This window comes from Harpegnathos saltator, unplaced genomic scaffold (genome assembly GCF_003227715.2).
Source record: "Harpegnathos saltator strain DR-91 unplaced genomic scaffold, Hsal_v8.6 scaffold152, whole genome shotgun sequence".
Lineage (NCBI taxonomy): Eukaryota > Metazoa > Arthropoda > Insecta > Hymenoptera > Formicidae > Harpegnathos > Harpegnathos saltator.
This window is the reverse complement of record NW_020229931.1, coordinates 162,856-233,545: the sequence shown is the minus strand read 5'-3', so window position 1 is coordinate 233,545 and position 70,690 is coordinate 162,856. Positions and strand designations below refer to the sequence as shown.

General features: G+C 34.4%; 6 protein-coding genes and 3 long non-coding RNA genes across 23 annotated transcripts; 5 read left to right on the top strand and 4 right to left on the bottom strand.

Moving 5' to 3' along the window:
* The first annotated feature begins 14,998 nt into the window (after window positions 1–14,998).
* Window positions 14,999–18,154, top strand: LOC112588104 (uncharacterized). Of its 4 annotated transcripts, none has more exons than XM_025296652.1 (5): window positions 14,999–15,233; window positions 15,305–15,469; window positions 15,727–16,194; window positions 16,316–16,544; window positions 17,826–18,154. In XM_025296652.1, exons 3-5 carry the CDS (start codon window positions 16,189–16,191, stop codon window positions 18,074–18,076), a joined length of 486 nt encoding a protein of 161 aa, XP_025152437.1. In that variant the 5' UTR covers window positions 14,999–15,233; window positions 15,305–15,469; window positions 15,727–16,188; the 3' UTR covers window positions 18,077–18,154. The 4 variants fall into 4 exon arrangements, 2 of the variants coding, with proteins under 2 accessions (XP_025152437.1, XP_025152438.1); XM_025296653.1 differs by having other exon boundaries at window positions 15,000–15,233; window positions 17,937–18,152; XR_003112556.1 differs by having other exon boundaries at window positions 15,000–15,233; window positions 15,727–16,177; window positions 16,316–17,935.
* A 2,444-nt stretch (window positions 18,155–20,598) lies between these two features.
* On the bottom strand, window positions 20,599–25,168 carry LOC112588102 (uncharacterized). Of its 3 annotated transcripts, XR_003112552.1 has the most exons (5): window positions 24,996–25,168; window positions 24,636–24,829; window positions 21,189–21,395; window positions 20,940–21,101; window positions 20,855–20,865 (listed from the first exon to the last, which is right to left on the bottom strand). XR_003112552.1 is itself a non-coding variant. In XM_025296651.1 (4 exons), the coding sequence occupies exons 3-4, from the start codon at window positions 21,072–21,074 to the stop codon at window positions 20,650–20,652; spliced, it is 351 nt and encodes a 116-aa protein (XP_025152436.1). In that variant the 5' UTR covers window positions 21,075–21,101; window positions 21,189–21,395; window positions 24,636–25,114; the 3' UTR covers window positions 20,599–20,649. The 3 variants fall into 3 exon arrangements, 2 of the variants coding, with proteins under 2 accessions (XP_025152436.1, XP_025152435.1); XM_025296651.1 differs by having other exon boundaries at window positions 20,599–20,865; window positions 24,636–25,114; XM_025296650.1 differs by lacking the exons at window positions 24,636–24,829; window positions 24,996–25,168 and adding an exon at window positions 21,590–21,870 and having other exon boundaries at window positions 20,599–20,865; window positions 21,223–21,508.
* On the top strand, window positions 21,765–22,200 carry LOC112588103 (uncharacterized). Its single transcript, XR_003112555.1, has 3 exons — window positions 21,765–21,834; window positions 22,021–22,043; window positions 22,124–22,200. It is a non-coding gene; the product is annotated as an uncharacterized LOC112588103 (long non-coding RNA).
* Window positions 25,169–27,112: 1,944 nt separating the features above from the next.
* LOC109504442 (uncharacterized) lies at window positions 27,113–28,931 on the bottom strand. Of its 2 annotated transcripts, none has more exons than XR_003112553.1 (5): window positions 28,711–28,931; window positions 28,230–28,541; window positions 27,885–28,129; window positions 27,596–27,779; window positions 27,113–27,407 (listed from the first exon to the last, which is right to left on the bottom strand). It is a non-coding gene; the product is annotated as an uncharacterized LOC109504442 (long non-coding RNA). The 2 variants fall into 2 exon arrangements; XR_003112554.1 differs by lacking the exon at window positions 28,711–28,931 and adding an exon at window positions 28,691–28,701.
* An 8,460-nt stretch (window positions 28,932–37,391) lies between these two features.
* LOC105183595 (uncharacterized) lies at window positions 37,392–38,760 on the top strand. The gene is made up of 4 exons (XM_011141847.3): window positions 37,392–37,782; window positions 37,867–37,944; window positions 38,163–38,492; window positions 38,595–38,760. The coding sequence occupies exons 1-4, from the start codon at window positions 37,675–37,677 to the stop codon at window positions 38,649–38,651; spliced, it is 573 nt and encodes a 190-aa protein (XP_011140149.1). The 5' UTR covers window positions 37,392–37,674; the 3' UTR covers window positions 38,652–38,760.
* A 367-nt stretch (window positions 38,761–39,127) lies between these two features.
* On the bottom strand, window positions 39,128–41,309 carry LOC105183593 (putative nuclease HARBI1). 6 transcript variants are annotated; one of them, XM_025296657.1, is made up of 7 exons: window positions 41,060–41,309; window positions 40,518–40,617; window positions 40,248–40,438; window positions 39,990–40,125; window positions 39,681–39,825; window positions 39,396–39,536; window positions 39,128–39,327 (listed from the first exon to the last, which is right to left on the bottom strand). In XM_025296657.1, the coding sequence occupies exons 4-7, from the start codon at window positions 39,993–39,995 to the stop codon at window positions 39,149–39,151; spliced, it is 471 nt and encodes a 156-aa protein (XP_025152442.1). In that variant the 5' UTR covers window positions 39,996–40,125; window positions 40,248–40,438; window positions 40,518–40,617; window positions 41,060–41,309; the 3' UTR covers window positions 39,128–39,148. The 6 variants fall into 6 exon arrangements, with proteins under 6 accessions (XP_025152442.1, XP_019697209.1, XP_011140146.1 ...); XM_019841650.2 differs by having other exon boundaries at window positions 39,128–39,267; window positions 39,396–39,587; window positions 41,060–41,304; XM_011141844.2 differs by having other exon boundaries at window positions 39,396–39,587; window positions 41,060–41,301.
* Window positions 41,310–41,841: 532 nt separating this feature from the next.
* On the top strand, window positions 41,842–43,982 carry EloC (transcription elongation factor elongin C). 4 transcript variants are annotated; one of them, XM_011141841.3, is made up of 5 exons: window positions 41,842–41,926; window positions 42,518–42,577; window positions 42,786–42,854; window positions 43,080–43,273; window positions 43,479–43,982. In XM_011141841.3, the coding sequence occupies exons 2-5, from the start codon at window positions 42,545–42,547 to the stop codon at window positions 43,618–43,620; spliced, it is 438 nt and encodes a 145-aa protein (XP_011140143.1). In that variant the 5' UTR covers window positions 41,842–41,926; window positions 42,518–42,544; the 3' UTR covers window positions 43,621–43,982. The 4 variants fall into 4 exon arrangements, with proteins under 4 accessions (XP_011140143.1, XP_019697210.1, XP_011140144.1 ...); XM_011141842.3 differs by having other exon boundaries at window positions 41,848–41,926; window positions 42,521–42,577; XM_019841651.2 differs by lacking the exon at window positions 42,786–42,854 and having other exon boundaries at window positions 41,843–41,926.
* Window positions 43,983–46,520: 2,538 nt separating this feature from the next.
* LOC105183590 (uncharacterized) lies at window positions 46,521–47,756 on the top strand. The gene is made up of 4 exons (XR_003112551.1): window positions 46,521–46,822; window positions 46,955–47,107; window positions 47,215–47,501; window positions 47,716–47,756. It is a non-coding gene; the product is annotated as an uncharacterized LOC105183590 (long non-coding RNA).
* A 5,770-nt stretch (window positions 47,757–53,526) lies between these two features.
* On the bottom strand, window positions 53,527–56,692 carry LOC112588101 (uncharacterized). The gene is made up of 4 exons (XM_025296649.1): window positions 56,612–56,692; window positions 56,194–56,320; window positions 55,771–56,124; window positions 53,527–54,352 (listed from the first exon to the last, which is right to left on the bottom strand). The coding sequence occupies exons 1-4, from the start codon at window positions 56,690–56,692 to the stop codon at window positions 54,195–54,197; spliced, it is 720 nt and encodes a 239-aa protein (XP_025152434.1). The 3' UTR covers window positions 53,527–54,194.
* Window positions 56,693–70,690: the final 13,998 nt, after the last annotated feature.

Here is a 70,690-nt window from a genome sequence, read left to right as displayed (position 1 = left end):
TCTGATCTTAGTAGACAATGAAAGGTGTGGTTGCTGCGTCTCCGTGAGGATAGATGCCTCAAGTTCTGCGCCAAAGACAGGCAGCTGGTTTCGGCAGGATCGCTCTCAATGGCCCAAGAAGGCACAAGATCGTTGCACCGAATAATTAACAAGTGAAGAATACTGGTCGGTTTAAGTCACAAGTTGGCTTGATTGTTAAGAAACCCTGAAGGGGTGCTGGAGAGAAGCGTCTGTCCTGGGTGCTGGATCAGCGAGAAGTGAGTGAGGCTTTTGACTTTTCTCAAGAAGTCAGCTCGGTTGAGAGAGTGGGGTTTTGTGGGGAAAATGTTCCAGAAGATTATTTTATAGGAGATAAGATGCATGTGGCAATAAGAGGATTTCGAAAGTCTTTTGTTAAATAAAAAAAAACGTGGCAGCTATCTTAAGAAATAAATATCGATATTTCTAAGAATGATGTCGTGGTACTGTTATCAATGATTAAGCGCGTGGGAAACAGGATAGGAGTTGATTCAAGATTGTTAGTATTTTCGGGGTATCGAAAATTCCAGAGTTATTGTCGTGTGGTATCATGCCTGAGCGCATTCGGCCATATGATAAGTAATAAATTCGATTTCCCTTATTTATAAAAGAAGCCTAGAGTCCGCTAGGGTTAGTCAGAGGTTGTGCGCGATAAGAATTTATAAATAATATGGGAAAGCATAAGTTTCCGAAGATCAAAGGCTAGTAATATCATATAACAGCATGAAAGATTGTCTGGTCGGTCCGTCTTCAAAGAAAATTATTGCTCCGAACGGGAAGTTATTTAAGGTTATTTGGAGAGGAGATATATGGCCAAAATGACTCAGCGGATCTTTTCCGACGGAAATAGAGGAAACTCCGGTGATTAAAGCAGAGAGAAAAAGAAAGAGAAATCTGTGTGTGTAACGTCACTGTTCTCGGAGGGTCGCGGAATATGAACATTTGGTCGTATAATATAAAATCCAATCCGCCCTACTTGACAACAAATTCAAAGTACGCGTAATCTGCAGGACGTAACACGATAAAGAAGAAAAAATATATTATACCTTATTATTTTGTTATAAAATTGTTAACCTGATATAACCCCATTATAACTCCTTTCGTACAAACTGTTATTCAGCTGTCATTCTCCGCGGTGACAGCTGCGAGCGACACGATTTTAGCATATTCATATTAAAGTTAAGAATAAATATTATAAATAAAAAATGAAACCTGGAGTATAATATCAGGTGTAGTAAAAAGAAATCCATTATTTTTCCAATAGATGGCTTTAGTTATCTGTATCTCGCGTTGTATAAGTTCGATCGGGTTCCACTAGATGGCGTTAGAAAGATGAGATTTCGTACTAAAAAAACATTTCTGACAGTTTTGTGATTAGTTGACTCAGTTTTGTTTGAGCGCGCGTCAAAGATGGACACTAGCAAAGAGAAAATACGCTACATTTTACAGTTTTTCTTCGATAAAGGCGAAAACGCAAGCCAGGCGGCTGAAAATGTAAATAGTGTTTATGGTCCTGATACTGTTACAGCCAATCACGCGCAATTTTGGTTTCGTCGATTCCGTTCCGGTAATTTCGATGTCAAAGATGCACCACGCACTGGAAGGCCAATTGCCGAAAATATCGATAAAATCATGGACATTGTCGAGTCCGACCGTCATGTAAGCACTGTTTCGATTGCCCAAGAGCTAAAGATTGCACAAAAAACCGTTTGGAACCATTTGAATAAGGCTGGATACAAAAAGAAGCTCGATGTATGGGTGCCACACGAGTTAACGAAAAAAAACCTTATGAACCGAATTTCCATTTGCGAATCGTTGCTGAATCGCAACAAAATCGACCCATTTCTGAAGCGGTTGGTCACTGGTGATGAAAAGTGGATCACTTACGACAACGTCAAGCGAAAACGGTCGTGGTCGAATCGCGGTGAGCCGGTGGAAACGGTGGCCAAGCCAGGATTGACGGCCAGGAAGGTTTTGCTATGTGTTTGGTGGGATTGGCAGGGAATTATCTACTATGAGCTGCTCCCCTACGGCAAAACTCTTAACTCGGAACTGTACTGTCAACAATTGGACCGTCTGAAGGAAGCAATCGCCCAGAAGCGGTCAGCTTTGGCCAATAGGAGAGGAATTGTGTTCCATCAGGACAACGCCAGGCCACACACATCGATAGTGACTCGCCAGAAGCTCCGGGAGCTTGGTTGAGAGGTTCTTATGCATCCACCTTATAGTCCGGAACTGGCACCAAGTGATTACCATCTGTTCCTGTCCATGGCGAACAATTTTGCTGGTGAAAAATTCGCTTCAAGAGAGGCTTGTGAAAATCGACTGTCTCAATTTTTTGCCAATAAGGACGAGGGCTTCTATAAGAGAGGCATAATGAAATTACCTTCAAAATGGCAACAAGTTATCGAACAAAACGGCGCATATTTGACCTAAATCGGATCATTCTAACTATGGTAATAAAAGCTTTCAATTTCATGCAAAAATAATGGATTTTTTTTTACTACACCTGATATAAGTTCGATAATATCCGACTCCAACATATAATGTATTAGGCGCTTACATTTTGAAATTCCATAACACATATTTCCTGCATAGTAACGCGTCACCGTCTAACCAATGAAAATTTCAACGTTTAGAATTTCTATTCAAGACCATCTTAAGCTCTCTCTCCTTCCCTCTCCCTCTCTCTCTTTCTCTCTCTCTCTCTCTCCCCCTCCCTCCTTCTATCTTTCTCATATTCTCTCCATACCCCTCTCTCACACTCTCCTCTCTCTCTCCTCCTCTCGCTCTGTTTTTCTGTTTCGTTCACTCTCTCTCTCATATACTCTCTCTTTCACACACTCTCTCTCTCTCACACACACACTCTCATACTCTCATACACACACACTCCCTCTCTCTCTCTCTCTCTCTTACATACACACTCTCTCTCACACCTTCCCTCACACTCTCCTTTCTCTTACACACTCCTCTCTCTCTCTCTCACACTCTCTCTCACTCATACTCCCCCTCTCTCACACACTCTCTTTCTTTCTCATTCTCTATCTCTCACATTCTCTCTCTCATACTCCCTCTCTCTCATACCATCACTCTCACGAAACCTCTCTCATATTCTCTCTCTCTCTCTCTCTCTCTCTCTCTCTCTCTCTCTCTCTCTCTCTCTCTCTCTCTCTCTCTCTCTCTCTCTCTCTCATACTCTGTCCCTCTCTCATTCTCTCTCTTTCACACTCTCGCTTTCTGACACTCTCTCACACACACACTCTCTCTCATATTCTCTGTCTCACACATAATCTCTCACTCTCTCTCTCTCTGCCTCACTCCCTGACCCCCCCCCACTCTTTTTCTCGCTCTGTCTCACACTTTCTCCCTCACTCTCTCTCTCTCTCTCTCTCTCTCTCTCTCTCTCTCTCTCTCTCTCTCTCTCTCTCTCTCTCTCTCTCTCTCTCTCTCTCTCTCTCTCTCTCTCTCTCTCTCTCTCTCTCTCTCTCTCACCCATTCTCTTTCTCACACTCTCTCTCACTCTCTCTCTCATTCTCTCTCTCATTCTTTCTCTCACACACACTCTCCCTCACACTCTCTCTTTCTCTTCCACACTCTCTCTCCCTCTCTTTTTCTCTCACATTCTCTCCCTCTCTCATCCCCTCTCTCTCGCACTCCCTCTCACTCTCTCTCACCCCATTCTCTCTCACATTCTCATTCTCTCACATTCTCCCTCTCTCTCTCTCTCTCATTCTCCTCTCTCACACTCTCCTCTTTCTTACACTCTTTCCCACTCTTTCCCCCTCTCACACTTTCTCGCACAATATTTCTCTCATATCCTCTCTATCTCTCTCACACTATCTGACACACACTCTCTCTTACACTCACTCTGTCACATTCTCTCTCTCTCTCTCTCTCTCTCTCTCTCACTATCTCCCCTTCATACTCTCCTCTTTCTCACACTCTCTCTCTCTTTCACAAAATCTCTCTCATCCAAACTTTCACCCTCTCACATTCTTTCTCCCACACTCTCTCACTCACACTCTCCTCTCTCCCACACTGTCCTCTATCGTACACTCTCACTCTCCTCTCTCACTCTCCTCTCTCATACACTCTCTCCAACTCACTCTCCTTTCACACACTGTCTCTCTCACATTTTCTCACACAATCTTTCTCTCATATCTTCTCTCTCTCACACTCTCTTTCAGATTCTCTCTCCCACACTCTCTCACTCACACTCTCTTCTGTCGTACACTCTTTCTCACTCTCTCACTCTCTCTCCCTCATACTTTCTCTCTCTCACACATTCTCTCTCACACGAACTCTTTCTCATACTTGCTCTCTCACACACTCTCTCTCTTTCTCTCTCAATCACTCACTCCCTTTCACACACTCAAACACTCTCTCTCTCTCTCTCTTTGACACACTCCCCTCTCGCACGCTGTCTCTCCCTCTCATACACTCTCTCTCTCTCTCACCTTTTCTCTCTCTCTCTCCCTCTCTCGCTCTCACAAACTCTCTTTCATATTCTCCTCTCTTTCTCTCTCTCCCCCTCTATGTTCCCTCCCTCTCCTCTTTCTCTCTCCCCCCCCCTCTCTCTCTCTCTCTGTGCCTATCTCTTTCTCTCATTCTCCCACTCATATACCCCCTTTCAAACACTCACTCTCACACTCTCTCTCTCTCTCTCTCTCTCTCTCATTCCCTCCCTCACACTCTCTTCAGTTATACTCTCCTCTCCCTTACACTCTCCCTCACTCACACTCTCCCTATGTCACACACACACTCTTTCTTCCACATTCTCTATGTCTCACACTCTCATTCTCTCTCTCTCTCTGCCATACTCTCTCTCTCTCTCTCTCTCTCTCTCTCTCTCTCTCTCTCTCTCTCTCTCTCTCACACAATCTCTCTCTCATACTCTTTCTCTCTCTTTCACACTCTTTTCCTCTTTCATACTCTCTCACATTCTTTCCCTCTCTCATTCTCCCTCTCACACTCTCTCACACAATCTCTCACATTCTCTCCCCCTCTCATCCCCTCTGTCTCATACTCCCTCTCTCTCACTCTCCCTCACCCTCATTCTCCCTCACATTCTCATTCTCTCACACTCTCTCTCTCTCTCTCACTCTCCTCTCCCACACTCTCCTCTTTCTTACACTGTCCCACTCACTTCCCCTCTCACACTTTCTCGCACAATCTTTCTCTCATATCCTCTCTCTCTTCCATACAATATCTCTCTTTCTCTCTCTCTCTCTTTCTCTCTCTTCCACTCTCTTTGCCTCTTTCACTCTCTTTCTCACACTCTATCCCTCTCTCATTCTCTCTCTCACATTCTCTCACACACACTCTCTTTCTCGGATTCTCTCTCTCTCCCATCCTTTCTCTCTTACACTCTCTCTCCCTGACTCTCTCTCTCTCTCTCTCTCTTTCTCTCTCTCTCTCTCTCTCTCTCTTCCTCTCTCTCTCTCTCTCCCTCTCTCTCGTTATATTTATTACCATTACCCGATAAAGAAGAAAAAATATATTATACCTTATTATTTTATGTTATAAAATTGTTAACCTGATATAACTCCATTATAACTCCCTTCGTACAAACTGTCATTCAGCTGTCATTCGCCGCGATGACAGCTGCGGGCGACACGAATGCAGCCGTGACCGATCGAGACTATCGAGACAGTCGGGACGGCCAATCAACATCGCGGAAAAGAGGCTTCAACGCTTCGATAAGAAATATATTCACGATAACACGCACTTTTTTAGATAGGATAGAAAGGCGTAAGCAAGGAAAAGAAAATAGATAAGACAGGAAAGTTGATGGTTATAATAATTCGTACTACCTAATAGCTTTTCTATGACAGAAATCTTCGGTTATAGAGGATTGTGTTATACTATCTTTAATGTTTTAGCTAAAAACGTTCGCCAACGGATAAAATAGTATAGTGATTTTTATGAAATTACTACATATTATTTGGCTGTTTTGATATCTTTTTCCATTATGGATTAAATGAATGTGTACTGACAGCTAATATAACCTCATTTAATAATATAAATAAGATTTTTTGTCATTTTTATCCTGTAAGTATACATTTATTTATATATCTTATTATTAATAAGAATATTAATAATTATAATAAACTAATTTATTATTTTATTTCTATTAGGTAGGTGTACAAATGAATAATCCAATTTTTTCAGCTACATTCAAGGTTTATTTGAAAAGAAAGTAAATTAAATTGTTCAATCAAAGTATTCGCCGTTGCTTTCTTAACTTTAAGCCATCTTTCAGACAGCTGATGAATTCTATCTCGGAAAAATGTTACGTCTTTGGACACGATAAAGTCGTCAAGCCATTTTCGGATCTTATTCACTGATTGGAAGTGCATATCGGACAAGGCGTGTTGCATCGACTGGAACAAGTGATAATCGAATGGAGCAATGTCTGGTGAATACGCTGGCCGTGCTGCAAGAGGTCCCAGCCAAGACTCATTATTTTTTGTGTTGTCTTTTGTATTGGAAGCAATGTGTGGCCTGGCGTTGTCATGCAACAATTTCACTAGACGTTCTCCTTTGCCATTATACGCGTTTTCGTTCCAATTCTTGACTCAAGCAGATTAATTGACGTTGCTAGCAGTCCACAGCAACTGTTTCACCCGGTTCGAACAACTCATAATAAAGCACGCCCTTGATATCCCACCAAATGCAGAGAAGAACCTTCTTTCGAAGCGATTGGGTTTTGCGACTGATTTTGATGATTCGCCGGGATTTACCCATGATTTTCTGCGTTTCGGATTGCCATAGAGTATCCATTTCTCATCGCCCGTAACGATTTTCCACAAGAAAGACTTTCGACGCTGCTTATTGAGAAGAGAAAGACACGCTGCCACTCGTTGATTTTTGTTGGTTTCAGTGAGTTCATGCGGAACCCGTAGATCACGGGAATTTCTTTCTTTTTGGATCTTTCCCATCTCATGTAGGCGTTTGGAAATCGTTTGCTGCGTTACTCCCAACTGTTCTGCAAGCTCTTTTTATGTTTGTGCCGAATTCTCAGCGAGCAGTTGTTCCAAATCATCATTATCGCACTTCGGAGGACCTCCAGGGCGTTGTTTGTCGATTAGACTGAAATTACCGCTTTTAAACTACTTAAACCAAAATGCGCACACATCGTACGATACAACACCTTCGTCAAGAAAGGAACAAATCGATTCGCACGCTCTTGCAGCAATTTTTCCTTGTTGGAATTCGTAAAGAATGCAGTGTCGGATATGCACCTTATCTGTTGCCATTTTCGACTGTACTGAACTGAATACTTTTGAAGGTTATGTTGGGCTTTTCGCCAAACTATATGTTCTTTTTAACAACTATATGTCAACATTGCATAATCACAAAAGAGCGGGAAAATCTATTCAATTTAAAATTGATTTCATAACTGCTTAAAATAATTTGGATTATTCATTTGTACACCTAATAATAACCTCTCAGTTAGTGAATATTAAACAATCTTCAACTAAAAAAGATTTATTAGAAAAGAAATTAATATTTGTAAAAAGAGAGAGACAAAGAGATAGACCAATGGATGCAATAATGAGAATTTTAATGGGAGAAGAAGTAGAAGAAGAAGAAGAAAAAGAAAATTTACGATTAGAACGCATATTTTTAAGAGATTGAAACCATTTGCATAATATTTTTAAGAGATTGAAACCATTAGCATAAATCTCCTGGGAACGTCCAGAGACATCCGAGGGCCATCCTAAGGATATAGGACGTCTCCAGGACATCCCTTGGATGTTTTCTGAACATATTTGCTATCAGGGATGTACGGTGCAGTTAGGGTAAAATATTGAATAAAACCTTTATTTTCATAAATAAATAATGATACTTATAAATAATAACATATACTAATAAGGTTTTAATATAATTTTCATATTTTATTTCATTATTGATTAAAATATAAGAAATGGAATAAATAAAAGGTGGTTCAAATATGAATTTCATATAATTAAATAATTTTGTGTGTGTGTGTGTGTGTGTGTGATAATATATATATATATATTATAATATATATAATATATATATATATATATATATAAGAGGAAGAAGGAGATGGAGACGATTAAATTTATGATGCAAATACAGATACCAAACCAAATAAAGTAACGCTTACTATCATCTTGCATTTTAATGATATTGTTCACGTTATTTATTAACATATATGTTGGTATCTATATTTGCCTCATAAATTTCATCGTCTCCATCTCCTTCCTCTTCCATGTCCATGTCTGTATGTCCCAAAAATTCAAAATTTGCTATAACAGCTGCTTCTGTATTTAATATCATTGCTTCTGCTATAGAAGATGGCTGTTGCTGGAACAATGAATCATATATAAATGTATAACAGAATCGTAACTATCGTAATGCAGCTTAATTCTCTTAATTAAGTTGGTATTTTACCTTTTTCGGATGTCCTCCGGAGTATAAGACTTACATCGGATGATTCTTGTCTGTTCTGTGTTCCCTCATTTCCATTTAATACTGGAGTATTCAATTTCATCTGAGTCTGTATTATTATATGTCCCACCGCGTATATTTCATTTCTCGCCTTTCGTCGTGAGTCACTGCGCAGGCGTGCTCCACAGGCGGAGCAGTGACTCTCATTCTTCTCGAGTTGGGATGCGTTCCGAAAGTTGCAAAAAAACGGTCACAAATCTTTATGCTCGCGACCGTACACACGTCATTATATAAGCTGCCTCGTAAAGGTTAGGAAATAGATATAGAAAGAGCTATAAAGGTCTTTTTATTTCTAGCACTTCGGATGACAACCGAAACAGCCCGATGATGCACGATTCTACTTACATATTTACTTTCTTTATATAGACAGGAAATTTCTTTCTATTTCTTCATCTATCATTTTACGTAGTTCCATTGCTGTTTCGCTCAGAGTGCAACAAAACGAGCATGAACGGGCTATCTCAATCTCGTTCAGTGCGCCAAGCGTGTGAGAAGACAGAGAAGACCGAGTGGTGGCGGTAAGCCTCGATCATGCACGTAAGAATTTCCAGCATTACTTGTGCCTGTATCGCGTGTCTGCTCACTGGTGGTGAGACAAAGTCAAAGCGATTCAATTGTTATCCTTCTCTTATTCATATAAGGGTGATTCAGACCACCCGTATAGCCCTTTTATTTCGGAAATAGAACATTTTAAAGAAAAATGTTTTAGACAAAAGTTGTATGGCTTCAAGGGTGACATAAGATGGTATTATTGGTTTGACCTTGAAGAGTTACTTGATGGTCACATGAAGGTCATCCTCAATTTCTTAGAAATAGAACCTACCATTTCTCATTACACATTCTTGTAGCTTATCTCGAGAGTTTTCCAAAACATATAACAAAATATTTTTTCATTGAGTACTTTTCGAGTTATGAGGCTCCAAAGCAGTATTTTGCAATATTTTGACATAAAGTACAAAATATGTTGTATGTTGTTATAGAGTCAAGTAAATCCTTAGGTATTATTTTAAGGTCAAAAAGGACACACACACACATACATACACACGCACGCACGCACGCACGCACGTGAAAGACAAGGGGATTACTCACGTTAAACCCACACCCCAATGGGAACAGAATTCTACTACGTCCACATCGTTGTTCCTGGATAGCGCTGTTACAGATTCGCCGAGAATCAGCAACTTTTCGCGTGATGTTTACGCGACCATGGTCGCTAGGTCGTCGCGTGACGTCGGCTTCCACTTGCGAGGCGAGTCTTCGACATTCTCGTGCCTCGTGCGATACTTGTGATTTCGACGTGATTGTTTTTCGGCTTCTCGACACCTGAAAACTCCTATTCAAAAAACTTGTTATGTGTCACGAGGCTGAGCCAATCCTCGAGTGCCAACTATCCAAGTCGAGAATTTGTCTGAGCGAGAATCCGTTCGAAGCTGTTGTTTTGCTAACGAGAATTCAGCCGCCTGAACTCATTCAGAATTTTCTCGCTGCCCTACACGGGCGCTCAATTCACCGTAAATCTTATCGTCTCGTACCGTGAGTCTTTGTTAAACGTTGTGCCGTCCTCCGCCGACTATCGTTTCTGGTCGCCGGGCACGCCGATCACCCGACGCGCACGAACTTCGCATCCGACGCGAGATTCAACCGCTCGTCGCTCCTACGGACTTTTACCGGCGTTCGGATTATTGTGAATCGGCAGAAATAAACGTATTTAATCACATCCCGCCGCTATAAAAGAGATTTCTTTTTTTTTGGTGCACCCAGTCCTCTGCTGTTCTTTCAATCCCCTCTCGTGCTTCGAGCGAAGCGGTCCCGGCGCGCGTTCGCCAAATTTCTACGCGCGAACAAGCGCTAAAAGTAGGATCCGAATTTTTTGAAACATGCATAACTACAGAGATTTCAGTGAAAAGGTAATTTGACATTAAAATTGTTGCGTGAGCGTAAAGCAGCGCCATCTAGAAAAGTGTGTGAGAGGCGGGACGAGAGAGAGGCGGAGAGAGAGAGGAGCAAGCGTGTCACGCAGCGGGCTTCCTGTCCTGAGTCTACGCTGAGGATTCTCTTTATTTTCCTGCTCCAAAGGTCGACCCGATACATGGTGTCAGAAGTGGATCCCTGTGTCCTAGTAGACTGAGAAAGAGGTAATAGCTGTTCGAGAAATCGAAAAGTATTGGGTGAGTGCAAAAGTTCGTGCGGAGTTTGTGAGTAAAAGTCACACAGTGATTAGGCAAACAAAAATCTTTATTCAATCAATGATATATTCCCCATCGTTTTCTATAATCTTTTCCCAACGTTCTGGCAGCATACGGATGCCTCGATCATAAAAACTGCGCGGTTTAGATTCGAAGAACGAAGAGACGCCGTTTTTTAAGGCCTCCAAAGAGTCAAAGTTTTTTCCATTTAAATAATTTTGCAATGACCGGAACAAGTGATAGTCAGATGGTGCGATATCAGGAGAATACGGTGGATGCGTTAAGACATCCCATTTCAGGCTCTTCAGTTTGCGCAGCGTCTTTTTCGAAACGTGTGGCCTGGCGTTGTCGTGATGAAAGACGACTCCCTTGCGATTTGACAAAATCGGACGTTTCTCTTTTATTTCTCGATTCAGATTGGTTAATTGGCGACAGTACTTGTCCGAATCAATCGTTTCGCCAGCGGGGAGAAGCTCGAAATAGATTATGCCCTTGCAATCCCACCAAACAGAGAACATCACCTTCATCGGGTGCAAACTGGCCTTTGGCATTGCGTTACCATGCTCACCTGATTGTTTCCATGTCCGTTTGCGCTGAACATTGTTGTAGAGGACCCATTTCTCATCGCCCGCCACTAGTCGATCCAAAAACGACTCGTTATTGAGCCGCCCGAGTAAAGAAACGGCTGCAGAAATTCGCTTGATTTTGTTCTTCTCGGTCAGCAAATAGGGCACCCATATATCGAGCTTCAAATCGAATCCCATCTTTTTTAAACGCCGAAAAGCGGTTGATCGGTCAACATTTAGTGCTGTAGCAACTTCTTCTGTTGAAATTCGCGGATTATTGAGCACTAAAGTACGCGAAACATCGTCATCAATGTCAGAAGGTCGACCAGAGCGTGGCTCGTCTTCAAGGTTAAATTCTCCGCGCCGAAATTTAGCAAACCATTTTTACACAGTTCGTTTAGCTGGTGCTTCATCCTGATAAACATCCTGAATGTTTTTACGGCTGCGGCAACGTTTATTCCCTTCCGAAACTCGTAAAGCATAACATGCCGTAAATACACCTTATCGATACTCATTTTTAAAGTGATATTTCTCGAAGCAGTTTGTATGGAAACAAATGATTTTTTTTTTAATAACAGCTGAAGACGTCACCTTTCCAACGTTATATAATATGCAGATGGAAGTTAATGACAACACTTTACGACGCTTATAACTCCATCTATTGAAACTCCGCACGAACTTTTGCACTCACTCAATAAGATGAACACATGGTACTTAATTATAGTAAATTATTACTCAAGATATTTCGAGATTTTCCATTAAGGACGCTAACTGAGAAAGAAATTATAACGAAATGCAAACAAACCTTTGCACGATACGGTATTCCAGAAATCGTACGCAGCGACTGTGACACACAGTTCGCATCCGAATTCCGTCGTTTTGCGAGCGATTTTGATTTTAACACTTTGCCGGCCGCTGTCACGTACGCGTGACTTTTGCTCGCCGACGGTTATCGGCCGCTGTCATGTACGCGTGACTTCGGTTCAGCGCGGCAACAATGTTTCCATTATGTTTCTGTTTTAACTATCCCGATTGTCTTTTCTTGACATTCTTTAATATGACCGTCGGCGAGCAGTAGAACCCGCGCGAAATTCGCCGGCGGCAGCGTAAAGGCGATGCGAGAAGTAAGCGGCCGGCAAAGTGTTAAACATGTAACTAGTTCTTCAAAGTATTCGCAAAGTAATGGTGCCGCGGAAGCCGCAGTAAAAATAGCAAAATCTATCATAAAAAAATCTAACGGCAATATAAATTTAGGACTTTTAGCATATCGAACTACGCCTCTAGAGAACGGATTCTCCCCCGCACAACTTATGTTTTCTAGACAAATTCATTCACGCGTACCACTACTACCAGATAAATTAGGATTTTTCATAGAACATAACAAAGTCATAGAAACAGAAGTAAAAAGAAAGAATAAACAAGAGTGCAATTATAACAAGAGACACCGCTCTAAACCTCTACCAAAACTTGAAGTAAACGACACCGTATGGGTCATAGATTTGCAGGTATATGCAAAGGTTGTAACAATAGATTATATTTATACAATAGTAACCCAAATGCGTATATAGTAAAAACCGAAAAAGGCAGTGTTTTACGACGAAATCGGTGGCATCTAATACCAGCTAGATATAAACAACATCTAAAAAGCGAACATCAGGCTCCGATTTGGATAGACAAGTAGAGAGGATAGAGACGAACGAATTGTAAACGATGATTTAGACCAGAGCTCGGCAAAAAATGCACGCGACGGCCGATTTTCGACTATCTCCGCCCACCGCTGTTCCCTTTACCTCGCCACTCCGCATGTTGCCCACAAGCCGCTCGAGCCTCAGGAACGTGTTTCCAACAGTTTTCCACGTCACCCATGAGGTACTATTGTTGACGCGTTTTTTTTTAAGTGGTATCCCCAGTAGGCCTAATCCACTGATGACTGTAACAACCCGTAACTAATTGAACAGAAGCGAAATAAAATATGTTAAATGAAGAATATTTAATTCGATTTTCGGCGTCTTTTATTAGTAAGAGCGGAAACGTCAATTTGCATATTTCATGTAGCGAGCCGCATAAGACGTGGTAAGGAATCGTTGTTTAAAGAAGAACGCTTCTCATTTTTTATAAACTTCATTTTCAAAAATAAACTTCATTTTCAAAAATGAAGTTTAAAAAAAATGAGAAGCGTTCTTCTTTAAACGACGATTCCTTACCACGTCTTATGCGGCTCGCTACATGAAATATGCAAATTGACGTTTCCGCTCTTACTAATAAAAGACGCCGAAAATCGAATTAAATATTCTTCATTTAACATATTTTATTTCGCTTCTGTTCAATTAGTTACGGGTTGTTACAGTCATCAGTGGATTAGGCCTACTGGGGATACCACTTAAAAAAAAACGCGTCAACAATAGTACCTCATGGGTGACGTGGAAAACTGTTGGAAACACGCTCCTGAGGCTCGAGCGGCTTGTGGGCAACATGCGGAGTGGCGAGGTAAAGGGAACAGCGGTGGGCGGAGATAGTCGAAAATCGGCCGTCGCGTGCATTTTTTGCCGAGCTCTGATTTAGACAGAAGCGCTGAAGAACCGTTTATGGATTGTAACTTGGAACAATCAAAAAATGAGGGGATAGGTGAGTTGCGGGAAAACGAGACAGCGTGCGGCGAAATAGACAGTAACAATGAGAATAGGTCTCCGCGAAGATCAGAGCGAGACCAGAAACCTAACTCGCGTTTTCGAGACTTCTTTTTATTTTAACGTGTTCTTGTAAGGTATGTTGTATTCAATTTCATTGTATCTTTTAATAAAATAGGAAGGATGTTGCGTGAGCGTAAAGCAGCGCCATCTAGAAAGATGTATGAGAGGCGGGACGAGAGAGAGGCGGATAGAGAGAGGAGCAAGCGTGTCACGCAGCAGGCTTCCTGTCCTGAGTCTACGCAGAGGATTCTCTTTATTTTCCTGCTCCAGAGGTCGACCCGATACAAAAATAGTACCTAAGGATTTATTTAACCCTATAAGAACATATAACATATTTTGTACTTTATGTCAAAGTATTGCAAAGTATTGTTTTGGAGCTTCATAACTCGAAAAGTACTCAATGAAAAAATATTTTATCATAGTGTTTTGGAAAGCTCTCGAGATAAGCTACAAGAATATGTGATGATAAATAGTAGGTTCTATTTAAGAAATTGAAGATGACCTTCATGTGATCATCAAGTAACTCTTCAAGGTCAAACCAATGATACCATCTTATGTCACCCTTGAAGCCATACAACTTTTGTCTGAAACATTTTTCTTTAAAATGTTCTATTTCCGAAATAAAAGGGCTATACGGGTGGTCTGAATCGCTCTGTATATATATATCATTTTCACTATAGTCTGTTTTAGTATCTCAAACATTAACCAGACTCAAATCACAGACACAAACCTCGTATCATTACCGAGATATCGAGTTAGTTGACGTCTATTTTCTCAGAGGGCGTATCAGGACATATGTAAAGTCCCTAGATTTATGAAGTACCGTAATCCATAAGACTCAATATATAAGAATTTGGAGCCAAAATGGCATTAAAAAGTGTACATAGTGCAACTTCCATAACGTATCTATACATTAAGTGCAATTTATCTAAAGCCAGCGGCACACGGTGCTTGTTTTCGTGCTGGATTGCTTGTGATTGGTATATTTTCGAAGATGGATGAAAATGCACCAATCAGAACGCAGTATTTTCATCCAGCAAGCAATCCAGCACGAAAACAAGCATCGTGTGCCGCTGGCTTTAACGTGAGTTGTGGTTGACACATGAAGAGCTTGTTGAAGAGGAACATTGAAAAACATGCCAGGGTGTTGCGTGGATGGATGTACAAATCGTAGCGAAAAAGGTTTTCGCTTATTTCGTTTACCGACAGGTACTAGGAATAACGATAGACGCAATGAATGGTTGCAATTAATTGGCAAAGACACATTGCCAGCAAGAGCTGTAATTTGTGAGGTATAGTTAATGAGTTATAATCGTGTGTAACACATCATATATTAGAATAATAATTACATACATTTTGTAAGTACACTTCGGCAATGAGCAATTCGAAAAACGTCAAGACAGTCGAAAACTTCTCCGCCCGTATGCTATACCGAATATATTACAAAAACGTACAACGGAGACGGAACAGGGCACAGAGAAGACACTGAAAAAAGCTAAATATTCTGAGCACGTCCAGGATGTAGACTGTAAAAAGTTTTATTATATATGATACAATTGCCAAAAAAACAGACAGTCAAAATGCAACTTTGACATTTGACATAAATGATTACATTGACAAATTTAGTTTAATATAATATCAATATCAGTTTAATATAATATCAATATTAGTTTAATATAATATCAGTTTTGTCAAATTGATGTCACTTTGACTTTAAATTCTTTTTAGGATAATACATATAAGAAAACGAGGCATGTATTATATAAATCATTTTGTATTTTGTAGTTTTTAATATAGAAGAAAATCATACAACAAGCACTGCAACAAACTGTCCTGAAGTAGCCAATACAGAAGTGGCCCATATAAAAGTTTTCCATACTGCATCAAATAAGGACAAAGAGCACATAAAACATTTACAGATAGCATTGAGGAAGAAAATGCGAGAATGCAGTCTGCTTAAATGTAAATTAAAAGAGAAAAAAAAACGAGAATGTTTTGCAAAAATCTTTACAAAAAATCAAACACATTATATTGAAAATAACACGCAAAGAGGATCATTGTTGTCAATTGTGGTCTGCCAAGACTATTAATAATGCCTTAAAATTGTATGTGGCCTGTGGACAAAAAAGTTATGAAGAATTACGCCGTCAAAACTTACCTTATCCGAGTATTCGGACCTTGCAACATCGTATACAAGGCTTACAATTTAAACCGGGAATATTAGAAGATATTTTCCGTATGTTATAAATGAAAGTTAGTTATTTCGCATGAGTAAACGTACTTAATTAGTTTAAATTCTGTGATACTACTCCTATTTATTAATAATATTTAAATGTAACCGTGATTATTTGCTTTTGGTGTTGTTTTATTTCAGGTACAAACATTTGCTGATGCAGAGAAACATGCTGTATTGATTATAGACGAAATGTCTATAAAGCCTGGCTTACAATATGACAATTCCATTGTTGCAGTAGTTGGTCGACCCACTATGAAACTTTCGGGTGGATTTGACAGCTCTCATCAAAAAGCAACGCATGCCCTTGTGTTTATGTTGTACGGCATTTCTACTAAATGGAAGCAGACAATAGGGTACGAATTTACAGGTAATTCGTTTTGCTCACAACAGATTGTTCAAATAATGTTAGCGATAATTCAAAAAGCGAATGATATCGGACTGAAAATAAAAGTAATAATTTCTGATATGGGAGCTCAGAATAGGAGTTGATGGAAAATCATGAATATTACGGTTGGCAAATATTGTAAAATCAATAATTATATTCCACATCCATGCGATAATGACGAGAAATTATTTGTTATGCCCGATTCAGTTCATGTGTTCAAAAACGTCGCGTGTTCGTTAACAGCGGGCAACAAATTTTATTTGGACGAAACGCTTGTTAGAAAATATGACTTGCCGCACAATGAAATATCGATTGCACCCATTCGCGAAGTATATAACTTAGACAAAAACGATACATTACGACTGTGTCCATGTCTGACAGAACGCGCTATTAATCCATCACATTTTGAGAAAATGCATGTTAATTTAAGTATGCAAATATTAAATAATACAATTGCTGCCGCTATATCATATCATGTAGCCAACGGGCGTATTGCTGAAATTCATGAAACCACCGCCTGGTTTATCAAAACTATACATAAATGGTTCAAACTTATGACCAGCAGGTATCAGAAGCTCGCATTGTCCCGTCATAATGAAAATATTTACAGAGATACTATCACATTCCTACAAGATTTTATAGTTATTATTAAAGGAATTGTAGTTGGAGATGGAAAATGGAAACCATTTCAAAGTGGCTTAATACTTTGCACACAAACCACATTAGATTTGCAAATAGAATATTTAGAAAAACAAAATTAAAAATTTTTGTTATTAGGTAGATTTACACAAGATGCTTTAGAAAATCTATTTTCCGTTATCTGAGGAAGAAAATCAGTACCAGATGCGCGCGAATTTAAATACGTTTTAAGACTTGTTTGTTTATCACAATTTCAAAGTAATGTTAATCGCTCTAATTACTCGACTGTTGACTGTGATTATGTCATTAAATATTGTGACGAAATAAAAAATCAAGACTTAAAAAATACTTCTGAAGAAGTGCAATGCGAGCAAGCTATTGAAAATGATTTATGGGATGAGACAATGTTAGAATTACTTGGAGATGAGACCGAGTTAAGTGATATAACGCAAACATCATTGTATCATTTAACAGGGGCGTTATTATCAAAGATTAAAAAATACTTCAAACATTGTGATCATTGTTATAATCCTTTAGTAATGGATTGCAAGAGCGATTCAAATAATAATTTAAGCATTTTTACTCAATTGCGGCAATATAAGGAAAATATATTAACTTTTCCAGGCAGCAAAATGTATGATATTATACATAAATGCGAATTATTATATAGAAAAAACGAAGCGAACCTATTGTCCAACAAATTACAACCAATAAACTTTGTAAATTTATTTTTAGAAACGTGTTCTATCGATTTTGTGCCACAATGCCATAACATTGTTTTTAAACTATTAAAAACATTTGTAATATCTATCTCTACGTATCTATTTCTCGCTCAAAAAGGACAATTTGACCGTTCAGCACCAAACTGTATATAATAGTAGAAGCGTTGCGATGAAATCTTATATTAACAAGACCAAAAAATATAAATAAAAACATTATTTAATATCACGAACAATTTCCCTATTTTATTTACAAAATACCATATCTGTGCATTTTGAATGTACCGCGTTATTGGAACCAAAATGGCGGAGGATTGCGGTATTTTATAAATCTAGGGATTTTAGACATATGCTTTCACCCGGTGGCCGCTTTCAGATTTCTCTTTAGTTGTACGGTCGCGGACATAAAGGTTGTCACTTTTTTTTTAATGACTTTCGAGACGCATCCCGACTCGAGAAAGATGAGAGCTGCTACTCTGCCTGCGGAGCACGCTTACGCAGTAATACCTCGTCTACAATAGAAGTTGTAGAGTCGTAAGTCGTAGAAATTGACCAATCATAGTCCGGTAAGAGAAAAATAATCGACCGCGATTGGTCAATTTGTACGACTTACGACTCTATGACTTCTATTGTAGACGGGGTATAACTCACAACGAAAGGCGAGAAATGAAATATATGTGGTATGACATGAGTATGTCAACAATCATTGCGTTTAGCGGAGAAAACCGCTCAATGAGCGATTAGTGACTATTGGTCCTTACTGTTAGATCCTTACATTCAGACCAATAACGTTGACAAATTATTCAACAGTTGCTCAACCGTTGAGTGTTGTGAACGTACCCAATTCTTACATTTTTGGTCTGTTCTTTGTAGCTGCACTGCTGAACTGGTGTAATAAACTAGAGTGAGAAAACTTATATTTATCTCACTTTAACTTATTGCACCAGTTCAACAGTGCAGCTATAAAGAACAGACTATTTGAAAAATCAGCAGCGGAGGGATAGATACATAGTACAAGTCATTCAAATGGGAATGCGTCTTTTGCAAGGTATTGAACAGTATGTATATTAAATTTTAAGTGAAATCGTATTTATTTAGTCCCGAAAGTCATTAAAAAAAAAGTGACAATCTTTATGTCCGCGACCGTACGTACTGCTGGGCAGCGATCATGAATTTTTTCCCTAGCGTGAACTAGTGAAAAGTAAGAGACTTCTGCAGAGAGAAGAAGGAGAGGTGTCATGGGCCGCTTTTAGCCGAGCCTAGAGACCCTAGAATATAGAGTCTGGAGCTAAAGCCCTTCAAAATGACGTACACTCGTGAACTAAAAAGTATGTGCACCGATTTTTTGTTGACTTCGGAACGCGCTCCAACTTGAGGAGAAAAACAACCACTGCTTCATACGTCAGCGCTGTTACTTATTACGAGAACAGAAGGATGGCATATATGAGTGTCAAATAAGTAGTGATTGTGGCGTAGACACAAATGTCTTGAAGACTTTGAGTTATAATTGAAGAAATGAAGAAAACAAATAGTGATTGTGAAGAAAAGTGGCAAAAGGCTTCATAAAATTTGTAAAACAGCATATTAAAGGAGAGTATTAATTGTCTAATAATATTTTAAGTGAAAAATATTTTTAAATTTGAGTGTAAGTTAAAAAAGTTATAAACCATAATTTCTTTAATGTTAATAATTTTATAGCTATAAATTTGCCTTCGACGTTAAATGAATCTGTATGTAATGCTATCATTTACATAGGTGGAAAATTATGTTATTGCGCTCATAAAAAATAAGCAGCAGACCAAGTCGAGTGATATTTTTTAACAAGATACTCATATCACTCAACTTGGTCTGCTGTTTACTTCTGCTGAACACAATAATATAATTCCTCACCTATGGAAATAATAGCATTATATATATATTCATTCAACGTCGATGACAAATTTATTAACATTAAAGAAATTATAGTTTATAACTTTTTTAACTTACACTCAAATTTAAAAATATTTTTCACTTAAAATATTATTAGATAATTAATATTCTCCTTTAATATGCTGTTTTACAAATTTTATAAAGCCTTTTGCCACTTTTCTTCACAATCACTATTTGTTTTCTTCATTTCTTCAATTATAACTCATAGTCTCCAAGACATTTGTGTCTACGCCACAATCACTACTTATTTGACACTCGTATATGCCATCCTTCTGTTCTCGTAATAAGTGACAGCGCTGACGTATGAAGCAGTGGTCTTTCTCCTCAAGTTGGAGCGCGTTCCGAAGTTAACAAAAAATCGGTGCACATACCTTTTAGTTCACGAGTGTACACTCGCGAGCATAATAGTTTGTGACCGTTTTTTTGAAACTTTCGGAACGTATCCCGACTCGAGAAGATTGAGAGTCACTGCTCCGCCTGTGGAGCACGCCTGCGCAGTGACTCACGACGAAAGACTAGAAATGAAATATACGCGGTGGGACATATAATAATACAGACTCAGATGATATGAATACTCCAGTATTAAATGGAAATAAGGGAACACAGAATAGACAAGAATCATCCGATGTAAGTCTTATACTCCGGAAGACATCCGAAAAAGGTAAAATATGAACTTAATTAAGAGAATTAAGCTGCATTATGATAGTTACGATTCTGTTATACATTTATATATGATTTATTGTTCCAGCAACAGCCATCTTCTATAGCAGAAGCAATGATATTAGATACAGAAGCAGCTATTATAGCGAATTTCGAATATCTATTATTGTAGTAGGTTTATATTTTATCTTAAAGTACACGAATAAAAAGGGATTTACTAACCCCTTTGAAGAATTCATTTCCAGATGGATAGAACCAGGTGGTGATTCTTCAATTTCTGTGAGGAGATTTAATTCATTTAATACTTCTGCCTCTGCATCTGTATCAACATCTTCCGCTAGAAGGGGTATAGATGCCTGAAAAATAAGAAATTATGTTAACAAATAGTGTGAACAATATCATTAAAACACAAGATGATAGTAAGCGTTACTTTATTTGGTTTGGTATCTGTATTTGCATCATAAATTTCATCGTCTCCATCTCCTTCTTCCTCTTCCATGTCCATGTCTGTATGTCCCAAAAATTCAAAATTCGCTATAACAGCTGCTTCTGTATCTAATATCATTGCTTCTGCTATAGAAGATGGCTGTTGCTGGAACAATAAATCATATATAAATGTATAACAGAATCGTAACTATCGTAATGCAGCTTAATTCTCTTAATTAAGTTGATATTTTACCTTTCTCGGATGTCTTCCGCAGTATAAGACTTACATCGGATGATTCTTGTCTGTTCTGTGTTCCCTCATTTCCATTTGATACGGGAGTATTCATTTCATCTGAGTCTGTATTATTATAATATGTCCCACCGCGTATATTTCATTTCTCGCCTTTCGTCGTGAGTCACTGCGCAGGCGTGCTCCACAGGCAGAGCAGTGACTCTCATTCTTCTCGAGTCGGGATACGTTCCGAAAGTTTCAAAAAAACGGTCACAAACTATTATGCTCGCGAGTGTACACTCAGAGGCAGGTATGGTGTCCCTCGGCGATGTCGTATACGCCTGTAAAACAATCGAAAGCGATGACAGGCATATACGCATACGCATATGACACAGATGTCTATACTATACTAGATTGCTAACTTCTCAAAAGAGCTGTGTCCCGCCCATTTTCCGGTTCGGCCAAGCATGGCGGCGGTGTGTGTTTGTAGTGTGTATGTGAATACCCGATGCGTATGTAGTAGTGCGTGGTAGTGCGTATGTGACACTTGATGTGTCTACTACTTTTTTATTTATGTTAGTAAAACTGCAAATCTACAAACGAGATAATGCCGAATAAGTATTGTAAATTTCAAAAATACGAACAAGAAAGAATATCATTTAAAGATGTGTGTATTAATAAGGTGTTGCTAATCTAAGTGTTTAGTAAAGGTTAAAATTAAATTGAATATATACAGTTCAAAATATGTCAAAGTATTTGTATTAATATTTTTTACATACATATAAAGAATAAAATGCAACTTATGTGTTATTAAATAATATTAATTTTGTAAATTTGTGTCTGTTTCTTGCAGGATTTCTATCTTTCGTTGTTTTTGTAAGTGAATACATTCTAATATTAATAATATTAATAATATTAACATAATATTAATAATATTAACAATGTTTAATTACAAGATAACCCTCACATATTACAAACCTCGAACATTTATTATATATAAATGTATTCTACTTATTTAAATAAGTGATATTCTTTTTTATTCGTATTATTGCAATTAACAATGCAACATGTACTTGGCATTATCTCGTTTATATATTTGCAGTTTTACTAATATAAATAGCAGTAGATACGACACATCAGTGTAGACACATCAGGTATCACATACTTACAGTACAGCACTACTACATACGCATCGGATACTCACGTACGCACTACAAACACACACCGCCGCCATGTTTTGGCGGTCTTCATGGCCGAACTGGAAAATAGGCGGGACACAGCTCTTGTATAGGTCAAAGATCGAAGTTAGCAATCTAGTATAGTATAGGCATCTGTGAACATACTGTACACCGCGAGAGAACTGAAGAAGAAAAAGTGGTGGGAAACGTTCCGATATTGCATCCTTATCGGACGTCGCACGATCGAGAAAGAAAGCATTACCAGACGTGGTACGGTTAATGATGTCCACAATAGCTGTCACATTCACTCTACGCTTGAATGCAGGCAATATGAGTGAGACAGCTATAGAAACACCGCGCTGTCTCTATAGGTGTCTCGCTCGCTCTAATAGCCATGTATCGCGCTTTCCTCTTTTCTTCTTAGCAGAAATGCCGATTAAGGAGGCAATCCTGTCTGTAGACCAGAAAAATAAGCTATTTTCGCGAATTTTTTTTTCGGAAACTAAACAAACGATTGATTTCAAACTTGATAAAAATAATAATATATATTTTATTGATGAGAATGAATTTTTATGGCGTTATAAAACAGAAAAACGCGATACATTTTTTATGCCGTAAGATATGTCAAACTGCGAACATAAATGCCATTGGCTATTACAGCGAATGAGACACCTATAGAGATAGCGCGGTGCATATAAAAAATTAATATTTTTTTATTTCGCTAGTTCACACGATAGATATGACATGTTTCGAATATGTAATTAGATGCTGAAGTCGATCGATCGACTTTTTTATATAAAAAAAAGTTTTTTCTCTGATTTCAGGAGATGCTATATAGCGTCTCGTTATTATTATTGTAATTTTTATTATTATTAAATGTCTCCTAATTTTTTTTTATATTTTCAAGAGCGGAGCCTATATTTTAAGTAGCATTTTAAGGAAGATGTTGCATTTATTCTTCCTCCTTCTCGTAGTCTTTTCAAAAGTAAAGATATGTTGCGTCTAAAAAAAATTGCACAATTTGACATATCTTACGGCATAAAATAAGTTTTTTCGTAAATTTCATGAAATATCGTTTTCTTGCAAATAAAATATTCTTAACGTAAAATCATCGATATTTATGACGATTTTTCAAATATAATTTTTAAATGCCTTAAAATATTAAAAAAGTAGTTCGTTTTTTATTTCCTTAATTCAAACGAGTTAGCGGCAATTTCGTAGATTAATTATTTTACTTGTATTTTTGTCCTAGTCTACCGTATTTCGAGATTTTATAAGAACCGTGAAACGGCGCGCGCCTAAACATGTCACGTTATTTTTTGTATATTTGCTACATTATTATTCATATAACGCTATAAAAATTCATTCTCATCAATAAAATATATATTATTATTTTTATCAAGTTTGAAATCAATCGTCTGCTTAGTTTCCGAAAAAAAAAATTCGCGAAAATAGCTTATTTTTCTGGCTTATAGACAGGATTGTCTCCTTGATCGGCATTTCTGCTAAGGAAAAAAGAGGAAAGCGCGATATATGGCTATTAGAGCGAGCGAGACACCTATAGAGACAGCGCGGTGTCTCTAGCTGTCTCACTCATATTGCCTGCATTCAAGCGTAGAGAGAGTGAGATAGCTGTTGGGGACACCATTAACCGTACCACGTCTGGTAATGCTTTCTCTCTCGATCGTGCGACGTGCGATAAGGATGCAACATCGGAACGTGTCCCACCACTTCTCCCTCTTCGCTTCTCTCGCGCTGTACAGTACACCCATATGCGTATGCATATATACCTGTCATCGCTTTCGATTGTTTTACAGGCGTATACGACATCGCCGAGGCACACCATACCTGCCTCTAAGTGTACACATGATTATAAAGTACAGTTGATCACAGTTGATTTCGATGTGATTACAACTACTAAAGTGATTTCATACGACTATATGAAATCGGTTGTAATCGATTGTAATCAGTTGTAATACAGCTGATTTTATTGTGATTACAAATAATTTTATGGTGATTGCAAATTATTTCAATATTATTACTCGTTATTACTGCTAATTTTAATGTAAATAATGTTACAAATATATCAAGATTACACGTGATTACGAATTGATTTCATTGTTGATTATATGATAGTTGCAAATCAGATGTATACCTTATTGCATTAGTGAATGGCCCCTCGGGGTGAATACATGTAAACCGCAGAAGCGGTTAAAGTGATAAAATACCAAAAATGTATAAATTTTATTATAAAAATAAAAAACAAATAAATAGAAATTTACGTACATACTTTTTGTAAATAGTGCTCCTAAATTGCCATCAATATGCTACTAATCACAGATGGCAAATCGACGACAAGGAATTCCCGCAATTTGCTGTCACAAATCGTTATGCACATGTTGCCGTCAGTTTACCGGCGATTTGCTGTCACAAATCAATATGCACATGTTGTCGTCAGTTTGCCGGCCATTTGCTGTCACAAATCTGTGTGCACATGTTGGCGTTAGTTTGCCGGAATTTTGCTGTCACAATCACTCCTTCATGAAGAACGAATCGTTGTGAACATGTTGCCGTCAGTTTGCCGGTAACTTGCTGACATTACAATTGGAATTCATGTGACCTCAAAACGACACGCATAATGAAGTCTCACCTTGTTTTTATTGTAGTTTGTCTAAATCAGATGTTGCAACGGTTGTCGGCAAAATGACAGCAAATTCACAGACAGTTTGCTATCTGGGACGTCTTGGAGACTTAATTTGATATTACAATTATGTAAGAATCCCAGTGAAAACAAACTAGTCAAAATGATGTCAAATTGCCATCAAATTGATGAGGGATATGATGTCAAAAAGAGTGATCAAAATGACGGTAGAAATGACTGCAAAATGTCCCATAGGTTGATAGTCATTTTGATTATTATTTTGATCTCATTTTGATGATTATTTGATGTCAAAGTAAAAATGAATACTAATGAACAGCTAGTAACATTAACATACCAATACTATAATTTCTCATTCAACATTACAAATATAACATGTGTCACGTAACAGTTATATAGTTAAATGGGAAATTAGAACATTAGTTTCAAGTTACCGTTATTCATGTTCACTGAGTATTTTTTGTAAGAATAAATGCAAGATTAAATTATATGGAATAAAAGTATAGATAAATTGAATGGATGCCAATTGACCACAGTTTTGATTGGACACAGCTAATAATATTACTCAAATTTAAACTTAACTCTATTCCACTAGGTAATTTGATTGGCTAAGACCAATTGCAACGTGAGCAAATGAGACGTTTCCGACAACTTATATACAAAAATACATTACATATGATTTTTTAATTTAGTGTTTCAGATTTGATACAATCCATGAGAGCGTTAAGCGGAAAGTACTCAAAATAATATACAAACTATGTTATCATATAAAGACTTTAAATCAAAATAAACAATTATTACAAATAATATCAAATCATTATAAATCTTGTCATAAATGCGATCACAAATTTTGTCATAAATGTAATGCGACACCTAAAATTTTGGGAAACATTTTATATATCCTTGCTAAATTTAAAAGAAAAAAAGTCTAAAAACTTGACTTTACAACGAAGCTATTAGGGTAAATATAAATTTAGTTAACAACTAAATTTAGTACATAGCAAGTAAACTAACAACTTTAATAAAATATATATCTGTGCAATACGACATACGATTTCCACATTAGGAAAAAATCAGTCTTCTTACACAAATTTATATGTTCCATTATAAAAATAACGTATTGCACATGAAATAAATCAAGATTCTCACTAAGCCATTTAAATCTGTCAGAGATTGGATGTGTTTCGTTTCTTGCATTAAATGCATGATGCGCATATTTCCTATAATATACGTAATATGAATTATAGATAAATGTACTACTGTGATAAAAAAATAAGGTGAATTTTTCATTTAAACTTCACGGGTACTATAAAATCATGAAATTATTTTTTGGTGGGTTGGTAGCAATGTCTTTGACATCTATGTAGAGTTTCATGTCAATATATTCAATTGCTGCAGAGCTTTACGTGTTTCTGTAAACATACAAAAGTGAGTTTTTCGATTTTTACTATGTCTGATTTTGTTGAGCAAAAAATTTGCATTAAATTTTGTTTGCGGAATGAATATTCTGCCGCGGAAACGTTGAGGATGTTGCAGAAGGTCTTTGGTGATAAGGCTATGTCGCAAGAAAATGTTTACAAGTGGTACAAAGACTTCAAAGAAGACCGAGAACGAGTTCAAGACGAACAGCGCCCCGGACGACCATCAACATCTACCGATGAAAGCCATGTCAAGGAAATCAAACTATTAACAAGGAATATTATTTGAGTGTTATACATCGTTTGCGTGAAGCTATTCGCCTCAAGAGGCCAGAATTATGGGCAGATAATTCTTGGTTTTTGTACCACGATAATGCACCGTCCCACACTGCATTGGTTCTTCGAGAACATTTCGCCAAAAATTCGACCCATATCGTTCCACAACCACCGTATTCGCCTGATTTAGCACCGTGCGACTTCTGGCTATTCAACAAACTCAAAAGATCGCTCCAGGAACACCGTTTCGACTCGATTGAGGAGATAAAAGCCGAATTGAAGAAAGTATTGAAGGCCATCCCGGAAAAAGACTTCTCTGACTGCTTCGAGGATTGGAAAAAACGTTGGCATAAGTGCATTGTGTCGGACGGGGAATACTTTGAAGGTGATGAAATTGATTTAGAAGAATAAAGATTTTTCATTTTATAAACAAATTCACCTTATTTTTTGATCACAGTAGTATGTAGCATGCGTTTCATGCGAACAAAGGAACGCATCCTAAAAGAATACAAACAAAAAATTAACATCAATAATAATCCTGTAATCATAATATCAGTAATGAAAAACTATAATATATGTGAGTGAATTGCGTTAAGTATCAGAGTCATGAGATTCATTAACTCTTCTACCATTCGCAGTTTGGAACCAACGCTTGATTTTGGCTTCAGCGTCAGTAAGAAAGCTATGAGGAAATCGTAATTTACTGCACCTGCAAAATAATTATACAAAAATAATTATAATATAATAATATTATTAATAAAACAAATGCAATAATATGTATATTTCAATAATATGTATATTTCATGTATCATATGGATACTAATAAAAAAATTAACTTCATGCCAATAATATAAGAACAACGGGATTTATGTGATAAATAAAAAATTGACAACTTACTAAATACAATTTCACATTGTTTTGTCTCTGAGAACTTTATCTTATTGCCTTCTGACCCACTCTAACTTATCAGTTTGGCAAGACTATTTGAGAACTTCAACAAAACATTTCCTGTGATACTGTGCTCTGAAGGAACAGATAATGTGCTTAAAGCACTGGCACATTTAGAATGAACTAGATCTCGCTATTAGAGCACAAAAAATGATATAGAATGATTATTATAACTATATATTCTTTAAACTTTTAATATATATTATACATGTTAAAATTAATATTACATGGGACTTACCACAGCTTCAAAATTAATACGATTAGCTGTCAAAAATATGTCCATCTTTTGAAAGTCTTCTTTTGTTTTTAGAGGAATATTTGGAATATTAGAAGATATCAGACTTGGCATGATCTGGGTTGACAGACCGCATAATGATTGCCTGATTAATCAACACTGAATCCAACTTTTTGCTTAGCTCCAGAAGTACTGTGCTATTCAGCATAATTTCATTATGACATTGTTTGCATCTAAAATTACCTGACCTGACATAAAACAAAACATATTCATTGAGAACGTGAAAAGAACATCAAAACCATAACTACCTAAAATGTAAAATATCTTTGATTGTTAAAATTGAAATACCTTCGAATTTGAAAGAGTAAGGCTCTAATTGCGTTTTTGTCTGTTTCTCACTTTCTTTGTTAAGTGAAATTTCATTATGATTAGTCTCTGAATCCGGCGATGAATAAAAACATGCTTCAAATCTTGTACCACTGTTGCCTCCGTGACAGATTTCCTAACCTAAATTGTCCTCAACTTTAACAATTTATATCTTGCTCCACAAGGCAGAGCGACGATTTTTTCAAATAGAAAAGTTGTTTCTCTTGCAAAAACGCGTCGATTCAATATTATTTCATCGATATCGGAGGTGAGGAGGGTATTCTGTATAATTACCTAATTCATAATAAATTAAACAGTAACAATATCACTACTCACTTACCATGTGGAGAATATCAATTAACGTAATTTAACCTCAATAACTTACAATAGACTATCAAATAATAATATGTTGTACGGAAAATAAATAATATATTCATACTTACTAGAGACAAGTCATACTTACTGGTCTTTTATCCATGTCGATAAATACGGTAAACTTTCGAACAAACTTTTAATAACTTATTTTTCGTATAAGCTTTTTTCCTCCACACGTATATTTACTAAGCTGTCGCGTTCAGTCGCGTTCCCATCATATTGATGCGAGCGCCGGCACATAGAACATAGAGCGACAAAACAAAACAATGCCGGAGATTTCTCTTGTAATAATAAAAGAATAAGTCTCATCATTCTGTAGTCATTTTGATGTCAACATAATGTGGGTTACATTTTTGCCATATAACATTATAATTATCATCTAAACAACTATTTATATCTTTTTTTTGAAATGAGAAATGAAATTTAATCGCGTACAACGTTAATCAACCTGATGTCAATTTTTCATCAAATTAAATTTTTTTTTGACGCAATGACAACAAACAACGATTTTGATGTCATATTGATATCATTTTTACTAAGCTGTTTTCACTGGGATGATTTCTGAACATTTTGATGTACTGCTTAACTTGGTTAAGGCTATAATACAAAAACAAGAAACATGTTTTAGGCAACCAATTTCACCAAATATTTGCTTGTTAATAACATTACGGTATAAACTATCCTAATTTTATTTAATATACTTTTACTGTATATATATATATTGTTGTGCCCACGCCTTTGGGGAACGTGTTGTTCCCACGCTCTTGGGAGAAGACTGTGAAGAAGGCATATAGAGAGTGTTTGACAGCTGTTATCGTTGTCAAGGAGTTTGTTTACTAACAACTAGAGTAGAGAGTCGCTCTAGTCCTGTCGCGGCGTACGAACGTAAAGCGAATTCGTGCGATTATTTTGAGATTGATTAAGATCCATTTTTCTTGGCTGTAAATAAAGCTTTTCTCGTTTAGTTTATCCCGAGTTATTTCTTTCACGCGCGGGCACAACATTTAGGGGCTCGTCCGGGGTCAATAACGATAGAAATCGTAGACGTGCTCGTGTGTGAAAGTGAAAGAAAAAAAAATCGCTTTGGCACATTTACCGAGGAGGACTCGTGCTCAGACGCCGGCTACCTCAGATGATTCATTACGAGCCGTTCTTCAGGAGTTGCAGCAACTAAGGGAGGAACGGCAGCAGGATCAGAGAGAGCAGCTACGAATTCAAAATGAATTAAAAACGCAGCTTGAGGAGCGTGATTCAGCTTTTAAACGCCTGGAAGAAAAACTGGATAAACAGATGAGTCCTTCTAATAATAGTATCTTTGGGAATGAATCTCGTAATGTTGCGATGCATATCGATCTCGAAAATTCGAGAATGAATGTTGAAGGAGAACGTGTATTTTGTGGTGTCAAAGTAAAATCAGATATTTATGATGGGATGGTGCCTTTAAGAGAGTTCCTTACACAATTTTCTCTAATATCGCAAGCTAATGGTTGGAATGATTCCGCGAAAACAGTAGCTTTGGCTTCCTGTTTAAGAGGGAAAGCACGAACAGTTCTTTTAAATATAAATGATTTAGAAAAGATAACTTTTAATGAAATAAAAGCAAAATTGGAATTACAATTTGGAGAGGGTGAATTAATGCAAAATTATTATTCGCAATTTACAAATCGAAAGATGCTTGCGGGAGAAGATTACGCAACTCTTGGTGCAAATTTAGAGCGTCTTTCGAGAGCTTATCCAGAATGTTCTTTTGAAGTACGCGAAAAGATTGCTTGTGCGCAATTCATTGCTGCAATTTCGGATAATTTTATTAAGCGTTCGCTTTTGACAGAGGGAATAGTTTCACTTAAAGCGGCTATAGAACGAGCAAAGATTTTGCAATCGATAAATGAAAACTGTTTTTCACGGAAAATAAAAGAACAGAAAGTCACGGGAGTTTTCTGTCGTTTTGAAGAAAAAGGAAATGGATATAAGAAGGGAAAGGAATTTGAAAGAGTTGAAGCACGAAGAAATTTTAAAACGAGTAAGAATAAAGAAAGGGAATGTTGGCAATGCGGTGGAGTAGGACATTTTCGTTCAGAATGTCCGACATTGCAGCAAAAAGAAAACTAAATTTTGCCGAGCTTCGCGGAGCTGGTTCGGTAAAAAGGATTCAGGCTCCGTTTTATGAGCGCAAAATTGATAAAAACATGTATAATATTTGTGGAAAATTGAATGATAAAATGTTTCTTAGTAATTATTGTTGTTTCAGGGGCTTGTTAAATAATACAACTTGTTCTTTTAAAATTGACACAGGTTCTGATGTCTCGATTATAAGTTCTAGGAAGGTAATATCTTTGAAATTGAGTCCGATAGGTTCTGTTAATTTATTTTACCCTACAGGAGAAAGAGTTCAGGTTCATTCACAAGTTGTTACTACCGTTACTTTGGGGAAGTTTGTGTACAATTATGTTTTTATGTAGCTGAAATAAATAATGATTGTATTTTAGGAAGAGATTTTCTTTTAAAAACAGGTTTAGTGGATGGATTGTTTGAAAAGGCTCTTGGAATCTCAAAGAATGGTTTTGGAAAACAAGAATTAATTTGTTCTAGAATAGAGAAACATTCTATTCAATTTCCTGGATTACTTAGAGAAATTCATGAACAAAGTTCTAAACATTTGAATTTTTCACAAAAAGAGATTTTCTCAGAGTTTCTTATTCAATTTCAAGATTTATTTGCTGAAAATGTTATAGCTGGTAATTGTGATATTCTTTGTTATCATATTAAACTTTTAGATTCCAATCCTATTAAACAGACTCCTCGTCGTATTCCTATTTATTTACAAGAGGAAGTTTATAAAATTCTAGAAGACATGAAAGCTCAAAAGGTAATAGAAGAATCCAATAGCCCTTGGATTTCTCCGGCTGTTATGGTAAAAAAAAGATGGTTCTATAAGATTTTGTGTAGATTATAGAAAATTAAATGCAGCAACCATCAAGGATTCATATCCACTTCCAAGAATTGATCAAATTTTAGATTGTTTAGCTGGGAATTCATGGTTTTGTACTCTTGATTTAAAGAGTGGTTATTGGCAGGTGGGGGCAGGTGGTAGCTCCTGAGGATCGGGAGAAAACTGCTTTTTCTATAGGAAACGATTTGTGGCAGTTTACAGTGATGCCGTTCGGACTTTGTAACGCTCCTGCCACTTTTGAACGTTTAATGGAAAAAGTGTTATCAGGTTTAATTTCTAAAAAAATGTTTCGTTTTCTTGGACGATGTAATTGTTTTTGGAAAGAATTTTGAAGAAATGATTTCTAATTTAAAAGCAGTTTTTCTGCGGTTACAATCCGCAAATCTTAAGGTAAATCCAAAGAAATGTGAGTTTTTAAGGAAAAAGATCAAATACTTGGGTCATGTGATTTCTGCTGAGGGAGTTGCTACAGATCCTGATAAGATTTCTGTTCTTAAAGATTGGCCAATTCCAAAGACACGGAAACAAGTGCGAAGTTTTTTAGGATTTTGTTCATATTATCGGAAATTTATTAAAGATTTTTCTCTTTTAGCCAAGCCTTTATTTAGATTGACGGAGGAAAATAGAAAATTTTCTTGGTCAACAGAATGTCAGTTGGCATTTCAGGAGTTAAAACGTGTGATGACTTCTTCTCCAATTTTATCTTTTCCTTCTGGAGAAGGTCAATTTATTCTTGACACTGATGCTTCAAATCATGGCATTGGAGCAGTTCTTTCACAGCTTCAGGAAGGAAAAGAGAAAGTTATTGCTTTTTATAGTCGAGTTTTTAGTAAAGTAGAACAGAATTACTGTGTAACTCGTCGGGAACTTCTTGCTGTGGTAGATGCTGTACAATCTTTTCATCATTATTTATATGGAAGGAAGTTTTTAGTAAGAACAGATCATGTTTCTTTACGATGGTTAACTTCATTTAAGAATTTGGAAGGGCAGTTGGCAAGATGGTTAGAACGTTTGCAGCAATATGATTTTGACACTAATTATCGTAGCGGGAAATTACACAAAAATGCAGATTTTCTCTCTCGACGTCCTTGTTTGGAAACTTCTTGTCGTTATTGTTATAAAGTAAAATCACGGGAGGAATCTTTTAAAGAAAATATTATAGGATTTATTTCTTTAGAAAGAGATAATTTACAAGAATGGCGTGATTTTCAGCTTCAGGATTCAGTGTTGGCACAAATTCATCAAGCTAAAGAGATTGATGAAAGGCCTTCTTGGCAGGCTGTTGCTCCTATGGAGATTTCTTCTAAGATTTACTGGTCTCAATGGGAAGCTATAATTGTCTTATATAAAAAATGGGAATCTCCTAATTTATTAAACCATGTTTATCAAATTTTAGTTCCTCGGGAGAAGGTTTCGGAGGTGTTGGAAGAAGCTCATGATTCACCTTCCGGTGGTCATTTTGGAATTAATAAAACTTTACAAAGGATACGTAAACGTTTTTATTGGGCAACTTGCAAGAGAGACGTGGAGGATTGGTGTGCTTCTTGCAAAATTTGTATAGCTAAGAAAGGTCCTTCTGGAAAAGGGAAATCTCCTTTTCAGGTGTATAATGTAAGTGCTCCTTTTGAAAGAATACAAGTTGATATTTTAGGTCCTCTTCCTATCACTCTTAATGGAAATCGGTATGTGCTGGTTGTGCTAGATTGTTTTACCAAATGGCCAGAGGCTATTCCTTTGAAAAATAAAAGAGCAACCACTGTTGCTAAGTTTTTAGTTGAACAAGTATTTTCTCGACATGGAATTCCTTTAGAATTACATACTGATCAAGGGAAGAATTTTGAGTCACGATTAATTCTTGAGATGTCTCATATTTTAGGAATCAGGAAAACTCGTACTACACCTCTTCATCCTCAGTCAGATGGACAAGTTGAACGTCAACATAGAACAATTTTAAATTATTTGGCGAAATATATTTCTGATAATCAACGAGATTGGGATAAATGGATTTCTTTGTTTCTACTGGCTTTTCGCTCCTCTAAACATGAAGTAACTGGAGTTTCTCCAGCCGAAATGTATCTTGGTCAGGATCTTCGTTTACTTTTAGATCTTCTTCGAGGTCGGCCTCCCTCAGTTAAAGGAAAAGAAGAAGAAAAGTACACTATTAAATTAAGGAAATTAAGGAAAAACTGGATGAAATTCATCGTTTTGCTAGACGTCGTCTTTAAATTAGATCTCAAAATACCAAATCTTGGTATGATCAACGTTCTAGGCAAGTGACATTTGAACAAGGTCAAAAGGTTTGGTTTTTCAATCCTCGTCGTACAATAGGAAAAGCTCCGAAATTGCAAAGTTCTTGGGAAGGACCTTTTATAATTATAAAGAAACTTAGTGATGTCGTGTTTTGTATAGGCAAATCTTTCAAACATAAAAGAAAAGTGGTTCATGCAGATCGTTTGGCTCCTTTTCGAGAAAGAGACATTAAATAAAATTAAAAGAATCAATACGTGAATATACATATACTTGTTTGTTTTCTTTTCCTTTTTCAGAATTTCCCATTCCTCTTTCCTTTTCCGTTTTCCGAGTCGCTGACGTCTTTTTCCACTGAGATCCGTTAAGGACCGCCCTCCCCACGGTTTTTGATTGTGGTTTTTCCGTGGGGCTTTGGGTGAATACCGGGGCGGCGATTAGGGGTGTTCTTTTAAAGAATCCACGAGTCGGGTCCACGGGTTATACCCCCCCCCTTATCCGAAGAAGAAGCTGAAGAGCGGTGAGCTGGGACTTCGAGAGTCACGTCGACAACTTTTCGGCCTGGTAGCTGTTGGGACAAGAGATGGCGTAGTCAAGAGAACCTGAGACAGCAGTCCAGGTTGTGACAAAGGGTCGCCAAAGGTGCCCTGGAGCAGCAAAGATGGCGTGAAATTTTGGAGATAGATTTGAAGAAGAGCATCACGAACAACTTTTTCCATGGGATTGTCGGGACGACAATTTTGGAAGAGAAGGGACAGTGTTGTGCCCACACCTTTGGGGAACGTGTTGTTCCCACGCTCTTGGGAGAAGACTGTGAAGAAGGCATATAGAAAGTATTTGACAGCTGTTATCGTTGTCAAGGAGTTTGTTTACTAACAACTAGAGTAGAGAGTCGCTCTAGTCCTGTCGCGGTGTACGAACGTAAAGCGAATTCGTGCGATTATTTTGAGATTGATTAAGATCCGTTTTTTTTGGCTGTAAATAAAGCTTTTCTCGTTTAGTTTATCCCGAGTTATTTCTTTCACGCGCGGGCACAACAATATATACACAGAGAGAAGCCTGAGAGCGAGCATGGCTGCATTTACAGCGTTATCGAAAAGTTGGCTGATTCGAAGCGCCAACTGGGTCCATTTTTCATGGACATGAACTACTAAGCCAATGTCCACGATTTGTTGGTACTGTTCCGTGCTATGTCTATAATTATTTGGTTCTGTTCTGTGCTATGTTCACGAGCGAGCTAGATTAGTTAGATAAAAACGAAGAATCGGTCTTTGTCTCACCACCAGCGAATAGACAATCGCGACGAAGCGAGCCAGCAGCGATGTTATCGTAAGGCAGACGTCGCCGTCTCTCCTTCCACCTCCTTGTTTTCCTTTCCACATTGTTTTATATTTATAATTCGGGAAGAAAATAATTTCGAGAGTTTGGACGATTTCTAGCAATGACGCGACAAAGATAACGCGCGGCCACATTAATTTGTCATGACTTTTATATTACTTATAATTACATAAACGCCCATATACAGGGTGTTATGAAAGTTCCGGAAGAGCAGAATAACTCGAAAAAATATGAGTCCTAGAAAAAATGCGAAGTATTAGGTTTTTATGATTTTTCCTGGGTATCTGACGGTGACCTTGAATTTAACCTTGACAATGATCTTGAAGGTCATTTCAAAGTCAGGTCAATTTTTTTAAATGGGACTCCATACTTTTGACCCCAGAAATGAAAAGAGCAGGAAATTTTACGTTCGGATATGACCTTGAACACTGTCAAATTTGACCTCTGAAGGTCACATAAAGGTCTAAGCTTGTTTTAGGCTGAAAATGCGAATATCTTCGAAAATGCACCTGTTAGGGTGCTAGCAATGTTACGCATAAGAATAAGAATGTAGAGGTCAACGAGGGACATTTAGCCGTGACCTTGCCCTTATTCTCAAGGTCATGAGTTAAGATTATTATTAAGGTCGAACCGGACTTTTTTAGGACTAAAAATCCATACTTTTGACCTAAAAGTGTCAAGATTGAAAAATTTTACGTTCGGATATGACGTTTTCAACCTTGACCTTGTTCTCAAAATTATGCGTTTTACGTTATTTCACTGATCGTAAAGTCTGCTGAAAGTAAAGCGTCTCGGAACCCGACCACTGAACGCACGCACGCACGCACGCACACAATAATCATTAAAACACTTACTAAGTTTTTTATCAATCTCTAACCGGTGATATTTTATTATCGATGATCCACGCTGTATATATGGTAATGTACTATCCCATAGCACTGGCCGTATGAAAACTTCATTAATAAGCTCCTCAATGTTTTCAACTGTTGTATGAAGTATTTCATCATCATTCTTTTCTATGCAGATATGAAATTCAGATACTGTATTACCACAGTCTGCGCAAATCTATAATAAAAACATAACATGCTTATATATAATTTTATTATTTACTAATATGTAAATTATTTAATTAATAATATATAAATAAAATAAAACAAACATTAAATATAATCTAATTTAAATAATTATCTTTATATATTATATATTATAAGTTTAAAATGCACAACTTTAAACTAAAATTACGCTAAAATTATATTTTATATCTTTTGCATAATTAATTATTATTTTATAATTATAATTTTGCATTAAAAAATATGTATATTTCGTCACTGTTATGAAAAAATCTCTTATGTACGTTTTTTGGTTAATTGAAGATATTTATGTGATTATATATAGAATTGAATTCCAGATCATAATATAAATATCTTCAATTAACTAGAACATGCACATAGTAGGTTTTCCCATGATAGCAACAATATATTTTTACTTACTATATCATCCATTATATCCATTATGTCTATACTATTTGTTATATAATACGATATGATTTATCGTATCTAAAAGTTGGATTCAGACGAACTTTTTCGTATGATGAGAATTATTGGTGTTATCACGTAAAGTCCCTAGAAAACTCTCTCTATGTTTTCTCTATATTCATTGCCAGTGTAGTCTATCTTCGTTCATCTTTTTATAAACAATAAGGACAGAATAATGTTGCTAATACTGGCAATATATTGGACGTCGGACGTCGTACATCGGACATCGGACGTAGTGTGAATCCTCCATTATTGGTCTGAATGTAATGGAGGATTCACATTACGATCCTATAAGGATCTAATAGAGGATTCACACTGTCACTGTCTGACAGTTGACAGACAATTGAATTATCCATTAGAAAGCTGTCTTCCTATTAGATGTTGGACATCGGACGCAGTGTGAATCCTCCATTACAGTAAGGACCAATAGTCACTAATCGCTCACAGTGGTTTTCTCCAGTGGTTGAGGCTCGATTCCTGTACCGCGATTCTGTAACTCGTTATTGGAGTTAACGATACTTTCGTTATCGTTGCGCAACTTTTGTATACCGTAGAAAAGCTGCGCAACAATAACGAAACTGTCGTTAACTCCAATAACGAGTTACAGAATCGCGGTACTGACGGCGTGCGAATGAGATGCGCATGCGAAAATCTATATTATATGTAACGTGAACTGTACATTTTCGCGTACGCATCTCATTCGCACGTAGTCAAGAATTGAGTCCCTGGGTATCGATCACGTAACTTTTCCCCTAGAGTGAAAAGTGAAAAGTGAAAAATTAGTGGAGGTCCACAACAAATATTCTGTAGCCAATGAAATGATCCAGCGTTTGAAACTTAAGACGATCATTAATATAAAATCCGACTATAAATATCAGTCCATGTTATTTTGTGTGCGATGGCTTTTAGCATTTTAGAGTCCGCAATAGCGTTGCAATTTTAATTACAGAAAGGAGATAATATAAGGTAATATACACAAAAAATGAACGTAACAAGAAAACAAAAAGAAATGTTACTGAATTACTTACAAGAAAAACCTGATTTAATAAGAGGTCGAATAAATAGAAAAAGCGAGAGTCGACAAAAATTGGTAAAGTAATAACATATTAAAAAACTTACTAATGTATGTGATTAAAATTGAAATGAGAATATAATATTAATATATCTTTTTCAGAATGCAATGTGGGATGAAGTAGCAGATTGTTTAAACTCTGCAGAGGGTCCATGTAAAAGTGGAAAAGAATGGGAAAAGGTTATGTATACTTTTAGTGTAAAACATCCAGTAAGCACAATATTACATATAATGTGCGTGTTAGTTATAATTTCCTACTCAACAATATAACTGTTATAACATATATTGTTGAGTAGGAAACTACATGCATGTACATATAACATGTGTTTGCTGGGCAGGGAATAAAATATTATTATTTATATTTTTAACAAAGTATTAACTAAACTATTATTCTGTAGACGTGGAAAGACATAAAAGGGTATATATTAAAAAAAAAGACCAAAAGATGGAGTTATATGCAACAAAAAGGAGGAGGTTGTCCTCTTAAAATAGTATTTTCTGATTTTGAAGAAGATTTTGAAGAAACAGTTTTACAGTTATTAACATCTGAGGCAGCTGGATTAGAAAATATTCCTGAAGAAGGTTTTATGAGTGCAATAAATAATATAAACTGTGATATAGGACGAAGAAGTGATATAGCGACAGAAAATTTGGAAGTGAATTATGGAGAAGAAATAGATGAGGAACAAAATATTGAAAATATAACAGCAAATTATACATCGACGCCAGTAAGAAATGCAAGAAAAGATAAATCATAACGAAACATGTTATTATTTTAATATATAGTAATAAAATTTCTATAATACTAATGAAAAATATTATAATTGTAGGAGGATCAATGCAACAACTATCACAAAATATGGTACATATACAATTGGATAAATTAGAATTAAAGAAAGAAGAAATAAGAATAAGAAAAAAGTCCTTAAAAGTACAAAAGAAAATCTTAACTGAGCTTAGAAGCATAAGATTTGAACTAAATGATGCAAATAGTAGCAATATTTAATTTGTTTTAGTATTTTGTTATTGAAATATAAATCAATATGTTTGTTTTTTTATTACAATACAGTCTATTGAATTAGTGAGTAAAAAAAAAAGTTTATTTTTTGTAATCAGTCTGTTACAAGTATTATTTAGGAGTAATTATTATTTATGTAGTTTATAAGTGTTGTAAAATGTTCTACAAGTATATATTTTATTTTATTTACATAACATTTCAGTATTAGTGTATGAGACTGTATTATTATATTAATCTGCATAATGAAAACAGTATATTTGTTTCATTAAAATATATTTGTATTTCTCCTGTCTATGTACATATGTAAATACAAATATACACATATGTTAATACTTTTCTAAAAAGAAATATAATACATAATTAATGTCAATTAAAATATATTTGTATTATTCTTTCTCGAACAGCATTTCCTCTTGCAACCATGTTGTTATTCCTTATGTCAATGTTTTCTTCTTCTATATCGTCTTCTCTGTATACATCATCCTCTGGAACATTATACTGTTTAGCAATATTGTGTAATACACATGTTGCATTTACTATCCATGCTGAAATAAGTTATAAAATATTAAAATACAGTATATTTTAAATATAAGAGACAAAGAAATAATATTACCTGCAAATTTTGGCACATAATTTAAAGCTCTTTCTTTGCGCAAATATCTCCATCGCCCTTTTAAGACTCCTATTGCTCTTTCTACTGAAAATCGAGCCCTAATATGGCAGTCTGTATATAAAGCACCTGGAGATCCTGGTACTTGATTCAATTTAGGAGTCATTAAATATGGTAACAGAGGATATGCATCTCCTAGGTGCATGCAGTTACAATGTCAATGTATTGTTATATATTGAGATAGAACTTTAAACTTTACATATAAAAATATTTAAATATTTTGTATACCTATTAACCACACATTTCGTCTTCCATTTTCATGTTCTCTTAACATATATGCTGATAATTGAGAAGAGGCCCAAACTCTTACATCATGTGTACAGCCGCCATGATTTGCTTTTACTGCTAATATTACACCATTATAATCACTAATCTAATGGACAAAAATGATTTTAAATTGTTAATTGTTATTCTATAGACAACAAAGAGATTTAGTACATTGTTTAACATATGTTACGTTTACATGATATAGATATTAAGGTATTGTATTTTACAGTTTATATAAAATTTACTGTTGTTATAGAGTATAATACTTACAATCATGATATTTAATGAATGGTATAATTTTCTATTAATATATAAATGTTCTCTATATTTTTCACGTGGCCTAATTGCTATATGTGTGCCATCAATAGCTCCTATCGCATATGGAAAATTTGCATTAATTCAAAACCTAAAACATTAAACATTGTATACATATAAATAGTGTTTTCCTGTATTTGAATATAATTTAAATAAGATTAATATCTCCTTATTATTAAGATAAGGTAAAATTGTAATTTTATTATGGCTTACTGTTGCTGAATAGCCTGTATTTTATTTGGTTGTGTAGGAAATTTTATCCATTGTGGCATTATCATATTGATGGCAGATACAATTTGATGTATTACACCACTAATTGACGATTGAGACATAGAAGTTAAAAAATCTTGTCCAATTCTTCTCTGATATGATCCAGAACTTAAAAAACTTAAAGATGCCAATATCTATAATTAATATATTATATATCTCACTAACATCTCATTCTTATAAAAATTTTTCATAAATATATTTATCTTTATCTACTTGTACTTTTAATTCTAATGGTATAGCTGTCACTCTAACAGGTGGATGCACATGGGGACGTAACTGTTCGCACAATGCCAATGTAGCATCTTTTGATAGTCTATATAAACAAAATATATATATACATGTATATAAATATTAAAATTCTACACACATATATATTCAAAACACTCATATATTAATATTTTTCACTCAATGTTTATTTTAATACTTTAATACTTTAATATATTTAATATACCTATAAGTATATATAAAGTATATATAATACAGATTTATATATATATATATATTTCATATTTTATATATATCTTATATTTAATTATATATAAAGATTGTAACATAAAAATTGTAATTTAGCAAGCAAAACTTAATAAATAAATGATATAATTTTATTTACTTTTGCTTATAAAAACTTTAATTTAACATTAATATTTAATAAATTTAATATTAATATTTAATAAATAAAACTTTTATATTTTTTAATACTATTTACAATAACGTGTGTAACATTTTATTTAAATTTATTATTAGCTGCAGTTTACCGATATAAAAGAATAAATTGACTCTCCAATATCTCAAAAGGATTAGATTTTCCTTTGTATCCTTAAATTTCTTTCTTCTTCTTCGTTTGCAACTTGAAATACCCACCATACTACAGCCATAATAAATACTAATAAATACTAATGTACTGTAATATAATAATGTTATACTATAATATACTAATGTAATGCAATGGCTTCGTGCGAAGACAGGAAAATTAATGCGCGCGCGATCGACTGATTTTCAACGCAGTAGTAACAATATTAAGCCAGTGGTACACGGTCTTGTTTTCGTGCTGGATTGCTTGCTGGATGAAAATACTGCCTTTTGATTGGTACATTTCTGAAAATGGATGGAAATGCACCAATCAGGATGCAGTATTTTCATCCAGCAAGCAATCCAGCACGAAAACAAGCACCGTGTGCCGCTGGTTTTATATTCCATATTCGTCGTGTCACTAGATTTTCACTTTTCCGCTAACAAGTTTAATGACGAAAAGTTTACGTGAAAAGTTGGTGAAAATTTTACGTTTCCATGTTTCCCCTAGTTGTATGATCAAGGTTAAACAACATGAAATTACAAAAAGATGTTTTAAGAACATTCAAATGACGTTTTATCTTTTTTAAATGTGTTTTAGACACATACATGATATTTTGGAATATTTTGTGTTGCTGGGTGACTTCACGAGAAATTTTTCACTTTTCACTTTTCACTCTAGGGGAAAAGTTATGTGATCGATACCCTGAACGCATTCGATGAAATGTAACAGATTTCAAAATTTCTAGTTGGCTATCCTGAATGATTCGTTTGCTGACAAACGTTGCTGTGATCAAAAAGTCTGATATAACTGAAAATCTGTTACGTGTGAGGTATGTGATACGATTCATCATTTCATAATTTGTCAACAAAATGTAATTCGTACTTAATTAAAATAATTAGTATCACAATGAAAAATTTAACCATAGTAATGACAACGATATTGCATTAATGATAATATTAAACTATCTTATTTTAAATCGTTATCAGTAGCAAATATGAATCTAAAATAATCCTGTTCAAGATTGCAAAATAATTAATGTATAAATTTATATACAGTACTTAGTTTTGTGAAAATACTTTTACATATTCTATATATGTTGTAACCTAACTCGACATGTTGCTAAGATTATAACCAATGGAACTTCAAATATATAAATAATATCTAATTATATATAGTATTATAATGGCATATAATTATATGGCATTATAATAATATATTATAATATTTATGATAATCTTATGTGTCCTATATAAATTTGCATACAATAATTTTATACTGTTCTGTCATAGTCTTATTTGACCCATATAAGAAATTCTCTTGGATATATTTTATTCATCTATATATTTAATTTTATTCACCTTTATATATATATATATATTTAATTGCTCATTAATATTCATTTATATCTATTTTGTTTCAGAAGGATATTTATATAACAATACCAAACATGTCTAATGATGTAAACATGCAGGCTGAAAAGGTATGTTCAAAAATATTTTTGATTGCATGTTTTCATTTCTGCATGGTGATAGGGATGTGTAACAATGTATTTCTACAATAAAAATATATCTGTTGGACTGTGCTATCATACATTAAAATGTTATTCCTTATTGCCTTTTATGGGAAAGCTAAAAAAGCTCTTAGTAGAACTGAAATATTGATTAATACTAATCTTTCTTTGGATCAAGCCCAATGAAGAAGACAATGTTGATAAAACTGAAGAAGAAGAAGGCAGATCGTCTAATGACCTGCATGCGGTACCTACTTCTGCAAATTAAATTCTGTTGCTTAAAAATAGTTCCTCTTATTTTATCCTGCTGTTTGTTTCCTTGTTGCTTCCAGTTTAAATTATATAGCACTCTTAATTATTGATATATATATATATGATATGTGATAAAAGCGCTTATATACTACACATACACATACATACATTTGAATAAATAAATAAATAAATAATATAATTAGTTCTTTAAAAATTTTAGCAAGAGAGTGGTCCTATTTATGGAGGTTGTGAAGGACCAAATGCTATGTATGTGAAGCTTGTCAGTAGTGATGGACATGAATTTATTGTTAAGCGAGAACATGCATTGACAAGTGGCACTATCAAAGCAATGTTAAGTGGTCCTGGTCAATTTGCAGAAAATGAAGCTAATGAAGTTAACTTCCGAGAAATTCCGTAAGTACAAGGGAACAAGAAATATCAGAAACTCAAATTTTGTATTTTTCCAATTTAGAGTAATATTTGTTGCTTTTCATATTAATATATTTTAGGAAAAAGGATTTAATGTCAATTTTTCCTATTTCTAATTATAAAAATTTTAGAAGTTATTACTATTTAGAAGTCTAATAATTTTTTCAAACAATCATTTGTTTTTTTACAGCTCACACGTTTTACAGAAAGTCTGCATGTACTTTACATACAAAGTGCGCTATACAAATAGTAGTACAGAAATCCCAGAATTTCCCATTGCACCTGAAATTGCACTAGAACTGTTGATGGCTGGTAATTTTCTAGACTGCTAAATGTTATCAGAAGCAGAAGTAGCATATATTGTGGCAATCCAATTCACAAGGAAAAAGTGATTTTCCTCATTACTATTGTTTAAGTTGCGTTGGTATTTGTGATACTTTGAAGCATAATAATTAATAATCACCTTGTATTCGTGATTTAGACATTTTAGTGCAACGATACATTGTGTGACGCTAAAAATATTAAGATTTGCATTGTTAAAGGTTTACAATTTCACAAATCCTAAATAAAAATTAATCAGGAAGACTTTGAAGATATTTAATGCACTTATAAAAAGCTAATAAGATTAATGTAATTAAGAACTGCAATGCTAATATTGGTGCACATTGATGTAAATATAAATATCAATAATTTATATATAAGTTTTCAAACCAAAAATACATGTGTTTGTGTATATGTGTGTGTGCGTGTGAGTGTGTATGTTCCAAGGTTCTATAATATAATGAAAGTCGAGATAATGTTAAACTTAATGCCTATAAAAATCGAACGCAAGGATAATGCAAAATATAATAAATAAATTGCAATATATGGTGGGTATAAAATTCTGAAGAAAATTGTATTGAATAAATATTTCAATTCTATCTTGAATCATTTTCAATGTTATGAATATAATATAAACATAATGCACAAAATTAATGGAATCTAAATCACTCTCAATCTTTTTGTAGAAATTTTTTTATATCAATAAGGAGCATTCTAGATGCCCTTAATTTTGTGTTGTATTTGTATATTGCATTTATAACATTGAAAATAATTTAAAGTAAAATCAGAATATTTGTTCAATATAAATTTTTAAAAAATTTTATGATCACTACATATTACAGTTTATCTTGTGCTTGAATTATATAAGTCTTAGGTTTTCAAATCAATGTACATTTTAGTTTCTCTTGAGACTTTTCAATAATTAATATAAATGCAGAATAATTAATAAATTTTTTTGTGTTAATAAATTAAAGTCAGGATAGATGAAGTCAACCAACAATAAACATTTAAAAATAACACTAGTCATGTAAAGATTGACAAAACAAATAAAAAATTACAGTCAAATCAATTGCCATGAAAATTGCTGTTTTGATGGTCCTTATAATAATAAAGCATGCCTGAACTCCATAGTAATTTTCAAAAATTAAACACTTAACCACAATAGTAGATAAAGCATTTGCATACTAGTTGGATTGTAATAATATATAAGCTATCGGAAAAAAAGAAATTTCAAAACTGTGTAAAAGATTAACACATGTAAAAATGATTTTTAAAAAGTAAAAACATACAGGCGCCAACTTTACGCACGTTCTCGCTTGAATTAGACAATACAAAAAGAAATATCGCCAAAGTATAAAAAAAATCTTAAAATTTATTGATAAATATATAAAAAAATTAAAGTAAATCGTTTAAATTTGTATTTTCTATAAGAGAAATTATATCAAATAATTAAATCATGTCACTAATTTGTGCATAAGTAATAATATTAAAATATCACATCAATTGAAAATAAAAAAAATAATATAATAAATACAATGTTCTATATACAAACACCAAAAACTAATAGTCTTAGATTATACTAAATATCTCAGTCTGTTTGAAGCAATTTTAATGACGAAAAGTTTCGAAAAAAAATAACCTAACACTTAGAAAATACTTAGCATATCCAATTGCAAATAAATATAAAATATAAACTAAAATAAATTATATATTTCATATCTTTCTTATTGTTTTAAAACATTTTATAAATATAGGATAATAACTAACATTCCTGAAAATTTATGTTTTAATGAATACAGAAAAGATGCTGTTGAATGAAAAAAAATGTTTTCATTCAAGTAAATGTAGTGATCACAAGCTGCCATAACAGCAAACATAAGCAGTTACTTCAATTGGATTTATATATTTTCTCTCCACATATAGTGTGAGGAAAAAAGATGGCAACATTCAAAAATTTAGAAAAACATAAGTTTTACAGAAAAGTGTTTCAGACAAAAGTTATAAGACTCAAAACGATGTATTTACTGATCTTATCAGTTTGACTTTGAGTGGCGTTGCCAAGGTCAGGTTAAGGTCAACTAATTTTTTGTAAACAAAAATCCCCATGTTTTATTATATCATCGTTTTCTACCAATTAATTTGAACAACTTTTGTCTGAAACATTTTTTTATTTACCTAATATGTTTTGAGATATTTAAGGAAAACTTGATGACTTTTTCAATACTTAACTTATAACATCTCGCTAACTATTTGTCAGAAAAAAAAAATAATACTAGACTTTTTTACTCTATTTAGTATCAAGAACATATTGTTATATAGGATATCTCATTTTAATGTCTTACCCCAAATAACTCTTCAGTATTGAAGTTTCAAGGAAAATAATCTGAATAAAAGTTATAGGGATTTAAGTGAGCTGCCTTATGACCTTGACTTTGACCTTGACCTCTATTTTCAAGGTCATTTGAAAGTCAACTTGTGTTTTTTAAATGGGAACCCTTATTTTTACACTTTTTTCTACTAGTTAATTTGAACAATTATTGTCTAAAACATTTTTTTGTCTAATATTTTTTGAAATATTTGACATATTTGAAATATTTGAGGAAAACTTGATAACTTTTTCAATATTTAACTTACAATATCTCGTAAACTATTCGTCGAAAGAAAAAATAGTATTAGACTTTCTTATTTTATTTACTATCAAGAATATATTATAATAGTGCCCTAACTGTTGTTAACTTATCGACTTTTGGAAATTTCAAAATTATTGAATTAATTTTATGAAATCAATTTTAAATTGAATAAATTTTCCCGCTCTTTTGTGATTATGCAATGACATATAGCTATTAAAAAGAACATAGTTTGGCGAAAGGCCCAACATAACCTTCAAAAGTATTCAGTTCAGTCAGAGAGGAGCCTGAGAGCGGCCAACACAGTGTTTTCGGCGACACCGATTTTTCGCACTAGTGTACCTCAAGGGAGAATACGGACACCATATGTCAGCGTTTTGATTGGTTCCGCCATGTTTGGGTCCGCTTCCGGTAAAGTTCCGTGAACATTGCTAGGTAAAAGGCGGAGAAACAAGAAATATGAACTAAAGAATCAGCTGATTACGATTAAAGTTATATGTCGTCTATAACCCGCCAATGGCATTTATGCTCGCTGCTATAGAAAAAGAAAAAGAAGTGTACATAGTGAAAGTGTGTTAAAAGAAAAGTGAGGTTTTGTGTTCTATATATTGTAATTAATATTTTTATAAAATAGATAATATAAAAATATATGTAGCAGTCAATATATTGTGTAAATATACGTGTAGGTATAAGTTATATAATCTGTTCTTTATTATAGCATAAAATGCTTAAATGTGTTGCAAAAAATTGTAAGAGTGCATTGACCAAGGGAAGTAAAATGTGTTCTTTTCCATAAGAAAAGGAAATGCAAATGTTGTGGATAAGAAATATAGGTCGAAGTAACTGGCAGCTGAGAAAGGATTCACGTGAGGTATGTTATGTTGTCTGTTAATATATACACAATAATATAATTATGTTGTCTTGTTTGTTGTCTGTTATGTTGTCTTGTTTAATATATACACAATGGCCCATATTCAGAACGCGCTAACATATACGCTGACATATACGCTTCTAAATACGCGAGATGTAGGTGCGCTTGTTAACGCTCGTATGCAGAACGCAAGAACAGAGCACTATTACCTAAAGACGCAATGACAATCAATAAGAGTGCTCGTTTCCGAGCAGTATGTAGCTATTGGTTCTTTTCATATCGCGTAATATGGATGTGGCAAGAGTACGAGACGCGCGTCGCCCAGCGATGTTCAAATGTCCGTTGACGATTTTTGCGAAGTGGAGTGCTCTGATATATTATCAAATTGTGTATAGTAAGTGTATAGTAAGTTTATTTATTATATTGTGTATAGTAAGTGTATAGTAAGTTTATTTATTATATTGTGTATAGTAAGTGTATAGTAAGTTTATTTATTATATTAATTTACATTTCATTCTTATAATTTTGTTACATTGCTTATTTATTATTCATTGCTTGCTCTTAACAACGGATAGTTTTAATAAATATACGTGTTCGTATCTTTATAGATGAGCGACAAGAGAAGGGAAAATTTTTCTGCCGAAGAAAATAAAACAATAATTGATTTAAATTATTATAAATTATTATTATAAATTATAAATTATTATAAATTATTATTATAAATTATAAATAAATTATTATTATTTCTAAATGTGACAGGAGCTGTTAGTGCGCTTATACAGGGTGTTTGATAGCTGATCATGTAGACAAAAGTTGGAGATAGATTGGGTGTAGCTGAGAAGAAAAGTCATGTACCATAATGTCAAATTGGCAATAGTTACCGAGTTATTAATTAAAACATGTGGGCCAACGAGCGCGTAGAGAGCGGAGGGCGATCGCAGTAAGCACGTAGACATTTGATACAGGCGGAGTCAGCGAGTGGCGATAGGCAAGCGCGCGCGGCGAGGGGCAACGTAAGCAACAAAAGGCGATCGCACGCGACGAGGAGCATTCTGAATATGGGCCAATGACTCATATTCAGAACATGCTTATAACTATGTTAGTGCGCTGTTAAGGTAGTTATTCCCCAACTGAGGAAATCAACATAAAGTACAAAAAAGAAATATAAAAATATGTATCTTTTCTTATACTAAAAATCGAATAAATAATTAACATGAAGTTGTACTGCATTACTACGGCATATTAATAAAAAAGAAAAATAAATATTGAAATATATCAATCGCATGTACTACGTAGTTGAATGCGAGAGAGAACGAGTGGCAACGTTGCATTATCATAGCTGTTCGCTCAGCAACAACACGACCACTATAACCTATAACAATCACGCAGCGCGTATGTAGGTGCATACAGAAATGTCGTCAGACAAATCGCGATTTAAAGGTAGGTTTATGAAGAAACAAGAAATACGACTAAGGGAAAAGGTGCGAGAGGTCAATTCTAAGCGATGGCAAGAATGTCGTAGTGATAGTTTCAATGCTGCAAGATCAGCAAAATGCATGTGCATCGACAAAATCCGCTTGTGTTGGAAATCGAATTGTCAATATACAAGCTTTAGGGAAAAATCTCAAGTGCCATAGCTATAAAAGTACTTTATCTTTAGAGAATATTGCTCAGCAAACAATTTGGTAGCAAATTGTTGCCAAATTGGCACCAAACTTGTATAAAGTTTGCTGTCAAATCCGGTGCCATCTGTGTCCTCAATAGCATCGGAATTTGCTAGCAAAGCTTGTATACATATTCTGATGCCAAATTGGGGCCAAATAATGAGCAAGGCTTGCTGACAAAACTATATAGAAAATTGGCGCCAAATAATGAGCAAGACTGGCTGACAAAACTCCACAGCAAATTGGCGCCAAGATCCCAGCAAGGTTTGCAGACAAAACATTACACCAAATTGTCACCAAATATCGAGCAAACTTTGGCGATAATACTCCACAGCAAATTGATGCCAAATACCGAGCAAAGCTTGGCGATAAAACCCTACAGCAAATTGACGCTAAATACCGAGCAAAGCTTGGCGACAAAACCTTGCAGCAAGTTGACGTCAAATACCGAGCAAAGCTCAATGATAAAATTCCACAGCAAATTGGCGCCAAATATCGAGCAGATTCTGCCATATTCATTTATTACACCCCTCCCACTTCAACCAGGTAGCTTAGGTTCAAGTAAAGCAAGGAGTACAGATTTTGGCCAAGTGTATAATGTACAATGCAAAAGCAAATGAATTTATTAGAATCATTCATTGTTTACGTACAGCTGGAAATGACTTCTGATAATGCATTTGCTGGTCAATTATATATTATGCACGAATCTGTATTCCCCGCTTAATTATTAAGTAAAATCAAATATGTTAATAAATTTTTATTAATATTTTACAAATTATACTTAATGATTTATTATTAATGTAACAATTTTTTTAATTTGTTACAGTGTCAAAAATACACTAAAATATAAGGCTAATATTACATTTGTCGTACAACAATCTTTTCGAATATGTTGATTAGTCAACAAACAGAATATTTCTAGGATTGCTCCGCGTACGCCAATCAATGTATCCGAAAAGCTTGTACGATATATGTAATATTAGCCTAAGTTGGCACTAAAAAGTGCCGATTCAGATATTGGCATTCAAAAATGCCTTTTATTGCACTGAGGTGTTCCCGTTATGTTTTAAAAATAGGTGCTGAAAAGTACCGATTTACTCCTCTCTCTTCGAGAAGAGAACGTGTTATATGTGCGTGCGTGTGTATGTGTGTGTGTGCGCGCACATGCGCGCGTGTGTGTGCGTGCATGTTGCACCCTCCTCTCTCTCTCCCTCTCCCTCCCTCTCCCCCTCTCTCCATCTCCCTCTCTCTCTCGACCTCCTGCGACCGTGAGTGCTTCGACCTCATCCTCGTCCCATGCATCTGTAAATATAGAAATTTTTTATATTTTTTAATATATATGACGGACGCGATTAATAGATGAGGTCAAATAAAATACAGGGAACGGAAATGAAAAATTGAAGAACATATAACTTTACTACCAGTAATCAGTGAGGAATGATCCCTGCTGTAAATGCTTTGCTACATTTCTCTCTTACATGACCCTATTTCTGTATTATTTCATGAATGTAGGCATTTTTCAGTGATATTCAATATATACATATTAAACAACATATCGTGAAATGTATTGAATATTACAGAAAATTGTATACATTGGCTGCGTTCAGAAGAACAAAATGATTAGTGAACGGTTAGTGATTTTCGCTCCTGATTGACAAATATTTCTGGGCCTATGAAAAATATAAAAGAATGCTCCAGTCACAGACAAAATAATCACTAAGCGCTCACTGATCACTTTGTTCTGCTGAACGCAGCCATTAACGAAATAATATTGAAATTGCGTCATATGTGAGGGAGAAATTCAGCTAAATATTTCCAGCAGATGTATCACTCCTCACTGTTCAGATACCACACAATATTTACAAGATATTTTAAAAACAAAGATGTTGGATATATTATAAATATTCTAATGTCTGAGATTTTCAACTATGGAAAAAATATGATAAATATCTAAAAATATTTATGATATTGTTCATACATCTTTTATAAATCGGAATTCTTTTTATAAACATACGTATGACAAACATGTTTAGATACTTATCATACCCTTTTCATGTCTGAAAATGTCGGACATTAGAATATTTACGAAATATTCAACATCTATATTTTCACAATATCTTGTAAATATTGCGTATTTATTCAACAGTGCTATATACCTTATTTCGGGTCTTGCTGGTCCTGTTCCTCTTCCTCGTCTGCACGCTCGTCCGTCCATAAGTCGCGCTGTATCCTTGGACCGGCTGCCGTTCTACGTTGATTACGTCCTCTGTGGCGGTGTCGTTCCTTCGCTGTCCGAAGCGTCCGAAGAGCGTCTTGCATCTGTATTAGAGATGTCGATATCGAAAAAAAATATCGCATTTGAATTCGCATTTGAATTCGCCAAATTTAAAAGTACTCATATCGATATCGAATAAGCAGTTAAAATATCGAATTAATGTCGAATAATTCGGTAGCCAATAAGAACCCAGCAAACACAATAAGCCTGTTCGTTTAGTCTGCACTGCTGAACTGATACATTAAGTTAAAGTGAGACAAACGTAAGTTTTCTCACTTCAACTTGTTGCACCAGTTCAACAGTGCAGACAAAACGAACAGGCCTAATATTACATGTAACGTGCATGTTAGTTGTGTAATTTTCTACTCAACAATATAACTGTTATTGTTGAGTAGGAAATTACTACTAACATGCACGTTATATGTAATATTGGCTGCGTTCAGCAGAACAAAATGATCAGTGAGCGCTTAGTGATTGTCTGTGACTGGAGCATTCTTTTAGATCCTTCATAGACCCAGGAGTATTTACCAATCAGGAGCGAGAATCACTAAGTGCTCACTAATCACTTTGTTCTGCTGAACGCAACCAATCAGAATGTAACATTTCTAGTATGTCACTAAAACTAGCATGAAAACGAGCACCGTGTGCTACTGACTTTAGCTTTATATTAAAAAAATCATTTAAAAAAAAAATTCAATAAATATTCGCTGAAAAATATATTTATTCGATTTTTATTCATATATTTTTTATTCGATATTTGTATATCGAAAATAAAATAATATCGAATATTCGATAATTTCGAATATCGATAAACATCTCTAATCTGTACCAGGTATGTCGGTAATTACTTTCCGGTTTTTGTAACAGATGTCACTAGCCATAAGTATGCAATGTTATGATTTGATACATATGTTATTTTATTCTACTGACATTAACCTCAAAACTACACAAGTTACGTTCCGCCAAAATAACAGCGTTATAGATTAATAATTTTTCGAAAATGTCGAGTTTTGTGCCTGAAAACGTGCATTTGCGGCACGCATTACTTTTCTTGTTTAATCAAAAGAAAAAAGCCGCTGAAAGTCATCGTTTGCTGGTAGAGACTTACGGTGAGCATGCTCCAACCATAAGAACATGTGAAACGTGGTTTCGACAATTCAAATGTGGTGATTTCAACGTTCAAGACAAAAACGTCCTGGTAGGCCGAAAACGTTTGAAGATGCGGAATTGCAGGAGTTATTGGATGAAGACCCAACACAAACTCAAAAACAATTGGCAGAAAAGTTGAATGTGAGCCGAGTAGCAATTTGTGAACGATTACAAGCGATGGGAAAGATCCAAAAGATGGGAAGATGGGTGCTACATGAATTGAATGACAGGCAATTGGAAAATCGAAAAATCGTCAGTGAAATGCTGTTTCAAAGGTATGAAAGGAAGTCATTTCTGCATTGAATAGTAACGGGTGATGAAAAATGGATTTATTTCGAAAATCCCAAGCGAAAAAAATCATGGTTATCACCTGGCGAAGGCGGCCCATCGACTGCAAGGCCAAATCGCTTTGGTCGCAAGACCATGCTCTGTGTCTGGTGGGACCAGGTTGGTATCGTATATTATGAACTGTTGAAACCTGGAGAAACAGTTAATACTGATCGCTACCAACAACAAATGATCAATTTGAACTGTGCATTGATCGAAAAACGTCCAATACGCTCAAAGACATGATAAGGTGATTTTGCAGCTGACAACGCGCCGTCTCATACAGCAAAACCAGTCAAAGAAGTGTTGAAATCACTTGGATGGGAAGTTTTATCGCACCCGCCGTACTCTCCAGACCTGGCTCCATCCGACTACCACCTTTTCGCATCGATGGGGCACGCGCTTGCAGAGCAGTACTTCGCCGATTTCGAAGAAGTTAAAAAATGGCTCGATGAATGGTTTAGCTCAAAGGAGAAACAGTTCTTTTGGAATGGCATCCATAAATTGCCTGAGAGATGGGCAAAATGTATAGAATCAAATGGCCAATACTTTGAATAAATATATTTTAATTATCCATTGTAAATAACGTGTTTTCTTTAGCGAAAAAACCGAAAAGGAATTACCGACACACCTGGTATTTAGAACTCGGAACGTTGAGGCCACTGAAATGTGCTCGAAAGCAATGTCGTTTTGCGGCTGGAATTTCTTTTTCGCATAATTCATACACCTATGTTTTGTTTTTCGGTATCTTCCCAAATAGCGCAATACGTCTTATGGACGTCCATTTTACGTCCATTTTACGTTCATATATCCATGGACATAAAATAGTTGTCCATTGTACGTCCATATAAGTACGTACATTGACTAATAATAAACATACATCCAGTGGACATCCATTTGAAATCCACTTTATATAATTAATGTATGGATATATACTGTACGTCCAATGGATGTTCGTACATGGACATGTTTTGGACTATTCATTTTTTGTTCCAAAAAGGATGGAAATTTACAAATTCTTTATCGTAATTCATCTGTAATATTATAATAAATAATAAATATTACATGGTAATGAGTATTACATAAAATTCACTGTTTGCATTTGTGATCAAAAGTTAACACTAAGGCCGGTATTCATAGTCGGATCTTATATTTAAGAACGTCTTAAGTTTATCTTGAGATAATGTATGGGTCATTTCATTGGCTACTGAGTATCTGAAGATGAACTTGAGATAGTTTTAAATATAATATATTACTTGTGTTTGGTTGTGTGTACATGTGCGGTATTACGGGCGTGTGTGGTTCAACGTATGTGTGTGTCAAAGAATTGTCAAAATGTTCATTATTATTACTTTGTGCGTTACTTTCCAGAGTCCTTCGAATATCATCTATGTCGTCATTAACACGTTGACTGCCAACTACGAGATATCTCGTAGGTTGTTTACTTGCCCAGGACGCCTACTACGAGTTATCTCGTCTCTTCATTACTTGCCATATTTGTACAGCTACGAGGAAACTCGTAGCATAGCAGTGTAAATATAAAAATAGATGGCCTCAGGAAAGAGAATAAAAAATGTTTAAAAAAAAAAACATTTTTTAAGCTTTTTGATTATTACTATGTACTATTATTAAAGTTTTTAATAATATAACATGATTTAATCAAATTGGCTCTTTAGACCGGAATCGTGAAAAATTCCGTGGCAGTCAACGTGTTAATGTTCGTATTAAGTATTTTTGCTGTTCCTATCTTTGTGCGTTTCAGGACTTCGCCCGGCGATGTGGTTTCGTAGCGTGATGGTTTACCCACTATTCGTTTTGGTCGTTCCATTTCTGTAAGCACAAATATATGAAACATTAAAATGCAGAATGTGTATGACAGATATATTCTATTATATTCGTATGACAAATAATGAAGAAATTTAATACTCTTACCGTCCATTTCACGTTATATATTTTTCTATTTACAAATTCGCATGTGCATTATCCGATAAAATTGTACAGATATTGAAACAATGAATACGAGAAATAGAAATGCAGAACAGACAAAGAAGAAGATAAAACCAGAGAAATGACTAATCAAGCAGAAATATTCTAAGCCCATAAATACAAGACATCAAATAATCATGCACTTCTTGTCGCATTCTTTCATAATAAATGCTAAAAAACATTATGTAGAACATATTATATTATTTCAGTATGTATTATCGCAGCAATAATGTACATCGTTGTTTTTGAATGGCTGTCTTCGTCACTCTCACTATCATCAATTAATGTACAACCCCAAAAGAGGATTCTATAACATTTTGCGTAAACCTGGTCTACATTAACATTTATAAAATCACTGCTCAAGTTGCCGCACTTATAAATTTTAACAGCTGAAGATATTATTCCAATATCATAAAAATTATCTACTTCCAAAAATTTCCTTACTTGCAAATAATGCGAAGAATTGTGTACAACGATATTCGAAACAATACAGATTGATCCATCATATAAGATGCAGCAATTGTCTCGTACGTCTATACCTAACATTATTTTACCAAATTGTATCTTACGATAATGAGGACAATGATCACTATTATTAAGTGGCATGGAGACACGAATAGAAAAATCTATTTTCTGATTATCACTTGTTCGGTGCATCTGTATTTCCTGCATTCTATTAAACATCTGTTGCAGAGGTAAACCTGGCTTCCTGCAAAATTTCCTAAAAATGGATATGTTGTTTTCAAATGGAAAAGGTGAAAAGGAATCTAAACTTCCAAGACGTCTGACATCGTCAGTGAGACGGAGAAGACCGTGTATATTGTATGAATAGAAAGTAGCACCATAGAGAGAACCACAACGAAGGACAAATTTTTGCAGTGCAAGTTGTGCAAAATCAAGATATTTGTTCAATGGAGATTGTGATACTAAAATTCTTATAGCACAGTGTAATAATAGGAAATGCTTGTATAACTGTTCATCTAACACACCATAAGTAACAACAATATCTGTGTACAAAAGAATCTGACGAAGCTCTGTAGCTTTATATTTGGAGCATGCATCCAGAGGTCTAGGGCGTCTTACGAAATCAGTAGGACAATATTGTCGAAGAATATTCAACCTAGTATTAATTATAGAAATTGATTTTGCACAGAGTTTTGCTCTGCGTATGTATTTCCCATATACTAACGCAGACAATAACTTTTTCATTACACCTAAACACACTAAGTGCATGTACTCGAAAGGCACTTGCGATACCATACCTATTGGAAGCAACGATAATGGGCTTGTGCCTTCTTTATGATGATCTTCGTCTACACATCTGATATATTCGTCATCATTTCTCAAAGAATGGTTGATTCCATGGAAGACATTACGACGTTCACATTGTGTGCCTGAAACTTTACATTTGGAACATGGTTGCGAAGATATATGGCCAACATGATTAAGAACAAAAGCTCGAGCTGGTGCATCTGCTATGAATGATTTCAATTGTATTGGTACTTTATTACCATTAAAGTTAATGCCACCATTTGATAGGATTGTTCTAATGTCAGTAACAAATTTTTCGAAAAAGATATTAGCATCATGAGGTTTATGTGCACCTTTATAAATCCCTACAACAAAGAGTTTTGCCTACTGTATATTATATACTCTACATTGTATAGGCCAGATATGAATAGTACCTGCTCTATCCAATGTGCATCCATCAGTATTAAAATCTAATTGAAGCTGTGTAGGAATAAATGTTAATGAAACGTTCGACAGACTTTCAACGATACCTGCTTCCACATCAAATGTACTCTCCTGGCTCTACGTTATATGTAACAACTTGATTTCGTGGTGTATGAAGAAGAGTTCTCACATCTTTAGGGAAATTCGGAAAGCAAGGATGTGTTCGAAGGAGAGATAACACATTATTACCTTACACGTGAGTTAATTTATTGTCGACAAAGCAAGATGCTAATCGTTCACGAAAGGATGTTTGTGATAAATCATGGGAAGATAATGACAACGTATTATTAATATCTAAAACGCATGAAGATGAGGAAGATGAGAAAGAACAAGAAGATTCATTAATAATATGAGTGTCATCCCTAATACCATAATCATCAGTGGAAACATTAAGACTATTGTTCCAAAAACTACAGCCTGGAATTGATGAGCCAGGATTATCTTTAACATTATTATTCTTTATTGATTCCCTATCGACAATGGTACATACAGGGGAATTTTATGAACTCAAGTTCTCTCTGATCTCCGACATAACCCTAATTTGTTGTCTTCTACACAACTTATGCACCGATTTGCGCGACGCGGATAATTTATAATAATTTTTTTCCATAATTACGTATTTTTTTGGCCGAATTTCGTTTTGCAGCAAATATACGTCCCGAGCAAAACACTATGCACTGACTTTCTATTATACGTCATGTAACGACAGTCGCACTTGAAACAATGGTCACGTTCAGTGGAGAAAACTGCTCCGCTACTACTCAGTAGCAAATGTTCATGATTGGAGAATTTTTTAAAATCTTTGGCAAGGCCGAACAGACGTACCAATCAGAGACGTTTGCTACGGAACGGTAGCGGAGCAATTTTTCTGCTGAATGCGACCAATGGCTGCGTTCAGTGGAACAAAATGATCAGTGAGCGCTTAATGATTCTCACTCCTGATTGGTAAATACTTCTGGGTCTACGAAGAATCTAAAAGAACGCTCCAATCACAGACAATAATCACTAAGCGCTCACTGAACATTTTGTTCTACTGAACGCAGCCAGTGAGACCGTGGCACTCCCTATATACCAGTTAAATTGCATTCGCCAATCTGCAAGTTCAATATTGCCCAGTCGGTTCCGAATTCAAAGTTTACTAATAACAGAAGTCATTGGCTGCGTTCAGCAGAAAATCTGCTTACCAAGTGCTTTGTGATTATTATTTATGATTGGAGTATTCATTTAGATCTTTAACAAATCTAGGGGAATGAACCAATCAGAAACGATAATCACTAAGCGCTTAGTAAGCAGCACTGTATTCCAATATTCGTTGCCAGTATTGAAAGTCTATAGTTAACGTTACGTACACTATATATTTTTAGTACTGGCAGTAAATATGGGAACACTCCCAAAAGCGTACACAGTCCCTTATGACTCTCGCAGACCAGCGTGATGAGCGACGCGACATGCAACGCGCGACACGCGATATCTAATGAGCCTTCAGTTATTCCGGAGAAACAGGAGAACTGCAGTCATTGGATATCATGCATCGCATCTCACGTATCGCGTCACGTATTGTGCTGGTTTGCAAGAGCCATTAGGCCGGGTATATAATACGTGTAGCAAGCCTTAAGCCGCAATAGCGTTCTCGAGTGAACTGGAGTAATCGCTCTGAAGACGATTTTTAACATTAATTTATATATACTATATTTATTTATATATTATTATTAAATACTAGTTTATATATAATACATTCAAAGCTCTGTGATAAGCTACACAGAGCTAATTATATCGTGAAATATTCTATTGTAGAACGGGTTTAAGGCTTGCTATAACTATTGTAGATTTCTTTACTAATTGTCAGGAAGTCAATTGTCTTGAAAAATTATCTTGCATATAGTTTCTCGCAGCTTGCTGATTAATAATTTAAAGTCCCAGTAACAATCTATACATATTAATTAAAGAAATTTATAGAAGACATTCGATGTATGCACAGTAGCTAAGAAAAACTTGTAATAAACGAATATTTATATATTTGTACTTTTTGTTGCATGTTTAAATAAAGACAAACTCATGTTTTAACTGTTAGTTAGCTTACCAAGAAGATGGAACACAATCCGTCCTTAATAAAATAATTTATGAAATGACTAACAGAGTCTGCGGAAAAATGAGCAGAGTCTGCTCACATTCTACCGTCAATCTGCCATCAGATTATGTGTGCAGGCTCTGCTCGCAATCTGTCGCCAAACTGCTGTTAGATTATATATACGTAGACTCTGCTCGCAATCTGCCGCCAGTCTACTGTCAGATATTATGTGTGCAGATTCTGTCGCATAACTGACATCAATTTGGCAACATCGCCTGACATAGCAGATTTTGTCTACAGTCTGTAGCCTTATTGTCAATAAAATCTGTCAACAGGTTCTGTTCAGAATCTGTTTGCGCAGGTTTGGCTATCTGGGATATTATAAAAAATATTATTTATATAGTATGAGCATTCGCAATTCTTCAATTATGTTGAAACTATGAGTTCATTTCATGATTATTTATCTACACGCTTGGCTTAACCATATAATACATTGAGCCGGTATTGAATTTCTAGCGGCAATCTGTTAAATAATTGATATGGACTACTCGAGTATATTTAAAATCCAACTAATTTAATAAATTTCTATTTCCTCACAATTACTACTAAAGTTTGCTACTTAATTGCTAAGCACAGCTTTCTACGACTTCTTGCTACATTTTTATTAGTCATTTGTACATAATTTGTCCATTATATGTCATCTTCAATTATAATCAAAATTAGATCTACAATATGCACACATATTATATATCATTTGTGTACATCTTGTTCTCATATTATGTTAATCACGTAATGATCTATAAAATGGTATCAAATTGGATTCATAGCATGACATCACGTTATGATAAAACGTGATCATTACGAATTTTTATCTAGGTAATTACATTGCAGTTATAATAGGAAATTATATAACCTCAATATTAATAACATGTAACAGCAGTTATATTGCATGTTACTTCTGTGTTATATAACATTTATATTCTGTGTTTGCTGGGTTTGAATTATTTTTATATTTACCATTCGCCATATCTTTTATTTCCTCGGTCTCTGTTTCTATATAATTCTCCATCTGAAATTTAAGAGAGTAAGTTTAATAAATAAAATATTATTTTGAAATTAGCAGATATTCAGAAAAGGCCAGCTCACTAATTTCCGTGCTGCTGACATATAAAAAAATAGAAATACAATTATCTTTCTTAAAATGTATCTTAAAATCAGAAAAATAAATGAAGAAAGTGTGAACCTTTCTGAATACTTTGAAGAAAGTTTTCATTAACATTCCTGTAGAAGAAAGTTAGAAATTAAAAAAAATGTGATGAACGGCAAATAATAATTCTATTACAAAAGGTTAATAGTGTTACGCGTAGACATAAGTAGTTGATATAAATTTTTGCGTGTAAAATATAATAAAATAAAATACCTGATAAATTAAAAATTTAGAAATTCTTCATTTAGCATAATTTCTATATTCTTATTTATGAATAAATGTAATATTTACCTTTTAAAATAATCGCATGGATTTCGTACACTTTATTCGTACTGATCCGGGACACTCAAAAAGATATGACGGGGCAAACCATGAAATACATGAATTCTAGAGAGACAAAATATTAAAAAAATTAAGTATAGTTGAAATGGGAGATAAATACCAAGTTTTCCAAAAGTAACGGATCCCTCCATTTCAGAATCTATGCATTATAGGGAAAAATGATTCCAACAAAAGTTTTAGGATTCATAAAGTTTTGTTTTTTGTGATCTCAAATTTAACCTTGACCTCAACCTTAAGCGTCATTTGAAGGTCAACTTGCGTTTATTAAATGGGAAACCCTATTTTTTATTGCACTGTTTTATTCTACCAATTAATTTGAACAACTGTTGTCTAAAACATTTTTTTATTTGCCTAATATTTGTTGAGATATTTGAGGAAAACTTGATAACTTTTTCAATATTTAACTCACGATATCTCGCTAACTATTTGTCGGAAGAAAAAATGGTATTAGACTTTCTTGCTTTATTTAGTCTCAAGAATATATTGTTACAATAGTGCTCTGATTTTTGTTAATCTGATGATTTTGATATTTCCAAAAGTCAGTAAGTTAGCAAAAGTCAAGGCGTTATTATAACAATAAATTCTTGAGACTAAATAAAGCAAGAAAGTCTAGTACCATTTTTTCTTTTGACAAATAGTTAGCGAGATATCGTAAGTTAAATATTGAAAAAGTTATCAAGTTTTCCTCAAATATCTAAAAAAATATTAGGCAAATAAAATAATGTTTTAGACAACAGTTCAAATTAATTGGCAGAAAAAAATAGTGTAATAAAAAATAGGGTTTCCCATTTAAAAAACGCAAGTTAACCTTCAAATGACCTTCAAGGTCGAGATCAAGGTTAAATTTGAGGTCACAAAAAACAGAACTTTATGAATCCTAAAACTTTTGTTCGAGTCATTTTTCCCTATAATGCATAGATTCTGAGATAGAGGAGTCCGTTACTTTTGGAAGACTTGATATGAATAAAAACAGAGGTACTTTAATAATATTTTAGAATAATAATTTTTAGAATGATTGAATCTTTGATGAAGAAAAATAAATAATGTTATTTGTAGAAACGGCATAGATTGAAAAAGAAGGTTAACATAAAAAAAACGTGATCGTGAAATGCCACAGTAAGACGAGGAGATGATGGGTGGTGAGTGGAGATTGCGGAAATACACGAACGCAGTAGTCACTGTTCGGAACGAAAGTGGGGATGACGAAATAGTGGGAGTGATGGTGAAGAGCAGCGAGGAAGGAGGTAAACACGCCGGCGCTTCAGTATTGTGGAGCTTATTGATGTAGTTGTTCTACGACATATTTCCATCCGGAATAAAAATCTTCTCATTAACTCAATTGTGTAAAAATATGCATCGTATACACAGAAGCAAAAACAACAACAGCATTGTTAATTGTCTGAGTGCCACTTTCGTTCGCTTTCCTGTTTAGGGAGTAAAATAACTTTATGTCGTATAGTTTCTAAGGTGATAGGCTAGTCGCAACAGTTTTGACGGAAGTTGAGTGTATCGCTTACTTGAAGTCAGTCTGTGAGTGATAACATCGAAACACGGCGGAAAACTCAGTTTATTGTATGTAGAGATCGGAACAAGTGTTTACGTATTATGTTTTCGGATGTATTTTTTTGGATGTGTTTTGTACAATTTGTCTTGTACAAGCATACGCTAGTCAAATTTTGCTTATATATTTGCCAGTCTTATTTGTTTTGTGTGCACAATGTTCCTTCTACAGAGACAGTGTGAAAACAATTTATGAGAGAATAAAAAGAGACAGCAAGTAAGCTGAACGAGCAAGACTAAAAGCGAACAAGAAAGGAGAAGAGAAAGACATACACGTGCGCGCAACGCACATTATACACACACATCTGTATATATATATATATATATAGACGTCGTATCGATCGAGAGCTGGTCCCACCTCACGTAAGTCGATGAGTTTCGTATTACTACATGTATTCACTATCTTTATTGATATTTTCTAATGGTAAAGATGGGGAAAAGAGAATATGTTGATACGTGATATGCTCTATTCTGTTTATTTGCTGTCATTGTCGTATGGCGCTATAATTTCGCGAAAAGCTCCTTAAATATCTTTATAGAAAAGTATTAATAGTTATAATAAATTAGCTATTACTTATACGAGTATTAAAATTACTGAACAATAATAATTTATCACTGGACAATTTATTACATCCAGTAATACTTTTTAATAAGAGTCTAGTTACATGTAAAACAATAATTAAAATAATAATTGGATGTAGACATGTTTAGACTTTCTGAATTATATTAAAATATATAAAACCTTTGTAACATATATCAATTAATTTTGTGAATGATTCTTATCTTTTAAAATTATATTTATTATCATGTGAAATGTTTATCTTTACTTCGCCAACTACCAATTTTTAGATAATGTTTATTATCTAATATATTACTATGAAAGTATACTACACGATGAAACTATACTATATGATGAAAGGCTTTCCATGAAATAGGCCTGGCTATTGGAAATAGAAATACAATGAGTAATATTGTTAATTATTGCAATATTTTGTTTTAATACTAGTGAATTGCCTGAGAAAAAGTCAGAAGTAAAATACAAATATATGGATTAATATTAGTATTTTACTAGATATAAAGTCACTAGATATTTTCGATTACACTCATTATGTTATTATGTCTATTTAGATATAAAGTCACTAGATATTTTCGATTACACTCATTATGTTATTATGTCTATTTAGTAGATTTAGTAGATAATAACTGTTGATTATTCGAGAAAACCAACTATTTGATATAATATTTAAACAGAGTAATATTTATAATGTAAATTGTAAAATTAGAGAAGAGAGAAATAACATGTACAATATTATTATTATTATTTTGAATAATCAATGGTTATAATATCTAAATACAATGCATATAATCGACACTTTCCAATAATTCTATATCTGGTAAAGTTAAACTGGCAGTGAATATACATTAAAAAAATGTACACCTTAAAAGATGGAGTGTATATTCAATAACTGAGTATTCGCATTCCAGTTTGAGTATAAACATCGTATATTTAAAAGTTTACTCTGAATACTTGAGTATGACACTGAATAGATAAGAGTAAGCCTTAAACTTTTGAGTGTTATTCTCTACATTAAATTAATCTCTACATTAGTATTAGTAGAAAATACTGTAGAGAATACTAGTAGTATTCTTTACATTAAATATTCTCAAGAGTCACCAAGCGTTCATTCTCTTTCCTTAATGATTTTCTATTAACACTGAAATGTTAAGTGCGAATGTCTGGAAATTTTGAAACTGTTTAAACATGATTGTTTAAACTGTATAAATAAATGTAGCCAATTTAGAATATTATGATTGCAATTTATATGATAAACTATTTTATATAATAAATTTTTAAATTTAATATATTGTAAATATTGTTTTTTTAAATAAACTGGAAAATAATTGTGTAACAATAATATGCTATGCCAATACAATGCTTTACAATAATTATTTATACTAATAAAAAAAATTGAAGTATGTTAAAACAAAACTTATTGATAAAATACTGCAAAATTATATGAATAATAGTGATATAAATAAAAATATACCATATACATGACATTATTTTTAAATATAATATCAGTTAATGTAAAAACACTAATGGCTGGACATATGTATCTAATTCTGGACATTCATATTACATTGTTTTTAAATGCAAATATTTAAACTTCACTATAGAATATATATATCGAATATATATGTATATTCTACATATTTTGATATTTCAAATAATTTTTTTAAAGATCAAAATAATACAAACGTCCAAAATTAGATGCATATCCAGGAACTAATATTTTTATCTTCTATGTTATGCTTTTACCAATTACATTGTTTATTTTAAATTAAAATGCTTTATATAAAGTGTATTTTAGATATTATTTTCATAATGAAAGTCAGAGAAGCTTTAATTTGATTAATAATTTATGAAACAGAAATAGTTATATTTTATTATATAAAGCAAATTTTGTTATATAAAGCAACTGATTCTTCCTATACACTCGTTCACTTATTTTATCCCCATCTACTGTATATTTTTAGTATATATTCATTGTATTATTTTAATCTACTTAATAGCCATAATAAACAATTTATTAACAAAATTGTTAATCAATTGTTAGTTAGTAACAAATTGTTTTTTATTATATTACTCATTGTTAATATTAATGAGTATTTTAAATGAATATTTGCTTTCAATAGCCTGTCAAGTGCTGCAGTTTATTCATTAAACTACATATCCAGCTTATTGTTATATTAAGCTTTAATGTAATAACTGCTTCAGATTTAAATACAAGTATGTTACCCAGAACTTGAGAATTAAAAAATTCAAAGTTATTCTCAACTTGAATGCTCATTTGAGCGTTACCCTCAACTATATAGTAATGCTCAAATTATCTCTCAGGTTGAAATTAACGCACATAATTTTCAAGTTCAGGATAACACTCACATCAACACTCAAATATAAAGGTTACTTTCAAGTTGAATATTATACTCAGTTGAGTATTCAGATTTACGCTCAAATTGAATTATTTTGAGTTTTTTTTTGTAAGGGAATTGATTTCCAATATATGAATTTTCAGAAATCTTTTAAATTAAAATCTTAAAAAAAGAATAAATCTAAAAGAACGATTGTGTTTAGAATTTAAAAAATTTATATTGGTTAAAGATAAATATAAAAGTAATAAAGTCAAGTATTCATTATTATGAATTATAAAATAAATAGTTTAGAGACCTGTTCTGGATTTATGATAAGAAAACTATAGAAAACGTTTAAAAAGTATTTATCAATGAAGTAAAGTTGAAATAAGTTGCACAAAATGTCAGATATGCAGTTGATTATTTTTCCTTTTAAGTAACATATGCTTTTCCTATATGGAAGTTTTTCTTATCAAATATTGTATTTTAATATATAAGCAATTTATGAAATTATATTTTAATGATTCTAATGGTCCTAATGATAGCTATACAGGGTCTGCTAAAAGTTTTGGAACGGCTAATTATTTAAAAAAATATTGATTGTTTGAAACAATATTTGAAACAAAAGTTGTAGGGCTTAAAAAAGCTATCAGATATTAATAATTGTTCGACTTTGGAATGACCTTGAAAAACGTTATCAAGGTCGACATAAAAATCTTAAATGGAAACTCTAATTCTTTATTACACCATCTTTTTCCACCAATTAATTTGAACAACTTTTGTCTGAAATATTTTTTTATTTGCCTAATATTTTTTGAGATATTTAAGAATAACTTGGTAACTTTTTCAATATTTAACTTACGATATCTCGCTAACTGTTTGTCGTGATAAGAAAATGGTACTAGATTTTTTATTCTATTTAATCTCAAGAATATATTGATACAATAATGCTCTATTTTTTGTTAATTCATCAATTTTTCGAAATTTCAAAATCATCAAATTAACAAAAAGTCAGGTTAACTTATTCAAGTCCCCAATATTTTATCTTCCCGTTACTTTTCATACATCCTGTATATTGTAAATACTAATATTATAAATAATATTGTAAAATAATGATTTTATATAAAAAAATTATTTTTTACAACCCTTTTTATTTGCCTTTATTATTTATTTTAATAGCTCTTTTTTGCCTTTATATTTATTATGATTATTTTATAAATAGAAAGCTTTTATCTCGTTACTTGTATATGATACGCGTTGTTTCATACGGAAAAGATAAATGATTTTTCTTAGTGATTTTTCTTTCTTTAATTGAATTATCGATTTTGTTATCTAATTAATTCAAATTTCTGTCTATTGAATAAATCTTTTTGTTTTCTAGCTTATTTATTAGACTTTACTTTTTCTTTTAGAGATTAACATTATTCTCAAACGTTTTTGTAAGGATTTCCTCAATTTTTATTTTGTTTATTTCTGTACATTTTTTCCATTTAGTTCATTTTAAAGTATTGCTGATAGTTATACATTTGTTTCAAAATTTCCATCTCGATAATTTTCATCAATTAAAATGTAACATTTTATCGAACGCGTATTCGAATATTTGTCTTGATGATAGGGGGCTGGGGTGATAAATTAAGATCGTATCAAGATGCAAAGGATCTTTTCAATATAACTTTTCGAGATGAGAATCCTCTTTCGAAATAAACTATTGAACGAACTTTAAGGCGGTTTGAAGGGACAAGAAGCGTTAAAAATCGTCTTACAACAGGAAGGCCTACCGCAGCAACAAATGAAGAAAGGCACTGAATGTTTTACAATCATTCGTAGAGAATCCACAAACTTCTGTTCGCAGAACTGCTCAAGAACATGAGATAAATATTGTGTCTGTGCGTAAAATATTAATTAAATAGTTATTAGTTAAATAGTAATAGATAATAAAAGATATTAAAAAGGAATAAATTTCGCCCTTACAAAATACGACTTATTCATGAGCTAAATGAAAACGATTTTGATAGACATGTTCATTTCTGTGAGACTATGATAGCGAAAATAGATGCAGAATCTGACTTTTTATCTATACCTAGATACTTCTTCGATCTTGCCTTGGTTGCTGGACATCTTATCGTAAAAAGCTCGAAATTTCGAAACGGCTTAATCAAAGTAGAAAACATTATAGTGCTTTGATAAGGTCTGAAGAAGGGCTACAAGAATAAAAAGTGGAGGGTCCCATTTAAAAAGTTCAAGGTGACATTGTTTTGACTTTGGCGACGTCACCCAAGGTTATACTCATAATGTTAGTAAATAGATTATTTGAAACCCTACAACTTTTATTTGAAACATTTTTTTCTAAAATGCTTAGTTTTTGTAATATTTCACCGTCCCGGTGTTTTTTATACATCCTGTATATGGAACGTTTTAGTCTATCACTTGAATCCTTTTGTTATTATCATTATTTATAAATAAGCATTCAATATTTATTAGTTTAATGTAAAGGTAAAGTTAGTATTGTTTTTAATCATTTGTTTAAAGTTACTGGAAATGCATAAAATGGAAGTATAAGATGAGGATCAACATATTTATTGCTAAATAAACAAAGTTTCATCTTAGCATTTACACTAAGTGAAGTGAGAATAATATAAAATTATTTCTTACAAGGAAACATACCCAACCATCCCTCACCAATTTTGATGGGCATTGGATATTTTGTAGAGCATCAAAAAACATTAGATACATATTATTTTATACGCTTTATCTCGAGGTTTTTTATGTGTTTTATCTCGAGGTTTAGAGGTCGAAACAATCCCTTGAAGAAAACGGACTTTTTCGGATTGTTATTTAATATCTTATGAAATATGAGGTATATGAAAAGTGTTTCAGACAATAGTTTTACAATATTTTATACTCTTTCCATCGGTCTAGTCAAATTTTTCAAAATGCAATATCCTCTCTCCCTCCCCCTTCTCCGTTACCTTCGCAAATTTTTAAATTTTTGTAAGGACAAAAATTAAAGAACATTAATGCCAAACCCATCCATATACAGAGTGGGGGGTTATAAGTTTACAACCCGAAGTGTGAAGGTAGATTGGGTTAAAACAAACATAAAAGTCCCATACCGTTTTGCGAGATTCGCAATAATTATCGAGTTATTAATGACAGAAATCTGAGGAGTGGGAGCGCGCCGGCATAGATGATTGGAGAAGCGTTGCAGCTGCTTAGGCCGCAGCGCGGCCCAGTTGATCCAGCAACTGTTGGCGGCGTACGGCGAGGGGAAAGACAATGCGCCCCTATTCGTTGTTTTATCTCGCTGGACCTACGTCTCGCCGTACGCCGCCAACAGTTGCTGGGTCGAGTGGGCCGCGCTGTGGCTTGAGTAGTTGCAACGTTTCTCCAATCATCTATGTCGGCACGCTCCCATTCCTCAGATTTCTGTCATTAATAACTCGATAATTATTGCGAATTTCGCAAAACGGTATGGGACTTTTATGTTTATCTTAACCCAATCTACCTTTACATTTCGGGTTGTAAACTTATAATCCCCCACCCTGTATAATAATAGTATGGTTCCTCGGTTCAATTTTTGGCAAAACTACATGATTAATAACTTCGCGTTATAGGCACCGTGTTGTGCAAGCAGGTAGGTACTGTTGCGTACAGTAAGTACTCTACGTAATGTTGCGTTATTTCTCTTCACTTGTGCTATGCTTTATTACTACTTGCGCATATTTTCTACTACATATTACAAGATTAAACGAATTAATTCTAATGATATGATATGCAATATATTATATGAAATAAAGACGTGAGCAAAGATAAATGTGAATATATAACAACAGTAGCAAATGTGCGCGGTGTTGCAATTTGTACAGAAGCATGTAGTGTGAAAATACAACATATCATTACTAATTGCCAAAGAAAAGCTAACGGAGAATTTCAGACAAATTATGAAGTAGTAATATGGGGAAACAAAGTAGGGAGAAATAATATAATAAATTGTAGAAGAATAATATTGTAGAAAAACAATATATAATATATATTTAATAATATATTTGAAAGAAACATACAGAATTTGCATATAATTGCGGATAATGTATGTGTTATATGTATTTATGGTACATTTTCGTTACAAAGATGATGATCATGGAAAAATGTGTAATACAATTTTACACCGAGCGATATTTTACACCAAGAATAAGTAATTATGATTTCGCCACAAATGTCGCATTTTATTTTCAAATTGCTTTGGAAACAAAATTTAACCAGTGTTTGAAACTCTGTTTCAACTACTCAGGTATGTAAATATGAAACCGGAATTTTTGTATAGAAAATACACGTTTATTGTGCGAAAATGATAAAAATATTTTATTCGAAGTATTGCCCATCGCTAGGTATATATTTTTCCCACCTGCCTGACAACTTGTGGATGCCATGCCAAAAAAACTGTTGCTCTTTTGAGGCAAACCGGTCATCGAGCCATTTTCTTACATTTTCGTAAGAAGTGAAGCGCTGCTCAGCAAGTGCGTGTCCCATCGATGCAAATAAGTAGTAATCGGACGGAGCCAAGTCTGGTGAGTAAGCCGCATGCGAAAGTATTTCCCAACTAAACGCCTCACTCGTTTCTTTGACCAGTTTTGTTGTGTGTGATGGTGCATTATCATGAAGCAAAATCACTTTGTGTTGCCTTTTTTGATATTCTGGTCGTTTTTCACGCAAAGCTTGATTCAAATCGATCATTTGTTGTCGGTAGCGTTCAGTATGAACGGTTTCGCCAGGTTTTAGCAGCTCATAATAGCAGCACACCCTTCTGATCCCACCAAACACAGAGCATTGTCTTCCGTCCATAGCGATTTGGCCTTGCAGTCGATGTCGATGGTTCGCCTGGAGTTACCCATGATCTTTTACGCTTAGGATGCTCAAAATATATCCACTTTTCATCGCCAGTCAATTCGATGGAGAAATGACTTTCTTTTGTACCTGGCGAGCAGCATTTCGCAAGTGGTTTTTCGGTTTTCCTGCTGTTTTTCATTCAGTTCATGTGGAACCTATTTTCCCATCTTCTGGATCTTTCCCATGGCTTTCAAATGTATGAAGCCGGCTTCTCGTGTCACATTTAATTGATCCGCGAGTTGTTGTTGCGTTTGAGCGTTATCATCATCCAACAATGCTTGCAATTCGCTGTTTTAAAACTTTATCGGTGGTCTTCCACGTTCTTCGTTTCTCACGTCAAAATTGCCACGTTTGAATTTTTTAAACCACTCAAAGCACTGTGATTTATCAAGAGCATGTTCACCGTAAGTTCGACAAGCATTCGATGCGATTCTGCAGCAGTTTTCTTCAAATGGTAACAGAAAATCAATGCTGTCCGCAAATGGTAGCTTCCAGGCATAAAATTCGATATGTTCAACGCTATTACAAAGTATGCTGTTGCATGAAACTTGTATTGTTGTGAGTTGAAAATCTTTGTCAGATGTCAACAAATGGAAATGGCGCCAATGACGCGGTTTGACGGTAACTACATTGACAGTTAGGGCCATCTATGGGCAAATTCCGGTTTCATATTTACATACCTGGTACAAGGTGCGTACGGTATTTGAGGACAAATTGACATTAAAACTAATTTGTTCATATTTTTCGCAAAATTTATTATAATTCCATGAAATTTTTACACGACGTTAATTGACTCCTAGACTATACAATTACTCAATAAAATCCCCATTAGCGGCAATAATGGACTCAATCCGGGGTCGGAAACGATTGCATGTCCGAATCAAACGCTCTTTGTTCATTTTGATCATTGTTGTTGTTATAACATCCTTCAGTGATGAAATATTATTATGAGGATGTTTATTGGTCTCCCGCTCAACTACGCCCCATACGTAATAATCCAGGGGATTAAGGTCTGGGGAGCTAGGTAGCCATAAGTTTGAGGTAATGTGGTCATAGAAATTTTCGGTCATCCAGTCTTGTGTCGTCATGGCTTAGTGTGAAGGAACAGAGTCTTGTTGGAATATGTATGGTCTGTCCCCACGTACACTATCAATCCAGGGTTTCACAACTGTTTCTAAAACCTCGATGTAGGCGGCATTCACTCCTGACGAGAGAAGTGGGGTGACATAACATGTCTTTCGTTGCTCACAACTTCTAAAACCATGACAGTTGCATAAACTTCGTGTGCATAACACGGGGAACCTCTGTAGAATGTGAGCATAACCACCTGTCATTTCTCCGATTGATTTTTTGGTCTTGGTCGAAATTTTTTCGTCAGAAAAAACCACAACATGTTAGGAACTTCAGGGTGCTTAAGCTTGTTCAAAAGACGTTTTCCTCGGATAAGTCTCTGTTCCCGAGTTTGTGCCGACAT

What these genes read in the sequence shown, in the direction of transcription:
- LOC112588101 (XM_025296649.1), bottom strand. Translation starts at nt 56,692, where the DNA reads ATGTTAAAGATAATCCTGGCTCATCAATTCCAGGCTGTAGTTTTTGGA. An exon ending in TGTTTCCACTGATGATTATG is followed by an intron (nt 56,321 to 56,611) that starts GTATTAGGGATG and finishes CATATAACGTAG; the next exon opens with AGCCAGGAGAGTACATTTGA. An exon ending in ATTATCGTTGCTTCCAATAG is followed by an intron (nt 54,353 to 55,770) that starts GTATGGTATCGC and finishes TTGTGCTTACAG; the next exon opens with AAATGGAACGACCAAAACGA.
- LOC112588104 (XM_025296652.1), top strand. An exon ending in AATAGGGTACGAATTTACAG is followed by an intron (nt 16,545 to 17,825) that starts GTAATTCGTTTT and finishes TAACTTTTCCAG; the next exon opens with GCAGCAAAATGTATGATATT.
- LOC105183593 (XM_011141844.2), bottom strand. An exon ending in ACGAAATGTGTGGTTAATAG is followed by an intron (nt 39,588 to 39,680) that starts GTATACAAAATA and finishes GCATGCACCTAG; the next exon opens with GAGATGCATATCCTCTGTTA. An exon ending in TTATGTGCCAAAATTTGCAG is followed by an intron (nt 39,328 to 39,395) that starts GTAATATTATTT and finishes AACTTATTTCAG; the next exon opens with CATGGATAGTAAATGCAACA.
- LOC105183595 (XM_011141847.3), top strand. Translation starts at nt 37,675, where the DNA reads ATGAACGTAACAAGAAAACAAAAAGAAATGTTACTGAATTACTTACAA. An exon ending in GCGAGAGTCGACAAAAATTG is followed by an intron (nt 37,783 to 37,866) that starts GTAAAGTAATAA and finishes TATCTTTTTCAG; the next exon opens with AATGCAATGTGGGATGAAGT. An exon ending in CAAATTATACATCGACGCCA is followed by an intron (nt 38,493 to 38,594) that starts GTAAGAAATGCA and finishes TTATAATTGTAG; the next exon opens with GAGGATCAATGCAACAACTA.
- EloC (XM_011141841.3), top strand. Translation starts at nt 42,545, where the DNA reads ATGTCTAATGATGTAAACATGCAGGCTGAAAAG. An exon ending in TAAACATGCAGGCTGAAAAG is followed by an intron (nt 42,578 to 42,785) that starts GTATGTTCAAAA and finishes CTTTGGATCAAG; the next exon opens with CCCAATGAAGAAGACAATGT. An exon ending in CGTCTAATGACCTGCATGCG is followed by an intron (nt 42,855 to 43,079) that starts GTACCTACTTCT and finishes TAAAAATTTTAG; the next exon opens with CAAGAGAGTGGTCCTATTTA.
- LOC112588102 (XM_025296650.1), bottom strand. Translation starts at nt 21,282, where the DNA reads ATGAATACTCCCGTATCAAATGGAAATGAGGGAACACAGAACAGACAA. An exon ending in ACAGACAAGAATCATCCGAT is followed by an intron (nt 21,102 to 21,222) that starts GTAAGTCTTATA and finishes TTATTGTTCCAG; the next exon opens with CAACAGCCATCTTCTATAGC. An exon ending in CAGATACCAAACCAAATAAA is followed by an intron (nt 20,866 to 20,939) that starts GTAACGCTTACT and finishes CTTATTTTTCAG; the next exon opens with GCATCTATACCCCTTCTAGC.